The sequence below is a fragment of the Carettochelys insculpta genome, chromosome 2, assembly GCF_033958435.1.
Source record: "Carettochelys insculpta isolate YL-2023 chromosome 2, ASM3395843v1, whole genome shotgun sequence".
In the NCBI taxonomy this organism is placed as follows: Eukaryota; Metazoa; Chordata; order Testudines; family Carettochelyidae; genus Carettochelys; species Carettochelys insculpta.
The window spans coordinates 123,454,099-123,526,187 of record NC_134138.1 but is presented as its reverse complement, the minus strand read 5'-3'; the positions used below and the strand labels follow the sequence as shown (position 1 = coordinate 123,526,187).

Sequence of the window (72,089 nt, the reverse complement as noted above, 5' to 3'; positions counted from 1 at the left end):
AATTGAAGAATACTGATGAAGCGCTGAATTGAATATTGAATTGAATTGAATATCCTAAGCTAATTGCTTTGCTTTTCCAGATCTTATCCATTGCCTTCAAATTCGCTCTTGCTGTCACTATTCTAGTTGCTGTTTCTTTTATAGGCTAGATCATATGTTATGTTGCTTCCCAGATATGTGAACTTCTCTACATTCTCTAGGTCAATCCCATCTACGCTGATTTTCCTTACTATTTCCATATCTCCAAATACCATTGTTTCTGTTTTATCAATGTTCATAATCAGTCAGTGCCACTTCCCTTCCTCATTTAGCACCTGCACTGTTCTTGCTAACTTCTTTACATCTTCTTCAATTATAACTATATCATCCATGAACCTCAAGTTGTTTATTCTCATCCCATGCACAAATATCCCTTCTACCTTTTCCTTGATCTTGTCCATCACTCTCTCTAGGTAGGTGGTGAAGACACTTGGCAATGTCAGTTCTCCTTTTCTCATACCTCTACTCATTCTAAACCTACTTCCCAACTCTCTGCAAGCTCCCACTGCTGCCTGTGCATTGTCATTGATACCTTTCAACAAAATATCCGTCTGCTATCCAGGACGTACGACTCCCACACCACAAATCACTTTCTGGTCTGTACTGTCAAATGCCTTCTGAAAATTAAAAAAGCAATTGTACATGTTATTCCACCATGGAAGGAATAAATTTGAAGGAATACTGGCAGGGGATTACAAGCTTTTCAGCTATTCTGAAGAGCAGTTCTGTGTAGGTTGAAAGCTTATATGTCCACCAACACAAGTTAGTCCAACAAAAGTTATTACATCACCCATCTTGTGTGTCTCATATCCTGGGCCCATCATGGCTACAAAATTGAAAATATTTCAGTTTGACATTTTCAGAATTAAATGTTTCAATTTTTCCTTTGGCACAACTTTTTATTTCAAAATCTTCTTTAATTTTATTTTTAAAGGCTTAAAAATAGTCAAAACCTAAATTAAATCATTTCAATTTTGTCCAATGTTTAGTTTGGCAACAAATTAATTTTTTTGCTAAAAATTTTATTTCCATTCCTTGTGAACAACAACAAAAAAAAGTTCTCCCATCTTAAGTAATATCCTTAAACAAAACAACACGTCCACATGAAAAATTCTACCATTTAAAACCATGACTTTTAAAGTGGTGCAAACTTGTGTGAGAACTCTTTTTATTTCAGTTTGAAACAGGTTTATGTTAGATTAGTGTAAATTGGTTAGTCATTGCTATAAACTAAAGTGAATTAAAGTCATGTAACCTGAAATAAGAGCATCCATGTGAGGGTTTGCAGAAGTTTAACTAAATAAGTTAAAATCATTTTAGTTAAATAATTGCAATTTTGTAGGGAAAGACAGTTTTTTTTAAAAAAAAAAAAAAGGTGAACACGATTTTTTAATTAAATATTTCTCCTATACCTAAAAGAACAGCCGCGTGCTAGTCCATGAAACCAGAAAATGATATTGACTAGAAAAAAAAGTGCCCAAATTCTTTGGAATGAGAAGTATAAACAACCAACCAAATGGAGTGAGGAGTAACATGAGCTATAGACACTTTCTCTGGTTTAATAAACGTATGGGTTAGTGTAATAAAGGTACTATATTTTTTAAAACTGTATGGTTCTAAAGTCTGCTTTAAGTTACAGGGAAAAGTTGCTGAGGTAAATGCTGTAACTAAAAGCAGAAAATTGGTCCATGACTTTAACCTTATATCTTTTTGTTTCAGATATCAAACATTTTGTACCTCTACATGTATGTGGGGGAGTGATGGGGGGAAGCCTTGAGGTTGCATCATTTTTGGAAACTTGACTGGGGGAAAGGTCCCAGACCTTTTGAACACACACACACACACACACACACACACACACACACACACACACACACACACACACACACACACACACACACACACACACACAGAGGTATGCTCTCTCTCTCTAATTATTCTGGCACAGCATGCATTCTCAATCAGCTATGGTATTTGAGTTCTCTGGCCAAAGAGCCGTTTTTAGATTTAAGCTGACCACAATTCAATGCAGCTACAAACAATGTGCTTTGTCAGTGTTGTGTTGTCTGTTCTGTAACATCACTTAGTGCCTAATTTCTTGCCAAGGCATACCCATAACACCCTTGTCAAGATGTCAGATTAGATTGTTACAGATATAGGACTTTATTCAGCTGTCCACATAGTTCAGACTTACTAGTCCAAACAAAGTAACAATAAATGGACTATTCTGTGTGCTTTGTGCCTGATCCAAAGCATGGCAAATAGAGTCAAATGATGAGCTTATGCTTAAGATAAACTGTTGAAAGCAAGGAGATCCGAACTCCATTCCAGCTCTGCTGTGAACTTCCTGTGGATTCTGGTCATTTAGGGCAACTGCTTTCAAAAGGCTATTCTGATTTTGGACGTACCCAGTAGGAGATATCTGGGGCCTGATTATCAGAAACAGGAACAACTATGGTTCAGTTTTGTTTGGCCTCTGAAAATCGGGCCTTATTCGTTGCAAGACTGGCATGCACAACTAGTGGATAGTTCTCTGTTTGTGGGTGACTCTAACTCAGTCTAGCCACCTATACAATTGGTAGCATGATCATTCTCCATATTACAGGCTTAATTTTTGCTTGTAGACCACTTTGAGTTCTACGTGAAAGGAGCTTCATTATAAAGCATTGTATGCTCCAGGTCCAATATCCAAGGGTAAAAGCCAGCATAACTCCATGATTTATATCAGCTGAAGCTCTTGCCCACAGTACTGGGAGATCTTCTCACCCACAGTATTGTTTAATACACAGTTAGGTATGTTACATGTTTGCATACTATTTATTGCTGTTATTCAATAATTATAGTGTGCTACAGCAGCATTAAAGGTCACAAGTAAGGCAGGGAATGTTTGTACTAGGAATTCAGCAGGCATAGTAAATCACACTCCTTACCCCAACCAGTTTACAAGCTAATTTTATACACAGCTTTTTATAAACTAGTTACCTCAAATCGGCAGGTTAGGAATGGAATAGAACTGCAGACTAGTCTGACTCTGGAGCAGGGATAGAGAAAAGAGAGTACGAGATAAGTAAATGCAATGGGCTTGTCTACACTACCACCTTCCTTTGAAGGAAGGATGGTAATTAGGGTGTTGGGAGTTTACTAATAAAGACCAGCTTCAAAAACTGCTGGATCATTTCTTCAAAGCGTGCAAGGACTTTGGGCTTACCATCAGCCTAAAGAAGACAAACGTATTTGGTCAGGATGTTGATGAATCCCCATCAATCAGCATTGACAACTATACGTTAGAGGTCGTCCACGAGTTCGTTTACCTCGGATCCACCATCACTGACACCCTGTCTTTGGACACTGAGCTAAATAGGAGGATCAGAAAAGCGGCCACAACTCTGTCCAGACTCAGCAAGAGAGTGTGGAATAACAACAAGCTGTACACTCTCACCAAAATGCAAGTCTACAGAGCCTGCATCCTCAGCACCCTCCTTTATGGCAGTGAGACTTGGACCCTGTATGCCCGCCAGGAAAAGAGGCTGAACGTCTTCCACTTGCTCTGCCTCAGGAGCATCCTTGGAATATCATGGAAGGACAGAGTGACCAACACCGCCATCCTCGAGCAAGCTGGAATCCCAACCATGCACACCCTCCTCAGGCAGCGTCGACTCCGCTGGCTTGGCCACGTCCACAGGATGAATGATGGAAGGATTCCAAAAGACATCCTGTATGGTGAGCTAGCCTCTGGCAAAAGACCTCCCAGATGCCCCCAGTTGCGCTACAAAGATGTCTGCAAGAGAGACCTCAGAGAGGTAGACATCGAGCTGGACAACTGGGAAGAACTAGCAGACGACCACAGCAGATGGAGGCAGGGGTTACACAAGGGCCTTCAGAAGGGCGAGATGAGGATCAGACAGCTAGCAGAGGAGAAGCGAGCGCACAAAAAGCACAATAAGGACTTGCCAGACACCCACTACATCTGCAAGAGATGCAGCAAGGACTGTCAGTCTCGTGTGGATCTTCATAGTCACAATAGATGCTGTAAATGAAGTCCTCAACTGAAACGTTAAAGGGCACAATCCATAGTCTATGCGGACTGAAGGATGCCTACTACTACTGCTGCTGTGCATAGGCAGCACTTCATTAAGCAAATTCCCCTCCGCGGCAACTCCGAAGTTTTAAACTTCAAAGTACTCGCACGCATCTAGCATATATTAAATTTTGTATGTGTCTAGTGTGTATTAAATTTTGAGGAGTGGGGCACTTCAAAGTACCGGTGGGTGCACCGTGGCTAGACGCATGTGGTACTTCGAAGTTTAAAACTTTGGGGTTGCCATGGCGGGGGGGGTGGGGGGGCGGAATTTGCTTAATGAAGTGCTGCCAATGCACAGCAGCACTTTATTAGTAAACTCCCAACACCCTAATTACCGTCCTTTCTGCGAAGGAAGGTGGTAGTGTAGACACAGCCAACGAGTGGCTGATAACTGCTTTGATATAGGAAGCAATGCATGGGGTGCACGGGGGAGAAAGTGAACGACAACAGGTAAGAGGATTGCGGACTTTTTAGTGGTTGAAAGAAAGATATATCAGAGCGAAATGCATGGACAGGAATTAGAGGCATACCTAAAGTTTCTAACTGTGCAGGATTTGAGTTGGCCAACCAGAGACTGAAGTCAATCACCAAACCAGAATCTGGATTCAATTTGAATGTGTGGATTCAGTTTGAGACAATTATATTTTAAAATAAAGACTGGATATTTGAAGGGGAGGATGATGAGATTGACAGGAGTGGAGCTGGCCCAGCTGACATTTCTTTTGCTTGAAGCCCTCTTTTAATGGAAAGAATAATGACATTTCTCCCTTGTGGAAGTGGCAGGGGAGAGAAAGCAAGTGGGAAATATAAGCATGCAAGGAACTTGTTGCATTATTAAGGGTAGCTGTACAGTGTCACAGGAAGAGACCTAGTTAAGAATGGAGAGAATTATAGGGAGGAATGCTCTGGAACGAGGGAGAGGGAAAAGAAAATTGAGAGAGCAGATATCTGAGTAGGATCAAAATTTTCGAGAGTATGGGCTGCCAAAGGGTAGTATGGAAGGAAGAGGCAAAGAGGCAGTGAAGTGCAGACAGGAGCAGGATGGCTGCCTTACCAAATTACAACACAAAGCAGAATACTTGGATATATAAAAATCAGGTGTGTGTGTGGGGGGGCGGGATGGACTGTCTCCCATACTGCAACAACTTCCAGCAGCCTTAGCTGCTCAGAGGCCTACCAGCAGTGACAAAGTAACCAAAGGACATAGCTACACTGCAGTGTAAAGCCATGGTCAGCAGGGCCAACAGCCTCTGCAGGCCCCAGGACAAAGCATGAGGGCCCCTGGCCCTGTGCCCGCCTCAGGAGGAAGGGGTGTGGCTGGGGCAGCTGGCCCTCAGTGCTGCCCAGAGCAGACTGTTGCGCAGGCCTCTGCCCTGGACCTCAAATCCATGCAGAGCACCCAGTGTGGCACTCTGGCTGCGATTTAAAGGGGCCCAGGGCTGCAGCCACCACTGCTGCCACAGTATCAATCGCAGCATCTGGGAGCCTCATGCCCCTTTGAATCAATTGTCCCTTTTGCCCCCCTCTGTCTGCAGGCCTGGCTAGGGCTAGTGGGACTTGAGTCAGCTGACCTGAGAGAGGACCCTGGGTCTGAGTGTCTACTGTGTATTTTAATCCACTGTTAAGCCTTTTCTAACTTGTGGTTAAACTTTGGGCTCAGGTGTGCACAGGCCTGAGTCAAAGTAACCATACCCCAAAGACCCTAGCACTCCTGCCCCTGAATTGTGGGCGCGCTAGCCCTACGACTGTGGTGCATTGTGTGGAAAAATATATTGCCCACCCTACACATTGCCAGGAAGCTGCTCGCTCTGGAAAAAACATGACCAAGTTACTATCCACTGCAAATCCAGGAGGCTGTCTTGCAGCATGTCGGCAACTTGATGTTCAGAACAGAAAGGGGGAAAGCTGACTTTAGTGTCTGCTGTTTTTCAGAGGGGAAATGGCTTGCATTTTCAACAGAGTGGATTGCAGACCATTGGGCTAGAAAGGAATAAGGAAGCTGTCCAACATAATTGTGTCATACTTCTGGCTGACTCCTAGGATCCAACTTGGGGAGGGGAAATTAATAGGATCCACTGGAAATTAACAGGGCTTAGATTTTGTGTCTTAACCTGAGACCTGCTTTTTCCTGCACCCAAACCCTGGGTTAAGCATAATTGCAATGGGAATGCAAAGGAGGATAGGCATGATCCAAGGCTGAAGCACAGGCTTATGTTGGAGTGTAGAGACATCAAGCCAGAAACATTCCTGGAAAAACAACCTCTTGCAAAAGGACTACCTGAATTTCAGGGAAAGGGATTTGCACAGACATTCACACATGCTAGGCCAGACCTTCAGGTGTTATAAATCACTGCAGCTCCACTGGTAGCAAGAGCTCAGACACAGACCCATTATTTCCTTTTGTGTAACAAGTTGAAGTCATGGTCTTCTACACTAAGGGTTGAAGAAATACCCTGGCATACAACTCCCTTCTAGCCCAGATGGCTGAGCTCTTAGTCTTCTGAGAGAAAGAGAACCTGTAACTGGCTGGAGGGAGAGTTCAACACATACTTGCCCACTATTATCACTTGGGCAGGCATGCAGTGAGGTGGTTTTACTCCCTCCTCCATCCCTACCCCGACCTTGTCCCCGCTGCACACAGGAATATACTAATCAGGGAAATATGCACAAGCTGCTTAGTAAAGGGGTCAAAACCATATGGATGGAATTCCAGCCTTGCGGTAATAACAATGGCAGGAAACAGAGTCCTTGTGGTGGCTGTTGCCTGCAAGCCTTTAGCAATGGATTGTTGAAAGATCTGGCCTGCCGTCTGCTGCTTTCTATTTCTTCGTTTGGAATGCTGTAATTGTTCCAAACACAATGAAGGATCTGCAGCTCAAGACAAACAGAGCGAAATTACAGGAACCCCTCAGTTTATTATGAAATTATTGTACCACCGTGTACTGTTTGTTCAGGCCATCAATTTTCACGTTAGCCCTAAAAGGAGCAAATAGATTTCTTCACTTTGTGCAGTGTGAACAGGTATGTGGTAAGAATCCCCTTTTGTCCTGGTAAACAGGAGGTAGAAAGATGTATCACAGACCAAATGTTTTAAATCACCGTGTTCTTCTTACACACCATCCCTGTTTGTGCGATCAATACTGCAGTGATTTGCCTTTTAACATTAAAATAGAGACACAGAAACAACACACTACATAAGGCTGGTGAACTTGTTGCTATATTTTGATATTTGGGTTTGCTTTCACCTTTTTAGACTTCAGTATTGTATGCTCCACTGAAATCTGTCATCAGCTAAGACAGGTGCAGAAGAAGACCGTATGTAGCTCAGTAAGTATCAGTAACATCTACTCTAATGAATGTGGCTGTGAACACACTGCAGTTTGCCAGAGGTCTCCCTATCTCCTCTGGACCCTGAGATGAGGACGCAAAGGACTTTCTCAAATTGAAAAACAGGATTAAAGTATTTCTCTGTTAACATGTAATGCAACACTATGATATTTGCTGTCTTGCCTGACAGCAAATTTATGGGGAATATCCCAGGCTATCACATTATCAGTCCTTTCTGAAGTGTGAATGATTGGCAGAATAGCCACCTGTGCAGACAAATCACAGGATGTGGCCATATTCTCTAAATACTCTGACAATAAACAAAAAACATAAAACAAAAGACACCACCACCAAATAAGGCATGAGGGAAATGCTGCAGTTCCCTGTTTGTGGAAGAAAAACCACCACAGCCTCGTGTCAGTCATGGTTCATTTTCACAGCTGATGGCTATGTATTCAAGGAATGACGTACAGTATATTTCCTCAAGGTAACTTCCTTTCCTTGTGGGTCTGAAAAGAATCTTGTATGAATTCAGGTGGGTTAGAACTGATTCTGAGTGTGTGTTCCTTCAGACTGTCTGCTCCAGACAGGAAGAAGTTGTGTTTGCATATTGTGTATGACATATTTTTGTGATGAGCATACACATTCCAGTGAAAACAGAGCTTTGGAGTTAAATTTCAGTGACTCAGGGCTTTCTCTTCCCTTTACACTGTTGACTTCCTTGTAAGGTATGATCCCCTTTAAAGAGAAAATATCACCCAGTCTTGCATGGGGACCACGAGGGGGGAGCTTGCTGGTCCTTTCTGTTTCTCATTCTCCAGCTATTCATCACTTTGCTGCTGATCTTCCGCTTGTGTTGTCATGTACTGTCAAGCTCACTAAAACATTTATGAGGTACTTGGTACCGTCTAGCCAACAGTACTGGTAACGTGTTCAGTTGGACATTTCTGGTGCTTTTATTGTTAAGGAAAATTAACCTAGTTTTCATTACAATAGAACAAATTTGAGCCCGTTCCAAAACTCAAATTGAAACTAATTAACTTAAAATAGCTTGGGTTGCATCTTTTTTACTGCCCAGTTGTTTTTCATTTTCATGTATTTCTGTGGCCAGCCTGGGAAATGCCAAAATGCTGGGGGGGGAGCAAAGCTTACTTGAGTAAAAGTGCAGCTGCAGAGAGGAGGGTTGTACTTAAGTAGAAGTCACTGATGTCCTCCTGGAAAACTACTTGAGTAAAAGTACACACATGCGCGCTCATGCGCAAGTACGTGCACACATCACATCTCTATTGTACTCAGAAGTAAAAGCAGCTGCACCTTTACTCGAGTAACTTTTGGGGTACTTTTTCCACCTCTGCAAAATGCTGTAAGAAAGTCTGTTATATTGCAAATCTTGCAGTCCAAAAATCCAGATGGATTGGGAGCAAATCAGACTCATGAGCACTGGAGGTTTGCCCATGCTGAGTTTTTGTCATTTGAAGTGTAAAGTTATTCTCCTATTTCATAGTTTCCAATAAAATCCTGAATGTATCCAAAGTAAAATCAGTTTCTTTGAGAGAATAATGTGTTGGTGAAATGGAGAATTATGAACTGTGAGTAGTATACCTAAGTCTTGATGTGAACAACTGGTCATAGTATGCATAAATACATGATATGCATCTGACAAAGTGGGTCTTTCCCCACAAAAGCTTATGATCCAATAAATCTGTTAGTCTATAAGATACCACAGGACTTCTTGTTGTTTGTGTAAAAGTATGTACATCTGCTTCCGTATAGACTAGGTATGAGAAAGAAAAATCACTCCCAACTAATCCGTGTCCAATCTCGTCCCACTCCTGAATTTTAGAAAAGTTCAGATCAAGATCCTGGCATAAAAAAGAGCACTTAAATAACGTAGGAAAGTCAATGGGACTTAAGATCTCAAGGGTCAGGTTTACAAAGCTATTTAAGTGCCTAAAAATGCAGATGGGTGCCTGGTGAGATGTTCAAATGAAGCTAAGCAGGTTTGATGTCTAACTCCCACTAAAGGGAAATCTTTATAACACTGGCAAAGTGCCTGAATCACTTTTGGAAAAGGGTTTGATGTTCTCGTTCCTTTGAAAAATTTTATCTCATGAACAAAATTCCCAGCTCTGGCTAATTTCTACAGTAGCCAGAACAAAAGCCCTAAATAGGAACTGTACTATGATTGAGGACAATTCAGATAAAAAGCTAGCTCTGAATTTGGGTTCAGCCCTGGAAGAGCTGAATATGCACTTAGATTGGTGGTGAGAAGTAGAAGTGATGGGAAGTATACTTATAACACAGAGTTTAAGCCCCATTACAGCCTACATGCATACATAAGTCACCATTTTCAGCGACTTCATTCTTGGTCTACATATTTATTGCTGCCAAGAGACCTGAAAATTGAGTTCTCCATTTAATAACAAAACAGCTATAGTATAGGCAATGGCAGTACAGATTTCCCTTGTACTGCCAGTGTGCTTCAGCCCCAATATAGAAGTACCATCAACAGCAGCAAGTCTGTGCTCATTCATCATGCGAAATCATGGCAAAATAGATGTATAACTTGTTCCTGTTACTGATTAAGCATCTAAAACAATGTACCTTAAACTGTGTACCACAAACATCTGACACTTTTTTGATATCATATACTGATGGTATATATTTTTGTTAGTAAAGCCAGGCACTGTACAATGTCACTTCTTCATTGCTACATTACCTGATTTAAAATACTTCAGTTTTTGTTATATAGGTTGCTGTTTGTTTGGTTTTTGTCTGACAATTTTGTTTTGAAGAAAATTTTCATAGGCATTCCACATAAAAAGTATCTTTGTTTGGTATTCTGTGGTCTTAAAAAGTTTAAGAAACACTGATCTAACGCACCTCTTTCCCACTTGTGCTCTGCTGTACTCTGAGGCTTCACGAGTGACATTGTAGCTGGAGCAGGAGTCACAGGTCATCCCAGTGGGGCTTTCTCAAAGTGTGCTTTGTGGCATCCCAAGTAACTGCTATGCCTTTGTTTTTTATGCACTGCATCTTCAAACTGTTAAGAACTATGCTGTCTACAGAGGCAGGTACACATTTATAAGTACAGATGATCAGAGGAAATACAGTATGCTCTCTCACAGGCTGCTATGTTCACTGGTAAACAGGGATCTGCTAACATGGGAAAGCTACAAACTGTCTTGTCTTATTTAGGGTTTTATCTTGAGTTAAGACTACAGTTTTTTCTCCTGTGAAGATTTGATTTTTCTTCTGTAAATATCCCTGAAGTCATTCAAACTGTGTTCTGGAATACATGAACATCACAATTAAGGTTGCAAAGGAAAAGAAACACACAACTAAATCAATCTTGTCTCTTTGTGTTTTTCTTTTTTGCTGCTGCCGTTTCCATAAAATGATAAAAGGCATGCTGCAAAGCAGATGCACTATTATTTGAATATTAAAGTGACTAACAGATATCTTTAGTAATAATATGTATATACTAAATGCGTGAATGCGTTACTGAGGGGGGGAGCTTCAAGTCCCACTTCAAACCTCCCCGCCCCCTCCACTCAATATATCTGAGCTGGATTTAAAGTTACCGTATCTCCTGTTGGGTTTATAGGCACACCTTACACGTTAGCCCCCTTAAAAAAGAACACACACAGGTCTAGAAACTGTTGCACATCTGGCAGTGGGATCACAGCAGCACAAAATGCTGTTTTGGTTGGATACCACATGGTTATTGATGGTTATTGTTTTCTTTTTGGCACAAGGATGCTGGTTTGGGTACCTAGTCATCTAAAATCTGAAGGCTGTTCTCCAAAATGCTATGAGGGTTAAGGAGAGTCTGATTTGGAGACTAACCTAATTGGCAGCATTTCTTTTAAAAAAATACTCTCAGAACAGGGATAAAAATAACATGCTACTAACTTTGTGACTTGTGCAGTGACTTTTTCGGCAACCTCCATCCTAAGTCACTCGAAGAGAGATTGAAGATGCTCAGAACCTCACAAACTGACATACCGCACTGTACATGGTTATTTCTGAAACTACCCACACCAAAACGTAAAGCTTCTGTGATGTCTAACCTATTTCTAACTTAAAGGAGTATACCTGAAAAAATCTGCACTAGTAACACCAGGACTTAACTCTATAGTTACATTAGCTGGTAGGATTGTGCCATTGTGTAGATGCCACTATTTCTGTGGCTGAAAGGCAATATGTGAGTTTCACCAGCAGATGGCACTGAAAGGTTTCTTTTGGGCCCTTTGGTTTAATTATATTCTATATTACCCATATTCTTACAAAACGGAACATGCTTAAGATGTCTTCTATGTTTATTTAAACTTTAGAGAGAATGTTCTTCTTTCAAACAGTAGCACTTAGATAGCAGGTGACTCCCTTCAAATTGCATTTCATACAAGGGTAACAGTAGGTCCGAGATCCTATAGCACTGCAATTTGGTCCAATGTGAAACAAATACCTGAAGAATTTAGTTTGGACTTTACCCAAAATATGGTAATGAATTTAAAACAAAAAACTCAAATTTTTCAATTTAACATAACTGTTCAAAAATAAATGGCTTCATTTTGAATAGGAACTGGGGTTGTTACTATTCTTGTTTGTTTCCCCATTTTCCACTCACTCTAAGTATCCCAAGTGGAAAACAATTAAATACAAACAATTGATCTTATCAGAGTTAATCTTGAGCCTCTAGACACCATGCGGCATGTAGCCATAATCTTAGATTAAAACTGTCCTCAGTGGAGAAGGTGGTCACAGAATTCTCCCCAGCACCACATACAGTAGCTTTCTAGTTTGGCGCTTTACTTTCGTCTCAAACCCGTTCCAATGTCAAACCATTCCTATGACATTCGAAGCAGGCCCAGACACACGGGCTCTTTCTCCTGAAGATGAGAATGCATGGGAGAGGTTACTGTAAAGTAACACTAGAGAGGGTTTTTTTTGCCCCTTCCTTTCAGGATTTGAAATTGTCTTCCACATAGTAATATGCTGTATTATTGCAAAGCTATATGGGCATCCCCTCCACCTGCAAATTTTCACCTGTTCCTGTATCCAGATTTCAGGATTTAAAAGGCTCTGACATGAAGAACAGTGACCTTTATGCAGGGGTTTACCAATCATAATCAACAGTGGAAATGAAACTGGCACATCTTTGTACTACAAATATTTAGTAGTTTGATATTAATGACCACTGGTGATCGAGGAAGAAATACAACAGCTAAGTGTGAACTACAGCATTTGTCGTCTTATAATGGACAAGCCATACACCACAGCCTCAATGCCTTACGATCATGATGTTGTAACTGCTGCCTTAGAAGCGTATGCTAGGCCTGGTCTACACTTAAAATTGAGGTATATAAAACTACATTGTTCAGGTATGTGAAAAATCCACATCCTTACTCACATAGCAAGATCAGCCTACCATCCAGTGTAGATACAGCTAGCTCAATGGAAAAATGCTCCCATCAACCTATGGACCATTAGCTGAGGAGGTGGCAATCTTACATCAACAGAAAAAAAGATTTTCAGCTGGTAGAGACTGTATGTATATTATGAGATTATGGCAATTTACCTATGGCACAGTAGCTTAGCTAGTGTAGTCCCCATAATGTAGACGTGGTCTTGGTTCCTGATAACAAGAGGAAGAAAAGGGAGATTGTGAATAATGACTATAAATCGAGAGCTGGGAATTGTTTAAAAAATTGGTGAGGAAAACAAAGGAAAAAAGAATAATTCTTGTGTATCAGTAAATAGTAGAGTAAGGACAACAGAGAGGAGGCTTTGAAAAGTATATTGGGTATAAATAGAATCCTGACAATGATATTGTTCCATTAGTAGATAAAAATGGTAAAATTATCATCATAATGCAGAAAAGGCAGAAGTATTCAAGGAATATTTCTGATCTATATTTGGGGGAAAATGATGTAGTCATATTATACAGTAACAGTTTCCATTCCACCAGTATCTCAGGGAGATATTAAACAGCAGATAGGAAAGTTAAACATTTTTAAATCAGCGGGTTCAGATAACTTGCATCCAAGAGTTGATTGATGATGGGTTGTAGATTTTTCATCAGTCATGGATGCTCCACAAGAGTGAAGAAAGCTAATATTGTGCCAATTGTTGTGAGAGGATAAACAGGATACCCTAGGTCATTTTCACGTAAATCCTGAGTAAGATATGTGTGTGGCTGGTATGGCACTTGATTAATAAATAACTGACGCAGGATAATACAATTAATGACAATGAAGATGGGGTTAACGGGAAAACAACCCGTCAAACTTACATCACATTTTTTTTACAATAAAGTATGGGTGATAATGGTATTAATGTTGATGTAGTTGCACTTGGACAATTACATTGAGGCATTTGGCTTTGCATTGCATGCCATTTTTATTTAAAAAAAAACTTGAACAATATATAACATGGCACACATTAAAAGGATTAAAAACTGGTTAATTGACAGGTCACAATGTAGTTGTAAATGGGGAGCAGGTGTGTTTCTAATACAGTGCTGTATCATCAGTGCTTAGCTCTATACTATTTAACATGTTTATTAATGACCTGGAAGAAATTTAAAAAACAAAATCACCGATGAATTTAGTAGATGACACGCAAATGGCAGGGAGTGGTATATAATGAGAAGAGCAGGTCACTTATGCAGACCAATCTAAATGATTTGGCAAGCTGAGCATATGCAAATGTGTATTTTCGTATGGCTAAATGTAAAAATGTAAAAACCAGGGACCAAGAATGCAGGAAATAGTTACAGGATTGGGGACTCTTTCCTAGAAAGAAGTGACTGAAAAAGATTTGCATGTTGTGGTGTGGATAGGCTGAGGATGAGCGCCATCTGTGATGCTATGGTCAAGAAGGTAATGCATTCCTAGGATGTGTGAACAGGGAAACCTTGAGTAGGAGCAGAGAAGTTATTTTTACCCTCTGTATTAGGTACTGAAGGGACTGTTGCTGGACTACTGTGTCAAGTTCTGTTGGACTTTGAAAAGGGTTCAGATAAGACCCATGAGAAGAAGTCTTTATAATAAAAAGGATTCGAAAACATGCCTTGTGGTCAGGGTGGCAGGTTTGCAGAGATCTTTGTGGTACCCAGAATGCACAGAGCCTGTAGCTACTCCTCAGGCAACCTCTCCCCTGCCTACAGCTCTGAGGGAGTGTAGATGGGAGAGAGATGCAGGCTCTGGGAGAGAGTTTGGATGCAAAAGGTTGGCTGGAGCAGAGGCCTGGGGGCAAACTCTGGGTAGGAGTTTGGAGCTACGTCTGCACGGGGATGCTACATCGAAATAGCTTATTTCAATGTAGCACAATCAAAATAAGCTATTTCGATGAATAGCATCTACACCTCCTCAAGGGCTGGTGCCGTCGACGTTCAACGTCAACGTCGGGCAGCACTACATCGAAGTAGGCGCTGGAGGGGAGCGTCTACACGCCAAAGCGGCCCACGTCGAAATAAGGGTGCCAGGAACAGCTGCAGACAGGGTCACAGGGCGGACTCAACAGCAAGCAGCCCCCTAAAAGGGCCCCTCCCAGACACACTTGCACTAAACAGCACAAGATCCACAGAGCCGACAACTGGTTGCAGACCCTGTGCATGCAGCATGGATCCCCAGCTGCAGCAGCAGCAGCCAGAAGCCCTGGGTTAAGGGCTGCTGCACACGGTGACTATAGAGCCCCACAGGGGCTGGAGACAGCGTCTCTCAACCCCTCAGCTGATGGCCGCCATGGCAGACCCCACTATATCGATGTTGCGGGACGCGGATTGTCTACACGTGCCCTACTTCGACGTTCAACATCGAAGTAGGGCGCTATTCCCATCTCCTATTGGGGATAGTGACTTTGATGTCTCACCACCTTACGACGATTTCAACTTCAAAATAGCGCTTGCCACGTGTAGACACGGAGGGCGCTATTTCGAAGTTGGCACGGCTACTTAAAAGTAGCCGGCTCGTGTAGACGCGGCTTAGGTGTAGGACAGATGAGAGGTGCACCTCTGGGGAGGCTTGGGGGATGGGTATGGCCTGGAACAGGGAGTGGGAGTCTTAGGCGGGGAGATTTGAGGGCTGAAGGGGAGGAAGGAGTCTGATGGCAGGACAGGGTGTGGGTACAAACTCTGGAGGGACTGGGGTACACAAGGATGTGTGGGGAAGTGGATGAGGGTTGCCATGCTTACCTGGGGGTCCAGTTTCTGGCAATGGCTTTTGGGGCATACCGGGGGTCCTGGGTACTGCTGCCATGCATGTGGCCCTGTCCCTGTCCCTGGCCTGGCCTGGCCTGCTCGCTGCCCCAGACTAATAAAAACACCCCAGGTACCTCACCACCATGCAGCAAGGTTAGAAAGGCTTTCAGCCACTCGCTCTCTGTGGCTGTGGGCATGTGCAGCATGAGGCCTGGAGCCGGGGAAGGGAGGGGACGGGGTCTCTGTGCTGTGCGCTGCTCTGGAGACCCACCTCCCAGCTGCAGGCATGCACTTCAGGCAGCCATGGGGAGCGAGTAGCTGGCTGCTGCTCTAACCCCGCTGTGATGCCAGTCATGATGGTGGGGCCCCCTGGGCTGTTTTAAATCGCCTGGGAGCAGCAGGCAGGGTGTGTGGAGAATTGCATAGCCGGGGTCCATATACCTAACATTGATATTTGCCCCTGTCTACACAGCAGAAGGTGGGGAAGGGAGACACTCTCCCATTGACTTCCCATACTCCTTGCAACTGCCTGGCATACTGGGGTCGATGGTGACACCATAACAGCTTGGTTTAGTGCATCCACACTAGGCGCACCCTGGGCGATCAACCAATAGTGGGTCAATCTTCCCCTAAGTGTATGCACATGGAACGCATGGCTGTGTGGGAGTAAGTGTAGGGAAGGCATGAGCCAGGCCCAGGGATGACTCATGGAATAAGACACTAGTCCACATGAGTAAGGGGAGCATAAACTGGCCTGAAAACAGCCCCAGATGGCTCCAAAAATGTTTGTTTGGTCACTTGTCTTGTTTTTATAGATACAAAAGCAAAGTAAAAGAGACCTATCTCAGGCTGGCAATGTCCTAATCCAGCACTGAGTGAACTTTTTACGTCGGGCCCCACTTTTCATCTGTGTAATTAGCAGGATGACCCGTCTAATATCATCCAAAGGAATGGGAATTTTGGTTCTGTTCACATGAAACAAAAAGCCTTTCAGCATGTGTAAGGAAGTAGGTAAAAGAATGTCAACACTTTATTAATTAGTCTGTAGATTTGAGTACATATAGATAAAAAACAGTAATTTATTGCAATAGTTTTAATGAGATGGATGAGCCTGATCTTGCTCCACTCCACCTTACAAAATGTCACCCACCCATTTTGCTCACCCTTGCCCTAATCAGTCATTAATGATACAGTACATACCCTGAAATCCCAAAGGCGTTAAAGAAAGCATGTCATATTGAACTCTGTTCCTCCCCTTCACCCTTAGCAGGGGAACAGCCTCGGTCCTCTTCAAAAACCTGTCACACAGGTGGTGTTTGGCAGCCAGCCTGTCAGGTCACCCAAGCTGGACTATTTCAGAACAGGGAGAGGAACAAGATCCAGAGCCCTGCCACTCTCACAGGACACACCCTGTCTCTCTGATAAGGAGCTGGTGTGCAGTCAAAGCACCTCTCCTGCCAGCAGCTGTGGCAGCACAGCGTAGGAGAGAGGCATGGAGAAGGGCATTGCTTATTTTTAAGCACATGTAACCTTTTTGTTTTGTTTCCAACAGGTTTTTCGCTGTGTTTTGGTCACATTCGAGCTGCGATTTGAGTGAGACTCCTTTTTGCAGCCCCTGTGGGTAAGCAGAAGTAAGTCTCTCCATGCTGTCATTAAGAAGAAGCGTGTGAGGATAGCTACTGGGGGGAACAAGCTAAATGAGAGCCTGAGGTCTGGGTAGGTGGCTTGCCCAGCTTCTCAACTGCTGCTGCTGTCAACCTTTGCAGAGATGTGTGGGTCTCAAAATGACAAGCCACTGAAACCAAATGATAGGTGACTAATAATGTTACTGAGTCAGTGGTTAATTTGCTGCAAGGCATTTTCACCTCCTAAGCACAAGCATCTCTCTCTATCTTCTGTATTTATTTCAGTTTATAGATCATTTGTTCGGCAAGTATCTCAATACCTTTAACCCCCCTAAAAGCTGCCCAAAGTTGAGTTTGGATATGACAGCAAATAATTTATTTGGGGCGATGGGGTGGGGCTGTGAGGGAGGAATAAAATTTAGATGCCGAATGGGAAGAGACAAAGGTCTGCATGAAGTTATTGGAAGAAGGGTTGCACCCTAACGTTTCTACAGAACAGCTTGGTCAGTGACTGGTATGGTAAAGAGAGCAAACAGACCTAAAGTAAAAGCTTTTTGTGGAAATGGGGTGGGGGGGTAACGATAAATGAAAGATTTCAGTTAACTAAGAGGAAGGGAATTTTGGGTGCAGGAGGAAGGTAGGAGGGAGAGATTGCAGGTGCCAGCTCTGGCGGTGGGGGAGGGGTGCACTCGGGCAGCTCTCCAAAGAGCTGTCCCTGGTGGAGGTGTGCCTAGGCTGCTCAACTCACTGCCTCTGCATGTCCCACTGGCCATGGTTCCCGCAGTTCCCTGCATCCCCTCCCACACTCTGAACCCCTTGTGGCTGTTCCTCCACCTAGGAGCAGCAGGGAGAAATTGCCATTTCCAGGCAGGTGCGTGGATCAAGATAGGGAACCTGCCAGCCACACACCGCCAGACTCTGAACCAGACTTTCCATGAAGATTAGAAATGGTGATTTATAGAGCTTTCTGGTTGGCACAGGGCTGGACAGACACAGCTTCTCCTGCATTTAGTTGTTGTGCTCTGACTCAGGGTTAAATTCTGCAGTCTATTTCCCCTGCGTCAATAAGATTATAACTTGGTCACTAGGGTTCTATGTAGTCCCTTTAAGTACTACTGCTCTCTGTTGGTGAAGAGTAAGAATTGGAATGCAGCTTGCCTAAGAATTGGCTTGAACCAAGCTGAGACTGAGCCTTAAAAGCAAAACCAGCCCGTTTATTAAAGTGAAGTTACCATAAGACATTCCCTACTACATGCATGTTACTTATTACTTATTCAGAATCAGGTTAATATTCAAAGGACCTGCCTAAAGAGTCTAACTTGCTGTCCAAGGAGCCTTCCTCCTCTGACTAGGCTAAATAAAAAAAATGAACATGTTTCTTTTGGGGTGCTTGTCTTGTGTTCATATTTGATGTAAAAGCTTTCCCATGTGGTAGCTGGGTGTCAGTTCCCTGATACCATCAGCCTTTTACCTTTTCAAGCGCTCTCTTACTGGGCTATGTCAGCCCTGTGTTTGCCGTGCAAGTTAATCATTGATGCGCCTCAAGCTCTGAATCCTTTTGAATCATTCTCCTCTTATATTCAGCCCAGACACTGGTTATGCCAGGCATGAAAGAGTCTTGGCACCAGATGTGCTGTGTCTCCCGGTTTACCAATTTTACCTTAAACCACATTACACTTTTGAGCAATTACAATGAAACAAAAGTAGGTTTATTTAAGAAAGATTAAAGATTCAAGTAGGTGTGAGAGACACGGGTGGAAACAACCTGTTATAACACAAAACAAAACATGAACTTGGATCTACACTCATCAATAGTTTCTTCTCTTACATAACAAAGTAAGTTTCTTCCTAAAGTTCAGTTTTGTGCAGTGCTGGCTGGTTTCACAAGAACCTGGATCCAAACATTTATGAAAGCCCCCTTCTCCTTCAGGAGTTTTGTCAGAGGAGGGGGTCCAAAGCCCCTGTCCCTTGTTACATAGAAATATTCTTTTGTCTTTATTCAAAGCCAGAGCAATCTCCTGCATGCTGAAGTGTTCCCACTCACCTCCAAGAAGTTTCAGACATTCTCCATTGACTGTTCTGCAATGTGGCAAAGGGAGACAATAGAACCTTGCACTACCTCACTAACTGACTAGGAAAGGGTGAATGGGCCATCCTAGGAGACACATCTCCCAGTGGCTAATTTCTCCTCCAGGTTCATAAAGCACACTTTCAACTCAAATACATTATTCCTGAAGGTTACCAGTACGTATATCTCACATTCATTAATTATCTTCAAAAGTTATGAGCCTTTTGTAGATACCTCACATATTACTTTTTATGGATATATATTCTGTCAAACATGTTTGGTGTAGTGCGGCAGTCAGTTCTGAGGCGAGAGTTGTTTGCAAAGAACAGTGATCCCTTGCCAAGGAGCCTCAGGGCCACATTTATCAACAACAGTTCCAGTCAACAACTTATATATACTTTAGAAATTAAACCTTTTCCTCCACCCTCCTTCTGAGTGAGTGCCTCAAATGTGATTAAAGATCTGGATAGAAAGCTACCTTTTATCAATTTACACAATCAAAAGTGTGACTTGTAAATATTGAAAATACCAGCTCTTTGTATTATTTACATTATTATATAGCTCTGGGTTTGAGTTTGGATCCAAACCTGGGAAGAGCTATCTGAACTGTGTAAGCTCAGCGCTTAAGCATGATGAATAGTCATTTTGTTTTTCTGCTTTCGCCTGCCTGAGACAAAGGGTCTTTGAGAACCAGGACATCTGTCCTAAGACAAAGCTCCTTGTATACCGTGCAGTGGTTGTTCAAACACTACTGTGTGCCTGTGAAACATGGATAATATACAAGCGTCATTTGAAGTCACTATCATCCATGCTGCCTCAGGAGAATCCTAATATCTCTTAGGATGATTGGTGCACGAACACTAGTGTCCTGGAAGATTTGAACATGACTGGCATCAAAGCCATTATCATTCCTCAACAACTTCTGTGGACTGGTCACATGGTTCAGATGTCTGACCAGTGCCTCCCAAAACAGATTCTGTTTTCCGAGGTGAAGGAAGGACGGAGGAGCATTGGGGGCCAGCGGAAGCGATATAAGGACATGATGAAGGCACACACAGAAAAGTGCATCATCATACTGACACTTGGGAGAACCTTGCCTAAGACCATCCCCAGTGGAGAATGGTAATCCATGAGGGGGTGGGGCAATTTGGGAGGTCCCACTGTAGTTCAGACGAGGAGAGGCAGAGAAGAAGAAAAGAGCATCAAAAACTGCCCTGCGCCCCTCCAACAGCTACCAACACCTGCCCCTTCTGTGATAAGACCTGTGTGACTCAAGGCTCAGGCTGATCAGCCATCAATGGACTCACAAATAGGACAGCAACATGAAAACGACATCCTACTCATTATTGAGTGACCACCAAGAGTCATGTCATTATCCTCTTTGGAAAAATTCTTGCTTTTTATTGAAAATAGCTGAGAGAGAGGATCTTAGCAATAGGCCTTCTGAAAAATTGATTCAAAGCTGCTGATTTGAATAATGTGTAATTTTGCAAAAAAAAAAAAAAATCTGTTGACCTGAAGTTCTTTTTAATGCAATAATGACTATAAATAGCTCTATGTGGGTTCCAGTCTGTTCTGAGGTTTATCCAGTCTGGATAGTATTTTGTTAAGGCAGTTGATCACAACTTTTCATTGTGATGCCTAATTACAATAAACCAAATAACGGAAAGCTCGTCTAGAGCCTCATATAGTACTTTTAAATCTCACCTTCTCTCTTTTATGTTTCCATGTGAATTTCAATAGCATATACTGTCACGTTTTTAATGGAACGTCGAGGATATCAACAGAGGTGAAGTGAAACAAAAATAATAACTTTGAGGAAGTTAATCTCTGTAGAGGTCATACTACCTAGCCACGAAATTTCATGTTTCTTCTATTCTTCCAAGTTTTTATGATTTCACATTTGCCTTATTTTTTTCTCCACAATATTTATTCCTAAGTCTTATAAATGTTTTCATTTTTAGAAATAAGATGATGGTTTCAAATGTACTGCAGTCATGAGTAGGACTGATTGTGCATTCACTAGGAATCAAAAGTCCACTGGGAACAGTCATTCAGGCTGACCAGCAACATGTGGAGTGGAAACTCAGATGAGTGCAGATACTATCCAAACTGTTCTTTTGCTCTGAGGGAGTGTTAATATCATCCTATTTATACCAGTTCTCTGCAAGAATGTATACATCCCTGATTGAGAAAACCACTGATGCACATGCTTAAGTTCCATAGACATAATGAATCTCGAGCATATGCTTAACATTAAACACATGCTTACATGCTTTGCTGAATACAGATCTAAGTGACTAGAAAGATTTCCACTCTGGTAAATATGCTTATACAGTAAACCCTCAATTTAATGGACTAATGGGGGGAGGGGTACCCCTTAACACCAAAAGTCTGTTATATCCAAATGGTTATACTATATGATGATGCACTGACCTTCCCAGCCCATCTCTCACTCCTGCCCTGTTCTTCCCCTCACACCTCCAGCTGCCACTCCCAATTACCAGGAGAGGAGCTGAATGCTGGCCTGGCTCCTTCCACCTCCTGCAGCTCTCAGAGCTGCGGCTCCTCCAGCCCCCGGCTCCGAGCTACCCACACGAAGGTAGAGCGTGGCCACCCCCAGCCTGCCAGTGAGCAGCAGCCTCCGACACCATGGCTACTGTTCAGCACCATTGCAGGTAGCATCGGCCAGGCGCTGACGTGCTCTGCGCATGCAGAGCTGGGGGAGGAGAGTGCCTGAGCCCTGCCGCAGCCCCTCGTGGTTCCTCTGGCTCTGTTCGCCCGGGCCGCTGCAGTGGCCCCTCCAGCTCCAGCAGCCCCAGGCACTCCAGCAGCTCCTCCAGCCCCAGCAGCAGCTCTGGGGAGTCTACAGCATTTATATTGGGGGGTGGGCAGAGGAGGGCGCTAGAGGGGGTGGCAGACAGCGTCCGCTATTTTTGAAGTTTGTTATATAAGGGTCAAATAAATCAAGGGTTTATTGTAGTGTTGTTGACAGCAGCATGTTTTTTAAAAGTGTATTTTTGTCATTTGCTAGGATATTTTGCTCCCCTAAAAATGTCTTCCCAAAAGTTTGAAGGTAGCAGTGTGTGAGTGTGTGTGTTTGTGTGTGCGTGTGTATGTTCCAACCCCTTGCTTTCTGATTGGCTCATTTCACAGGCTGAAGACATGTTGAGGCATGTAAAAATACCCTTAGTGGTGACTCAGCCTCATGACTGCAGAGTTTGGACAACTCACCTACATAATGAATTGATCCTCATAAGGCTCCTGTGGAGGACGAAACAGGGGCCGAGCGGGTCCTGATTATCATTTTTGATCAGAGCAGAGCAGGAATTGTTGGCTCAAAATGTGAGGGGAGTGGGCTGTGGCATTTTGTGGTGTCTGAACTGCAAAATAAGTGAAGTGACAGGCAGGTCACACACCTGCTTGTTAGCTATTGCAAATTCACTGGGTGATGCCAGACCACAAACTGTCATCTAACACTGTTTAACCGAATTGGCACGTCACAGCGAATAGCAGGTGGCTTACTCCACTAATATGCAAAAAAAAAGCCTTCAAATGCTGAAGTTGCTTTTTCCTTTTCGGAACCTAGCCTTTCATAGCCTTATATGTCCAGAGTAGCTAAGTCTGTTTAGGGGCATAAAGCTTTTTTTTCTTACCATAAGAAACTGCTTTGCCCTTTCAATGATATTGGGGTAGTGGAGTGAAATGTCACTCCCGAAAGAAATTGAAGCTGAGTGTTGGTAAAATGCATTTAAATCATTGAACAGAAACTGCTGTAGCAAAGCTTAAGTGTTGTTATTTTTTGTTGTTGTTGGGCCACACCCTGAAGATTTTTTACTCAAACCAGCATTGTGTCAAAACTGAGTGTCTATGACTGAGGAACCTATAGAAAATACATATTAAGACATCTAAATATCTGTCAAGGTTTTCTGAAGTGTACATTTCCCTAGATGGCAGAATCCGGATTCCCACTATGACTGTGCACAGGATTTCACTCAGGGAGTTTGGACAAAGAATTGAATACACACTGCTGGATTTGGCATATTATCATTTTAATCAATTGTTTGACTGCAAGAAACAAGAGCAGAAGAATGGTTCCTAACATAAAGCAGCGGTTTCAGTTCAAGAACAAAACTTACTTTGGAGGAAGATGATTACTATGAATGCCAATATACACAGACAGTTCTGTCTTTATGAGAAGCAACTGTGAACAGTTGGTCTGGATGATTACTAATAAAAAGGGATATAAATAAATCATTCAATGAATTTTGCTAGTACTCATTGAATAATTAATCTGACAAGGTGTATTTACTCAGCTCTCCTAGTTAATTCCAGGTATCTTCCTGAGAAGTTTTGTCTGTCTTGTGATACACAGTAATTTAAAGGACATACTCCACTGCCTGTTGCTGCTGCATTGGAACATAGCGATATCCCATTCCACTTCCTGAGAGCATGGCCACTTGAGATTGACAGCATGATGATAATTAGTAGGTATGGAAGGGTTTGATTTTTATTTTTTTAAAGAATTTTGACAGATAGTAATTTTTTAAAAGAAACTTCACATTTTTTTCCTCCAAATTTTCACAGTTGCTGGCAATTATTTCAGGAGTTCAGACAGTCACTCATTTAATGACAGTAGATGTTTAGGTTCAAAAAGTTAAATCTTTATAACTCTTAAAGCTCAATAAGTCAACATCATGTCAAAATGCACAGAGTAAATATTATTAAATCACATTCTAAGCTCTCGGGTTGCATTTTTTCCAACTTTGCCTATATGTGAATTTCAATTATTACTCATGAAAATATTTTTCATTGACTTGTACACACAGTGAAATGGATGTCTACTGACATTTACCAATAAAAATCTAATCTTTCAAAGCCAGTTGTTACAAGAAGTTCTTTTTTAATTTTTTCTGTCCTTACAAATCTTTGCTGTTCTCTCTCCTAGTCCTTCGGTACTTATTCCATCTCAAACGTCACAAAGTGGTGATCAGAAAAGTTTTGGTGCAAATAAAAATAGGTGGAGAACGCTTGTCCTTGTGACTGATGGATGTTGTGGTCACACTTGTCAAGTCATTCTGCGGCAGACACTAATGCAGAAAGATGCAGTGGGACTAGTTGCAATCCAGAGAAGAACAGGGAGCAGTAGGAGAAAACCCTAGAAGCTCCACCATCTCCTAAAGAAGCTGGTTTTTTTGTACCTTTTCAGGAACTAGTCTATGGTATTTCATGTAAATTATTTTCTATTTAGTGTTGTAGTGATTAGATCCATGCAAAAACAAATAACGCATCAAATTTTCAAAGCCACCTCTGTTCGGTCTCCGCTTTTTGTATGCAGTTCTGTGCACTCCATCATTTGCATTAGCTGGTAATGCTGATGATAGAATAAGCATTCACTCGTGGCATTTGTTTTACCCGGGCATGCAAATTTGTACAAATATGATCATTTGTAAATGTCCACTGTGATGAATGAAGAACTTCCCATGCCTGGTACAAATCAGTGCTTTGAATAACTCCTCCCATAATAATTAAGGTTATATTCTGTAAATTATTCCAGGATGATTGGATCCCATTTCCAACATAGAATACTATTGATTTTAGTCTGGTACTGCAGAGATGTAGGTGTCAATTCACACAGAACAATTGATAGGATAAGCATCTGAGTATATCTGCTTTGTATTTTCAATATGACACTCAGCGTCCCAACAAATTTACTCCTACTCAGAGAGTAACAGCTGTTCTTGTATTCCAATTCAGCTTTATCATAACTGTTTCTTGCTAATCTATGGAAATAAAGTATTGCGTGCTAATGAAACCCAAAGGGGCAAGCATTGCAACAAGTTCACAGCCTTAAATTGAACTTCAGTTTGGTGTTATTCTTGCTTATGTATTTTCTCTGTGAGTCCGACACCGGTCTCTCATACACCAGTGTAAACCTGGATTAACTTCATTAAAGGCAGTGGAGTTATCCTGGATTTACAGTGTTGTAACTTAGTTCAGAATGAGTCTTGTAACTCTATAGAAGAGCCAGCTCCAATGATGTAGCTACTTTAAGAGGTTCACATGGATTTGCTTACATGTCCTTGGATTTTCCAGGCTAAATTATTGTCAAGCTGTGAGATAAGTCCAACAGTTTTGCAGGACAGCAGCTAACAGTTTCTCATACTTGTTTTCAGTGGTGTGCTGGTACTCAGGTTTTTCTGGAGAGTGTTTTTTCCCCTTCCTGTAATGAGCACCAGTTTCACCTTACATAACATAATTTAATCTTTGGTGAGAAAGTCCAATGATAGTTATTTTTTCCCCTCTAATGCACTTACCCCTGTATTTTGTCTCTGTGCTGCACAGACTGGCAGGGCTAAACAATATTGGGTAATTATACTGGTCATACTCTGCACATTGTGCTCCAGAGGCTGGGGGGCAATTAATTGCTGGGGGGTTTTGCCTACCGGTTAAGCAGTGATCCCATCATTAAACTGGGAACATATCATTTTTCCTCTGATTCTATATCGTGTTCAGCCAAGCAGTGTGAAAGGATCCATGTACAGCTGCACTGTGTGAGTGGGCGGGCATCTCATTCAGTAATAACTTCTAATTTATACAGCCATGAATATCTGCAGCTATATATAAACAGTTCTGACTGGCTTTGCAAGCCTACTCAAAGTAAGGAGCGAAACACCATGTAGGCTGCGCTGTTTTAAAATGTTGTGTAAGAGAAAATTAAGGCCAGCTTCTCTTCTGATGTAAATCAGCACAGTTCTGCTGAAATCAAGGGAGCAGTATCATTTTATACCAGTTGTATCTGATGCATCATGCAATTTTTCACTTTGTATCTGTCTGTGCATTACAGGGAGAGACCTAGATCCAGGGACTGAACATCTGGTACTATGGGACAAAATTTGTATTGTCCTAAACTTAACCTGACAGTTCAGATTCCATATCTCCCACACAGATAATTGAATAGAGAACTATATACATTATATAAAACTTTCAATGAAACCTATACAATCCTTCTCCACCTTTTGGTAGCTTCGCACTGAAGTCCTGGAAATCATGCTCTGAAGAGAGCCTTACTTCCCCATGAGGTTATGATCTGCCATGGAGAACCTCTCACTGGTGATGATGATTGGCACCAAAAGAATCATGAAGGACTCTGAGTCCACAGGGAATCTGAGGAACTGGCAGTTCAGAAACCACATCTTTTTGAACACAGAGTCCAAATGACATGGAAAACATTGAAACACAATGAATGTTCAACACCATGGTGCCATTTTTAGAGTCACTTTTCAGGGAAGCACCTTGCTATAAGATGAGAGAGTCTGAGAAAGTAAAATTGTTTAATATATTAACTGTACTGGGTTATTTTAAACATCAACAAGTGTGCATCCAAATCACCAAAACCAGTGGGCCCCACCACATGAAACCAGAACAAGTTATCTTCTCTTTAAAAATATGGGTGTTTCTGTACTTTGCAGAGCCAGGCCCCAGACATTTCTATCACACACCAGTATCTATTTCATGGTAATATTTTGGCACTGAACTTTTAATACATTTTTGCTTTCTACAGTAAATAATAAATATCCTCAATTGTTTCCTTTTCTTTCTCCCTTAATTCCTTGCAGTTTTTTCTTCTGCTTGCCCCTTCCTTCCATTTCTCCAATGATCATCTTTTTTTCCCTTCTTCTGTCTAGATCTCCCTACTGTTCTTCTACATTCTCTCCCTCTATTTCAAACAGAAGAGTTATTACAGTCCCCTCACTAGATTTTGAAGTGAATGTGCAGATAACTTGAAAATAGCTATGGATGCATGAATCTCCTCTTGGCTTATTGGCATAATATGTTATATGTTATGCAATTTAATTACATTAAGTTCCAAATCCAGAGTGTTAGTGGGTGCTTAACATGTGAGAAGATCCAACCCTGTATGTCCAGTTTGTTTTTGTATATTATTCCCAGACAGCTAATCCACACATTTCTCTTTTATAGCTGGTAAGCACTCAAACGACACAAACAACCCTCCTAGTGAATTGAATGTGCTACAGGGGTGTCCTGTTGGCATGGCAATGAAGTAGGACTTACCCCCACTGAAGTATTGCCACCTAATTGAAAATGGTCATCTAAATGCATCACTAACAATACAAAAATAGTCTTTTATGTTGACCATTAAAGTACACGTTCATTCCAGGACATGTTTTGTTTGTTTATTTAGATGTGCAAAGCACCTTTCCAGTTAACAAAATGTTGAGTCTAATAATAGAAATCAAATATATCAAGCAAAGTTAGTAAACACGTGAATGTAATATAATTTTTATGGCAGTCAGCTTTATATTTAATCATGCTTTCAGTTAACATACTTTCTGTCAAAGCAATCATGCAGTCCGAATACTTAGCTTATTTTTGCTTTAAGATTATCTGAAACGAAAGCAGAGAAAGTGTTGTGTTCTTGTTAAAAACTAAGAAGAAAAAGTTATACGGATTAATATTCCAGAATGTTTCCTCTTGCAGAAATGGTGGCTCCATGGTGAACTGTCTGAGCAGACGTTCCTAATACGTCTTCATTAGCAAAATTTATTTCTCTAGTTTTGGAAGTCATGGCAGTGTTAAAATTATTACTCTTTTTTATTTTTCCATCTAGACTTCTAGAAATACATTGGGTGAGCCAAGCAAGTACTGAGTAAAGAGTGCTTGCTTTCACAGGGCATTTAAAGATGTGGTCTGAGTCCCACTCCAAGACCATGAGGTAATTTATTCGCCATTTACAAGCTGACCACAGACATAGCCTCGTATATATTGTGCAAGGGATGAGAAATCTTCAGCACAGATGCGTGCATTTCCTTATTCGTAGCAGTTACTTTGTTTCATAACCAGGCTCTAAAGTATTATTTAATATTTTCCACCAGTTTCCATGGTGGTGGTGATCAAATGGATTCACCAGCAGATAAAGTACATAGGAGAAGGAGTGTATCACAGTGACATTTCTTTTTCTCTTCTTCATGGCTTCAAACTTCTTGGAGGGAGCACTCCTTTGAAAAGAAAGCTTCATTTGCCCTTCCTCTTGTATTCCAGTATTACTATTGCATCTCCTGTGAAACAGAGGGAAACAAACAGAGGAGAACAAATTGCTAATCAAAGACATAAATAGAAAAGTTCATTCATCTGTGAAGCACATTACCATAATGCTAGACCAGAATGACTACCTGCAGTCTCAACATCCCTGAAGTTGTGTGGGGTTGGAATGGAGGCAAAATCTAAATTGTGCAGGTTGGACTCATCTTTATTTTCAAGGGAAGATGAAAGGCAAACTTGCTTGGCTAGTGCCTGGCACATGTTAGATTATTAGCCACTGAAGAAGAATTTGAAATGCACCATCAGTCAAGACCTGGTGCCACTGATAATAACAAATATTATGAAAAAAATAAAAATAGTTTTGAGAAAAGGGAAATCGGTGTTCTTGCATATGCTTCAGGAGACAAATGATAACGTATTCTTTTATCCAGTTAAAATATTCTGTCAGTTTAAAATAAAGTACTACTTTGGAGTCTCTATGATATCTTTTCCCATCCTCCAACACCCCTATTCTCTTTGTCCTAGCCTGACAATTGTTGCTAGCCAGTTGGCAAATCACTATGTTTGACTTCTATTTGCACTGGATATCCAGTAACTGGCAATCATTAATGTTGGTCCTGGCAGGCTCTTACAGCCTACTCAGAGTATGGCAAAAGGCTCTGAAACTTTGCAGATGGAAATGAAGTGAATGCATTACATTACAGTGAGAAAAGAGGAGAAATGTGTACACCTCAGTGAGGCTATTTCACCCGGCATGTCATTAAGTCAAACTACCCAATGCCATGTGAAAATTTAATGATTTATGTGTGCTTCTCACCCCTGAAAAGATGGGCAATATTCCACTAAACGTGTATTGCAAAGTAGACAGGAACAAAGAATAACACAACTCTTATGGGAAAACAGTGAACGTGGAAAAGAGCTATTCTGCCCTTTACTGAAGTGAGAGACATAGGAATTCTGGGTAAACTACAGCATTTGACACGTAAGAAGGTGGTCTGAATTGACCAAACCCTTAGAAGCCTCCCCATCCATCTTCCCGCTCTTCCTGCCCCTTATCTTTTGCTATAAACAATCATTCTCCTGCTTACTGAGAACATTTTAGAGGATACTTGGTCTACAATAGGCAGTTAAGTCCATTGCAGACATGCAGTTCCAGCTGTGGCAATTGCGTGGCTAGATTCAATTTATCTGCAAGCAACTTACTTGGCTGTCTTCACAGAGGGAGGTTGATGGGAGAAACTCTCCCACGACCTCACTCACTCCTCATGATATCGAGGAGTACAGGGGTTGACTGCTGGCCCCTGATAGTTCATTTCACATCTCTCTACCAGGTGCACAAAACTGAACACTGGCATATCGACCTGGACTGGGTCACTCTTCCATGTAGCATAGACGTACCCTTAGCGGCCCACTGCCTAACCTCCAAGAGCATCCTTCAGAGGAGACTTTAAACCTCCTCCTCCAGCAACAGACCTGGATTTCACTGCTGTCCTTTTTGAGCTTCCCTGGTAGAATTACACCAGATTGCACAATGTGCAGGAATCAGCCTGACACACAGCAGTATTCCTGACATAATTATTAACTATTCTAGCAGAACAAACACATTAGACTGAGCAGTGCGAACAGGTGCCCCATAGATAGGAAAAACAGGAAGTAGTTTTGCTATAGTGGCAATGTATCCTTCTCGTAGATAGTCAACTGTCAGACACGGTATGGGCTTACATGGACCTGCTTCTGCACAAGGTGCTGGTGTTGATGACTTCTGGAGGTCTGTTCCATCTCTATGGGTCCATGATTCTGCACACTGGCTGCTGTGTGCAGCGAAGCCAACTGCCACCGGGGACCCCAGGGCAAAGTGGAAAGGTCACGCTGCTCCATAGCACCGGAAGAGGTGAGGCCAAGGGTGGTGCTGTCCAGACCATGGCACTGGCTCCGCCATTCTGTCACAGCTGTGTAGAACAGCACAGAAGCACGACTGCGGCATTTCAAAGGGGCCCAGAGCTCCAGCTACTGCCACTGCCAAAGTAGCAGTGGCAGTGGCTGGAGCTCTGGGCCCTTTCGAAACACCAGACAATGGAGCAAATGTCCCTCCCCCTGCTTTCCTCAGGCCACGCCCTGCATTTATATGATTGGCCTTTGCCAACAGAATCATGGTTGCTTAGGTGTTTGTGATTACATTGCCCTCGAAGTAAAAAGGTGATGAGCCCTCTCAACACTGTCCAGTGATGAAAATTTTCGAGAGATACAGGCCTGTCTTGCAAATCTAGAACACCCAGCTCCTGAACCCCAGTGGTCATTTGTGGTTTGACTGACAAATATGAAGACTCTGGAGAGAGAGCCACAGACTAGTTACACAACTGTAACTGACCGAGGAATTGGACAGACTAGGGATTTGGCTCATGAGTGACATGACAGTAACACCATTTTAATTGCTGAAATGTGAGGTCTTTCCCCCACTGCAGATGTATAGCGCTTTTGGAGAATACATAAAGTTATTTTCCTAATGGTAACAAGGGTACCTTCCTCACTGACTCTCCAAATATAAAGGAAGGAGAAGTGAGGGTATTAGAAAGAAGGAGCTTTTTTAAATCTTTGAAAAATAACACGAGATTCATGGAGAAAATCTGGACTGTAATAAAGTAAAGCAGAGCTGGGCTCTAGAATATCAGTTTCGCAAAGAACACAGCCATATTATAGTTTATGTAAAATCTGACACTTTGGTAAATCCCACCCCAGTGCAATGCTAACATCTGTCCCCCTCCTACCTCTAGGGGAGTGCACATCCTCATAGCTTATCACTGTAGGTACTACACTATAAAAAGCTTCAAGCTTGCACTCAGTTTACAAGAGCACTTTTTAACTGCACTGAGGTATGTGTTGCCATGGTGGCTGAGGTTTCTAATAGTTCATCACATTGCACTGAGGAGACCTGGTTTTACAAGCTGCAGAATACAAAAATAACTCCTGTAAAATGTCTATGAAACAGTGTGCATACCCCACAAACACAGCTACACCAAAAGAATGGTAACATTGTGGTGTGAAAGGCTCCGAAGGCAGGAAATGACAAAATGAAGGTTGTTGGTGTAACCATAGCTCTACTCATTTGTTTGGATGCATTATAATACTGTCTTTAATTAAATAAGCACATACTCCCCTGCCCCCATCTCCTTTCATGTCTTGTGCCAGTTAGTGCCTAAATCCAAGGGGCAGAATTAAAAAAAAAGGTGATGGGGACCTTAATTTTGTCCTCTCCTGACTTTTGAGTGCTTTTACTGTAATTATTTTAATATAATTTGTGTACTAATTGTTAAGATATGTCTTATAAAAATGAACAAAGAACGTCCATCTCTCCAGCTGTGTTTTATGCAGAAGCGGAATGCATTGTATTCTGTATCATTCACTCAATGGCCGTGTCTACACTAGCCCCAAATTAGTGAATGGCCATTTCAAAGTTTACTGCTCATGGGAATAAGGGGACTTCGAAGTAGGCGGGGTCCTTTCGAAAAGGAGCCCTGTCGGGACGAGCCGCGCGGCGGCAAGGCACATCAATTTCGAAGTGCCGCTGCCGCCCGCATGCTAATGAAGCGCTGAATATGCATTTCAGCGCTTCATTAGTAAACTTTGAAATGGCCATTTGCATGGCCATTTCGAAGTTTGGGGCTAGTGTAGACGTAGCCAATGAGGCAGAAACCCTTGCTTCAGTCTCAGCAGGGCTGACACCCTTGCCGAGTCCCTGGGCAAGGTGGGGCGAGGGAGGAGAGGTTTTTGCCCTGTGCCCCTGGAAGTGGCAGAGCCTCAGGCAGAAGGGGCAGAGCTGGGGAAGCCAGCCCTCAGCACCACCCCTTCTCAACCCCCTTCTCAGCCACTCAATTGGTGCTCCAGCAGCAATTTAAAGGGCCCGGCGCTCTGGCTACCACTGCAGTGGCTGGGAACTCTAGACCCTTTTGTATCAGCAGGCCCCAGGACAATGCTCTCTTCAATTCCTCCTGTCAGCAGTTTTTCAGTAGCAGCGTGCTGGGAACCTTTTGTGTTTTTACATCTGGTTTTGTAACCAAGCGGTTTTTAAGTGAGACGAACCTTGGGGGTACACAAGACCAATCAGACTCTTGAAATGGTGACAGTAGTCTGGACAGGTTGAGTGCAGGTGTTCTCTGGTCAGAAGCGATGGAGGTGGTAGCAGAGGGGAAGTGAAGGCTGGGGGGCAGTAGACCGAGGAGATGTGTGCAGTGGGCCAGGAGGAAAAGGAAGCATGGGACAGCAGAGCCACCAAAACACCCTGTCTGCCGATTCTAGGACTATCTTGGCATCCCAGTTGTTTTGCCAGCCATCTGTTCAACTTGCTTCAGAGGTTCAAGCCTGAGGGATGGGTGGGAATCAAATGGAAATTGCCATCACTGCAGAGGGGCAAAGGAGAGAGTTGCCACAGGGGCTTGGTAATTCAAAAGGGCTGGGGGTCTCCAGGCTGCTGCTACTGCAGCATCAGCATCAACTGCCGGAGTCCTGGGCTTCTTAAATCCCCACTGGCATCCTGTGCAGTGTGGTCTAGGCAGCACTGAGGGTTGGCTGCCCCAAACCCTCTCCTGCCACCCAGCCCAGAACCAACACCCCTCTCCCCCTGCTGCTGGCATATTGCCCAGGGCCCATCGAAGTCTGTCTCCAGCCCTCGGTGCCACAGTCTGAAGAAAATTTAATCCCCCTACACAAAGAGCCTGAAGAGACTAGAGGGGAGAAGGAACTCACACAGCACTGAATGCACCCATTGACAACTCTCCAGCAAATCCTCTGTGTATTAGATAATTTGTTTTGTCCAGTCCCATGCCAAAGGTTCCAGTTCCTCAAGCCTCATGCAGTTTAACTGCAGCAGTTAGGTCCCTTGCCCCAGAATAAACCACACCTGTGTGTTTGCAGGCTGGCTGATCCTAGGTAACACTGGCTACGTCTACACGTGCAGCCAACATCGAAATAGTCTATTTCGATGAATAACGTCTACACGTCCTCCAGGGCCAGCAACATCGATGTTCAACTTCGACATTGCTCAGCCCAACATCGAAATAGGCGCAGCGAGGGAACATCTACACGTCAAAGTAGCACACATCGAAATAGGGATGCCAGGCACAGCTGCAGATGGGGTCACAGGGCGGACTCAACAGCAAGCCGCTCCCTTAAAGGGCCCCTCCCAGACACAGTTGCACTAAACAACACAAGATACACAGAGCTGACAACTGGTTGCAGACCCTGTGCCTGCAGCATAGATCCCCAGCTGCCGCAGAAGCAGCCAGAAGCCCTGGGCTAAGGGCTGCTGCCCACGGTGACCATAGAGCCCCGCAGGGGCTGGAGAGAGAGCATCTCTCAACCCCCCAGCTGATGGCCACCATGGAGGACCCGGCAATTTCGACGTTGCGGGACGCGGATCGTCTACACGGTCCCTACTTCGACGTTGAACGTCGAAGTAGGGCGCTATTCCTATCTCCTCATGAGGTTAGCGACTTCGACGTCTCGCCGCCTAACGTCGAAGTTGGTGCCGCTACTTCGAAGTAGCGTGCACATGTAGACGCAGCTACTCAGTCCTTCTCTACAGGAAGAGGTAACACTAGTGTAACTGACTTATTCCTAAAGACCAGGTGTGTGTTGGGGGGAGACAATCTTTTTTATTGGACCAGTGTCTGATGGTAAGTGCTACAAGCCTCCAAGCTCTGCAGAGCTCTTCTTCCAGGGCTGGAAAACCACTCAGAGTCTCACAGCTAAATATAAAGGTGGAACATTGTTTACAATATGTTCTTTTTTATTTTTCTGGCAGAAGTTGCCCTGTATTAACATACTGTACAAATGGTCATATATCATTTAGTCTCATGCCTTAATCTAGGATAATTAAATAATTCTGGAAACAACTTTAGTTCTCCTTTGGTTATATGTCTCCTTCTCCAGCTAGTGCTCCACCTGGCAGCTGGGCCTTTAAATTACAGAGGAGCAGTTAACTGAAAGCCTATGGAGGCCATTTCACAAGCAGCCATAGCTGATGACTGCAGGCTGCAGCTGCTTTTTCTGAAGTAGTGAGTGTTTGATTCTTTTTTCTTGGTGTGTTAAGCTTCGCTCATTTCTTTTAAAGTAGATTATGAGCCACTTGTCTGTTTTTGTATGAACTTACCAGACACTTAGTGGATTTAAGGTCCCCAACTGGTTTGCATGGAAAGGAAAGAGAAAAGGATCAGGTTTTTCTCCAAATGTTCAGATTAGACTAGAGCAAGGATGACACCAGAACCTCATACCAAAACTGCTTCCTCCCTGTTTTTGGTGAGGTTTGGATTCAAGGCCTTTGAACTGAACCACTCTGGGTGGTCTTGTGCTCTGTTGGGAACAGTACCCCAGAACGGACAATTTTGTTCTAGTTTGGGGTTCCTCTTTCAGTTTGACTGAACCCTATTGTCCTTGTGGCATTTCTTATTTATGAGAAAAGGCTCACGCTTCACTTCTGGGTGCATAGGCACCTGGGCCAAGTTCTCGGGTGGTGTAAATGGATACCCAGCTTGGGATGTGCATGTTATCCAACAACGTTACTCTTATCATTTTTAAAAATTATTAATACTGTACTGTTTTCTGTATCTTTCTGCATTGGCTATTTGCATTGCCTTGGCTACCTCAACTCTAAGGGAAACAAAATGGATAACCACTCATTTTTAAGATCTTAAAATGCTAAATAAAAGAAATTGTCTTTTTTATTTTTCTTTAAAACAACACATTTAATGCCTGCTAACTCTTGGCTGTTCAGATGTAGAAAAACAGACTATATTATCAGAGCTGAGAATGCAGGCTTTATAATGATACATTCCTATTTTCTCTGCTGTGGTACGCAAGATGTTGAACCTTGAAATATCACTTGTTGGGGTTAATTAGTGTCAGTCCTGGGATCTGATATAGCTTTTTTTTTTGTGGGGGGGGATGTTGGGGGGCATGCATGTTTGTGAGGAGAGAGGAAATATTTTTGTGGCTGGTCTTTTTTTATTATAAGAAAAGTTGAGGTTGCCTAATGCTGCTTAGAGGTTAGAACAGTAATTAGTTCTGGTGTAGATGGAGAAGTGGACAGAGTACACTGATTAAAGATCTGTGGTAGATGCAGTTCATCACACGCAGTGATCGTTATAACTAGAAATCAACAGAATTGTACATTGCAAGATTTTTTGACAGAAAACTGGGTTTTTCACACAATGAAATTTCTCATGGAAGATGGTGGTCTTTTTTTAAAATAAATCAATTGTAAAATGAAATGGTTTTGGTTTATCAACCAAACATCAAAAATTTCCACAAAGAAACTACCATCTTCTAACCAAGTATAATCATGGCCATATATATGGTGTATTTGTATACATAATGTCAGTGGGTTAAATGAGTATCCAAAGTAAACTATATTTGACTGAAACAAGTAATTTCAGATAGTGATATAACTATATCTGTATGGGTATGTTGTCTAGTTGAACAGCCTCCACTCAGTCTTTGCACCAATGAGTTATTATTGCCATACTGGGCTGCTGATTTGAGAAAAAGCTGAGCCCAGTGTAAAGGGTAGGTGTTAAGATAATGGCTGAGAAGAAGGGAGATTAAACAAAGAGATGAGGTTAAATGACCAGTGATGGAGGGGGACAAAAAGCAGAAAGCAAGCCAAGAGGGAGAAGGGTAGCCTGACAGGGAACGGACAGAAACCAGATGTCATTGGCACCCAGGGTGGGTATGGTTGTTAAAGAACGGGGGAGAGAACGAGAGAGAGACTAGACTCTAGGAAGTACAGATGCTACTTGAGACCCTGGCAGCCTGCAGGTCAGATACAAATGTCTGAGGACTTCATTGTATTCTGTTTTTACTCAATTGTATCCCTATGAAGCTTAAAAGGTGGATGCAGTCTTTGACCTAACTATTTTATTCAACTACTTTGTAAATTGCTTTGATTTCTTGACCTTCTAATCAGATTTGCCTTTCGTCAATTTGCCATGGTATCAATTGCTGGTGAGAAGCTAGAGGGAGGAACAGGCACTTGCCCTAGATCCCTCAGTCCAAGGCATTGAGCAAGACTGCCCAGTTCTACCCAGTGCAGATCTACTAGAAATATTAACTGAGGACTAAAGCCCTGTACTTGTGTGAAAAATGCCATAGGATTTGTTGTTGTTCTTCTTCTTCGTGGCCCCTGAGGATGGAACAAGAGGCAACGGGCTTAAACTGCAGCAAGGGAGGTTTAGGTTGGACATTAGGGAAAAGTTCCAAACTGTCAGGGTGGTCAAACAGTGGAATAAATTGCCTAGGGAGGTTGTGGAATCTCCATCTCTGGAGCTATTTAAGAGTGGGTTAGGTAGATGTCTATCAGGGATGGTCTAGACAGTACTTGGTCCTGCCATGAGGGCAGGGGGCTGGACTTGATGACCTCTCAAGGTCCCTTCCAGTCCTAGTGTTCTATGATTCTATCACAAGAGACCATGATTTGAGTACAGGTTGAACCTCTCTAATCTGGCACATTCTCATCTGGCAACATCTGTAAACCAGCATAATTTTAGTTAGCCAGATGACCACTTATCATGGGTGTGGCCAAGTTTCCCATGGTCCCGTAAAGTTTGTTTACAGCCACTAGTCTCGGCTCTCAGTGTTCTGTGCTGTTATTTAACTCTAATTTACCCCAAATGTCTTCTCAGAGCCCGGTAAACAATGGACTTATTGGTAACATGCTAGACTATATTGACACCTGACACCCTCCCTGCCCTGCTCCTGTGGTCTGCAAATTCTCTCGTCTGGCACTGGGCAGTTCCCAATGGTGCCAGACAAGAGAGGTTTGCCCTGTAACCTAAACACTATAATGTGGTTCAGATCCACAGTGGAGTTCTAGTCACTGCAGTAATGTGACATTAGTTTGCATCAGCTGTTGTGCCCATAAAGTACATTTGTATCTGCTCTGCAAGAGGCCTACCAGCACCTTCAAGGGACTTCAGGGTATAGTCAAGGGCTGGGTCTGGTGTTCTGGGTTGGGTTTATCTCTAACAGCAGATCTTAGTGAAATTGATTTCCCCTTTTTAGCTGATTGTATTAGTCACCAGTTCCAAACACACTGACATTAATTTGATCACAGGTTGGTGTGCTCCATTTTCCTCAGTCAGGTATCATCTTGCACCTCAAATCATTTATATTCCACTTAATGCTGCTTACTTTGATAATGTCCACTACTTGTAACTGGCTGTTTAGGTTAAGAAATGATGGACAAACATTCGTGAAGTAGTGAAACTTTTTCACACGACACGAAAAATAAACCTGGCTTGCACTTGTTACAGTGAACAGTCACAAATGATAAATGAATCAAAAGGCTGCTTTTTAGAGAGCAGCTGTTCTGCGTGCTACTCCAGAAGAGACACCCTGCTGGAGAGATCCCATAGTCGGCAGTAGAGGGTAGTACAGCAAAGTTCAGTGTTTGTGTGTCTTTCCAAGAAACAGAGGCCTGCTTGTTTACAAACATATCCTGCTACTACCCTCTGTGATGTTTGCCATAGAAGTCAGAACAATTTATATTGCTCATAGCAGAGATACCTGTGACCTTTGAACACAGATTTGGGGTCATGTTCTTTGCTCAGTTATAACTCTGTGGTTAAATCAGTAGCAATGCACAGGTTTTTTTTGAATGCAGGATCTGGCCTTTCATCTTTTTTAGTCTAGGCCTCTCTGCAGCTACCTGTACTAGCCTTCACCTGCTCAGTTTCAGCAAGAAAAGGCTGCATTTTGAAAGCTGGGTGCCTATAGCGGTCATCGTATTTACAAAGGTTTGGACCACCTGCCTCTCTTTAGTGGAATTCAGAGTTACTCAGCACCAGCAAAATTCAGTCTTTCTATTTAGGTGTCTGTTAAAATGTTTGGCCTGAAGTTTTCATGTGTCTTCACAAATTTGGTCCTGGATAAAATACTTCCAGGGAGAAGATCCCTCCTCTTACCACCCTCCCCATGCTTGCAGAATTCCACCCTAGAAGAAATCATAAATTTTCACACATTTGTCCTGAGTAAACTATGTACATTTCCCCCAACAGAAACATCTTCACCTCAGAAACTATTTTGGGGGAGGTGAGGGGTTGAGGGAAAGAGATGCAAAGCCAGAGTTAAAAAATAGCCCTACTTTTTTTCCTCACTGTATAACTTTATATATCTAAAATAATAATTTTCTGTTAGGTGATTTCCTAAATGTTGGTTTTATTTAATGTCTTGGCTCGTGCCACTGACCTGCAGCCGCAGAAGCAGAAAGGAGACATTGAATGGTTGGTTAAAGACCACAAATATGCCATTTGTCATGTTCCCTTGACAGATGCACTGATGCTTGCTCTCAGGTCTGTCAATGTCAGTTTTCTTTCATCTGTAAACCCTTCATAAACAGCAGCAGTCCATAGTTCAATAATTTCTACACACAGAAGCAAAAGGTTTAGGCAGGATAATTTTGATTCTGTGCATCATGGTTATGGGAAGGAGTCAGATTTAATTACTGTGTTGGCAAAAGACCCTTTTCTAGTTACATTAGGGAAAACTGATGCATCACACAATTTTTGCTGGGAGGGGTGGAGGAGTCTTAATAAAAAAAACTGTGGAGCTTCATTGGAAACCAATCACCTGCTTTGGGCATGACTCCCCTTTAGACAGGCACATAAAGCGCCACTCTGTTGCTTGATCAGCGTCCACCCTTAAAGTACATTTCAGTTTTTCCTTTGATTTTACATGTAAACAAACAACACCAACAAAAAAAGCGAACTGACCCCAAATCATACGGTTGAGAAACTCCCCAAAGTTGTAGATCCAGACAATGAGGACAAGGCTGCTGCAGAAAAAGGCTGCTAGACCCAGAGGGCTGAAAAGGGTGAAGAGCGGATATACCCACTCTCCAGTTACAGAGTATATCCATAGGACCCTAGACAAGGAGAGAAGTGGATTTTGGTTAGGACTGTCTGGTTAGAACAGAGGTGAACAAACTTTTTACATCAGGCCCCACTTTTCACCCCTGCAATTAGCAGGGTCCTCTCAACCTGTCTAGTGTAATCCAAACTGATGGACATTTCAGTTACATTCCTATGAAAAAAACCAACCCTTTTGGCATGTGTAAGAAAATAAGTCTGTAGAATGTAAAAAATTTATTAATCCGTCTGTAAATGTGAATACGCACACATACCAATTGTAACATATTTCAAAATTTTTCATGAGATGGATAAGCCTGAGACCCTGCAGCCAATCATGCCCCCTTAGGAAATTTTGCCCCTCACCCCCCCGCCCCCACTTTGCGCATCTCTGAGTTAGAAGAAGAATTTAAAGATTTCCCATTCAGGAAGGAATATGTTATCACAACTGTCACGGCAGAGAGGAGAACAAATCGACTCACATTTAACAACAAATATGCAATATCTTCACTTGGCTTTTTTCCATGAAGTGCATCTGCCACTCTACAGGGGTTAGAAGTACACATGCCATGTTCTACCATGGTTAGCTCAGCTCTGTCATGACCCAAATTCAACACGTGTAATGGTATTTAAGCAGCCGAAGGAAAATCTCCACAATTGAGAAATTTGGATATGATGTACGTCCCTATGTTGCGTAACAGCAAATGAGGCAAATTACACCAGAGATAGGTGAAATACGGCCTGCCAGCCAAATCCGATCCATTAACATTTTGATCTGATGCACCACAAGCCTCTGGGCAGGGGCACACTCCCTGCCTGCTGCCCACTGCATGCCACCCAAAGTGGCCAGCTGCTGGCGCCAGCTTGTGTGTCTCTGCACAGTGTCTGCCTTATGGGATGGAGGCAGGCGCCACATGCTGCCCCTGCCCCCCAAGCACAATGCCCACAGCTCCCGATTGGGTGAAAACCAACCAATGGGAGCTTCGTGGACCATGTGTGAGCTGCTCATGGAACCCCGCCCCGCTATCGCCAAAGGAGTGTGTGCCATGCAGAGACACAGAGGCTGGCCTCAAGAGTCAGCTGTTTTGTGTGGCATGGAGCGTCTGGCAGGCAGGGAGCCTGCCCCAGGGTCCAGCGAGACTGCTGACCTAGGAGTTGCCTAGGGTAAGCACCCCTAAGTCAGAGTCTATACCTGGCATTCCACTGCCTCCAGCTCCCAACTTCCCACCCCAGGTTACAGCACGCACCCTTTGCACTCCCTTCTGCATCCCTGCCCCGGCTCACAACTCACTTCCAGACCCTGCACCTCCTCCAGGTCAGACTCTTCTCCTGAGCCCAAATTCCCTCCCAGACCTGCACCCCAATCTGTACCCTGGGGTACAACCCCATCCTTCACCCAGACCCTGCACTCCCTACTGAAATCCTGGAGTAGCCCCACATCACAAATTTTTGCTTACCTTGGTATTAGATGCACCTTTCCCTCACATGAGTGCCCTGGCTTCTCAGCACCCCCCAAGATCAGACACCCGGGGAGAGGGAAAGGTTATTGCTTATCCTTGTCTCTTCAGCCATGACCAGTCCCATCAGGGATCGGCTGCTGACCTGGTTCCTCTAAGGGCGCAAAGATTCCGCAGCCCCTCTTCCCTTTCTTCCATAGAGAAGGAAAGGAAGAACAACTGTGGATAAGTAGTGGGAGATAGGGTGGCATTGTCCACCATTCCCTTTCCGGGGTTCTTTGTGGGGCTTTGGTTTATCCTGCTTCCTCTCCCTTCAAGATCCAGCCACCTTCTGCTATGTCTAACTGGTAATATCAGTCATTTGCATACTGTGACTATGATTGGCCAAAAGAGCCTTACAAGTTAATTCTTTGATAAATCTTAGTTGAACTTTTTAAAAATACTACAACACATCTGTAGGCCTCTCACTCACCCCAGTTGGATTAGAACCACAAGGGGAGGACGGGCAACTTAAAATTAGAAGGTCTGTGTTACACAAGGCCAGAATGCTGGGCTGAGGCTACATTTAGCTCCTTTGTTGTAGTGGGGAAACTCACTTGTCTAATATATTCTGACAATAGGAGAAACCTGTACATTTGGATCTCAAAGTCCTGTGTTCTACTCCTTAAGGCAGGGTCAGGCAAATACATGCCTGCAGGCCAGATTCAATTTACCAGGCCCTCTCTATTTACCTGTGCATCTGCAGGTATTGGGCAATCTCAGCTATCATTGGCTGCAGATCGCTGTTACCAGCCAATGGGAGCTGTTGGAAGTGATGTCCCAGTCTGCACCTCTTTCTGCCTTTCCTGTTGGATGTGAATGGTGATCCACAGCCAATGAGAGCTGTGATCACCTGTACCTGCAGAGGTGCAGGTAAATATAGCAGCAGCAGCCTGTCAGGGACAAACCCACCACTTTTTTTATTGCCCACCCCTGCCATAAGGGTTTGCCTGTGTAGTGGAATAAAGTCCCCGGTGGGAGTTTAATTTCTAAAGTAGACTACCATGGAGCACATGAATTGGTCTGTGTAGACCCTGCAGGTACGCACAAATAATTCCCTCGTGTGTTTTAATTTAGCACTGTTTCAAACAGTTCAACAAACCCTAGGTCCAATCGGATTTAATGAAAAAGAATGATACGCATTTTTGTTGCCATGAATTTGCTATAATTCTATTGAGAATCTGAGCCTTTTGTCTCTGTAAAGCTGCCCCTTTTCTCACCACTGCCAACAGGGAGAAATCATGGAGATATTTTCCCCCACTGATGGTATATTCCTGGGAGAATATTCCAGTCTCCCACTTGGCTAAGTGAGTCAAGCTTCAGAATTTGTGTGTCACGTAGATACTCCACCAGATTTAACGTGTCCCAAATCAGGTAAATGCTAGAGAAACCAGCAGATGTGTCCTTGGCTGATCTTAAAGCAGGAAAACAGAGTCCCAGTAATTAGAGAATGCACAAGTTGGACATAAAAGAAGAGGTGTGTGATGAAAGATTTGTTAGCCTTCAAATACAAGGTTTGATAGGAGAAACGGTTATTGCTAGTAACAGAGTTGTATTAGCCTGCGATTGGAACATTAAGAGTAGAAACTAGTTTTCTAGATACATCATAGGTCCTGAGGTCAGAAGAAACAACTGAAGTGTGAAATGACTGAGGAAATGTAAAATAACCTATAAAAAGGCCTCAGTAATTATAACAGGAAATATTAACTATCTGACACTAATCGGAGTCTCAGTAGGGAAAATGATGGAGTTGGCTATTTTTATTATTACATAGAGCTGCTATGTATTTTCCCCACTATGGTCCTATCTACACGAGCAGGTCCTTCCAGAAAATCAGGCCCTATGTCTGCATACAAGATGTGCTCTTTCAATCAAAAATCAAAAGAACACAGCTCTTCTTCTGGAAGCTGTCTTCTGCTCCCAGATCAGGAAAGGTGTCTCTTTCTGAAAGGTTCTTTGGGAAAAAAAGTATGTGTAGATGCTCCGGGGACCCTTCTCTCGAAAGAGGAGTCCTCATGTTGCTGGATTTTTTGATCCCTGGCCCGTTCTTTTGAAAGACTGGGGGCTGTGCGGGCACTCTCTTTTGAAAGAGCAGATTGCTCTTTCAATCTGCTTTTTTGTGTGTAGACGCAATTTTCCAGAAGATTGTCTTTCAGATGATCACTGTCATGTAGACGCAGCTTCTGATACATATGTCTCAGCCAATGACAAAGGCAGTAATCCTTGTCTTAGGTAGTAGGAAAATAGATTGTGTGAATCAAAATTTTCAAACTTGGGTACCATAGGTATGGGAAATTATCATTTTTTATGACAAGTATCAGAGGGTAGCCATGTTAGTCTATATCCACAAAAACAACGAGACGTCCTGTGGCACTTTATAAACTAACAGATTTTTTTTGAGCATAAATAAGTTTTTGAGGGTACAGACCCACTTCGTCACAAAAGCTTATGCTCCAAAAAAATCTGTTAGTTCATAAGGTGCCATAGGACCTCTCATACGTTTATTAACTTAAAAGGCATGAATTTCAGAGGCACCAAGCACCATAATCTCTCACTTGAGTTAATGGAAATGATGAATAATCTGACTGGCTATCATGGTGCATAAATATGTTTTTAGGTGTCTAAGTTTGACAATTTTGGCCATAGTGAACAGGAAAAATGGCTAGAGAAGACCACATTTTTAGCAGACATCCAATCTACACTGCCTTCCCTCCATAATATCTTCCATTGGGATTTGGTAGGATATAGCAAGAAAGCATGGGTGGAAATTAACTGAGGCCACTGCTTTAGTGGAGATGACCTACACGCCCCATGTTTTGTTACAATTCAACCTAACTTGTCTTTCAAGAGAGGTTCTGGAATAGCAGGCCATGTTGCAGATGGCTTCAGGTGCATTGTTGTTTTTCTGAAGAGGTCAGCTGAACACATGGCTCAAAACAGTTCCCTTGGCCTCTTGTTTTCTGGGGAAATCATGTGATTTTTCTTTTATGAAGTCCTTCCAATGGCTTTTTCCATAAAACTGACAAAATTACAGTAAACCCTTAATTTAACAAACCCTGATTTAATGGACTTTGGATGCTGTGTGCCAGTCCCTCCTCCACAAATGCCAGTGACTCACCGGAGCTGCTGAGCAGGCCAGAGGAGCAGCCAGGGCTGCCAGGGCCTTTGGAGCCGCTGGGGCTGGAGGAGCCACTGGATTTAATGGACTTTTGCCATTAACGGATGCCCCTTTCCCCCCCACCTTAGTCTGCTAAATCAAGGGTTTACTGAATGTTTTCTTCATAGGCAAAAAGAATTCTCTGAATACAGAATTTTGCCTTGTTTTCTGGAGTAGGCCCCTTAGAGAAAATCCAAGGGTACTGTTATAATACATAATTCTTACCAGCTGAGATAGGCAATAGAAACAAGCCCTAATAGGATCAGTCCTTTCTTCTTTGATGGATAACAGTGTGGGGTAGCAAAGATCTCCAGCAGAGCAAGTGGCAGTACAACAGTGTGCTGGGAACGAAAGAAGATATGTCAGAGAGAGGCAACAGTGTATTCTGGTAATCAAATTCACCAAAACACTTGTGGAAATTGGTGCAGTCATGCAAACGCAATATTGGCTAGCACTATATATAATACATGTCACTTTCCCTATGGGTAAATTCCCACAATACAGTGAAAGCTTCTTGTTACACAGTAAAAATTATGGCAAAGAGGTGCTGTTATAGGACTCTGTACTGCTGTGCATCGTAACAGACACTGTAGAGATTTACGGTATCATCAGATGTGTAAGAACAGTTGTAGTGACCCCCACGTGGGTCACTGTTTGTTTTGAGATGGAAAGAAAAAGCCCTCTGATGTTTTCCGGAAGTCTCTCCTTGCTTAAATTAAGCCCAGAGGTGGTAGGTAAACATAGCAGTGGCAGACAGGTAATCCCAATGGATGCATTGTGTAGACACTAGGATAGTTATTTGGAAATAACACCTGTTATTTCAAAACAACCCTGCTGTGTAGACCTACACATACTGAACATGCCTATGATACACATGAAATGCAACAAAATAATTCGAAATAAAAGAGAGGACGGGAGAGAGATTTCCATGGCTATACTGGTATCATGGAGCATGCTGGTGTTTTCACACATTTTATGAACCCTATCTAAGGTTTGTTTTCTCCATTAGTAGCAATTTACAATGTAATTCATATAGAATAATGGAGTCCATTCACAAGAATAAATGGGTTCACTGTAATTCATGTTTATATAGCAAATACCAAAGGAATGCATGATTAGCCACCTATAGCAAAATGTGCCCTTGCCAATGACATTCAATTAGCTTTCCAAATGAATTCCCTTGGCTGGCTGAGAAAAAGCTGATATTTTTTAGTGATGAACATTAGTGATGGCCCATATACCATGGCTGCTAATACCAGTTGCAAGGCCTTTAAAGGCTTTTAATTTTCAGATGGAAAAAAGTGTTCTCTCGTTCTAGCTATTTTTAATATTAGTCACCAAACACCACGATTCATTAAAGACAATTATGAACCCAATTTTAACCAAATGGTGGTGGTGATCTCTCATTTATTTAAATCCAATGCAACCGTTCTTTGGACCAAAATATATATAAAAATATATAAAAAATATATAGTTATGCTTCTTGATTTAAAAGGAAATCTAATAATTAGGCTTGGATTGACACAAATCAGCATGTTGGCAAAAATGAGTGGAAGCAATGACTCAGTCTATGTTTCAGTTAACAGTTTCTCAGTTTCACTTGTAAACAGGGAAACTGACAAAAATAATTACCGCAGAGGGAGAAAAAATATTTAATTCTGAGGTTTAGAAAGCCAAAATCACTATCTAAAACAATAGTGCTGCATACATTAATCTCCCTGTCAATGAATTGAATGAGTGCATATATTCATCCCTTTTTGGAAAACTTCAGTATTTTTCCTTTTGTTTTAATTAATATATATATTAACTAATACTGCTTCTTGAGAAAAGCTTGGTAGTTTATTTCTTTTGTGAGCTTGACAGAACGTGAAGTGGGAAAACTAAAGCTTCTGCGTTTTTTGGCAGAACAGTAATTGGAAAACTAAAAGTTACAGCATTTATGAATTTCTTTGCTTTATCTGATGATCATTATGGAAACACAGTTCAGGCTTAAAGATAACATATGAAGTAGGACTGTTGATTAATTTCCATTACCTCATGCAATTAACTCAAAAATTAATCATGATTTAGAAAATATTGTGAATGTTTTTTCTATATTTTCAAATACATTGATTTAAATGACAATGCTGAATGCAAATTGTACAATGATAACTTTATATTACGTTATTACAAATGTTTGCATTGTAAAAATGATAAACAAAAGAAATAGCATTTTTTACAATTCACCTTATACAAGTACGGTAGTGCAATCTCTTTATAATAATAGAATAATTTTCTAACAATTCTATATTTGTAAGGTCAACTTTCATATAAAGATTGCACTACCGTACTTGTAATGGGAGAATTGAAAAATACTATTTCTTTTGTTTTTATGGTGTAAATATTTGAAATAAATAAATATAAAGGTAATGTGGTACAAATTCGTATTCTCTTGTAATTCAAATCAATATATTTGTAAATATAAAAAGCATACAAAATATTTAAATAGTATTGTTTAACAGTGAATTAATCGGAATTATTGTTTTCTTAATCACTTGGAGCCTCTCATATCAAGTTCTCCCAAATCTTTTATCAATGGATTATTTAAAAATCAAATATTATTGTCAGAGTCTTTCTTAAATACAACTTAAACATTGTCTGAGATACTGCTGGCATCCTGATTGGTCTTCAGCTCATCAGAGTTAAACTGTGACATTTCATACTCATAGGAAAACTTCAGTGTCATTGTTGTCTTGCTGGGAACGTGGCGGGTGGGAGGGACCATAAGATGGTTGCCAAAGGCAATATTCATAACCTAAATTCTGAGTTCTTTACCTACTTTTCATGCAATCCATACTCAGTCAAAGTCTGAAGGATTTTACGTGGGGGCAGGGGGAGCGGGACTTACAAAAAAGAGTTCTACCTCTTAACATCCCTGCATAAGTTTGGGGAGTAGAGGTTAGGGAGGCAGCAACCTCAAGTTTTGTACTATCTTCCCTATGCCCAGGGGCTGGCTGGAGTCCCAGCCCATGCCAAATCTCCTGGGTCCCTCAGTTCCTTGGCATCACTGCTGCCTGCCAGCCTCATGGCTCCACCAGCCATCAGAGTCCCATCACCCATAGTCTCTGCAGGATCCACAGCCTGCTGATCATAGGGTCCGGGCCTCTGGGCTAGAAGAATCTGATTCTGTCTGGGGTCCTGCCAGCAGCTAGGGACTCTGCTCTTGCAATTGCCCCAGGGCTCAGTTTCCCCCAGCTGTGACTCTTCTGTGGGCACCAAGGGGCTATCGTTGTCATCTCTCCAAAACCACACGGACTGCATGCTATTGCCCTGAATGGCGACAGTTGGAAGGAAATGAAACGGGTGTAAGGGAGAAGATGTAACACAACACCTCCACCCTAAGAGTTATTCTAGCACCACTGTATCCTTGCGTGATGGTATCAAACCGTCCTCCCAATCACCACCATTTTTTGCATAAATTTCCAGTGCTTTTCCACAGCCCTGTTCTCTTTCCCTGTTCTTGGCCCCTTGGTGGATGAAATTTTAATAAGGACAAATGCAAAGTGCTCCACTTAGGAAGGTATAATCAGTTTCATGCATACGGAATGGGAAGCAAATGTTTAGCAAGGAGTACTGCAGAAAGGGATCTACGAGTTATAGTGGACCATAGGCTAAATATGAGTCAACAGCATAACACTGCTGCAAAAAGAGCAAACGTGATTCTGGGATACCACATTTCAAGAAAGACGTGGAAACGTTGGAGAAGGTCCAGAGAAGAGCAACAAGAGTGATTAAAAGTTTAGAGAACATGAGCTATGAGGGAAGACTGAAAGAGCTGGGCTTGTTTAGTTTAGAAAAGAGAAGATTTAGAGGGGACATGATAATAGTATTCAAGTATCTCAAAGAGGGTTACAAGGAGGAGAGAGAAAAATTGTTCTCCTGGACCTCCGAGGAAAGGACAAGGAGCAATGGGCTTAAACTGCAGAAAGGGAGTTTAGGGTGGATATTACGAAAAAACTTCCTGTCAGGGTGGTTAAAGATTGGAATAAATTGCCAGAGTGGGTTTTGGGGAAGAGGTTGTGGAATTTCCATCACTGGGGATATTTCAGAGCAGGTTAGATAGATGTCTCTCTGGGATGGTACAGATGTAGGGTGATCATATCTCCCTGTCCCAAATATAGGACATGGAGCTATGTGGGGGAGGGGTGGCTTCTCCTGGCTCCACCAAATGCCAGGTAGCCAGGAAGGAAGTGGCCACCCCCGGTGCTCTCCAGAAGCCCTGGGGAAGTGGCAGCCACCAGCCCTCTCTGGGAATCCGAGGGAAGCATCAGGGATGCAGCAGCCACCCACTCTCCCTATGCTTCCCCGAGGCTCGGGGAAATGGCCTACCTGTTCTCCAGCTATAAGCTGTGCCTGTGTAGCTCCTGGTAGAAAAGATCAGTGGGGGGAGGGCCCAAATATGGGACACTTAGTCCCTTTTAAAAAATAAGTAGGGATGCCTTTTTGGCATCCCGAATACAGGACCGTCCCACCAAATACAGGACGGATGGTCACCCAGCGTCGATGGTATTTGGTCCCACTGTGAGGGCAGGGGACAGGACTTGATGACCTCCTGAGGTTCCTTTTAGTTCCAGTGTTCTATGATTCTATGGCACAAGCGCCCTCATTTGATCTACCCCTCTTTGATTTAGGATCCCCTTAAATTTCACTTTTGCTCTTCTTCTTGCAGTGCATCCTTATTTATTTTCCTTCTTTCCATTCTCCACTTTTACTAGTATGAAACTGCGATGTTTAATTGTTTTATATTTTTCATAGTGAAATGCCTTGCTTAAAAAACTTTTAAATAGTGTTGTCTCAGAATTATTTATTATTATTTTAATGTTTTTTTCTGCACTCTGCAGCAGCAGTGCCATGCCAGGAAACCAAATGAGTATCTCTGTGTCTTTACATACATGCATATACGAGAGATACAAAAAGTTCTGCTATTTTTGCCAGGCATGAATACTTTTAGGGAGCTATTGGTCAAGTTTAATCTTGTCAGCTGTCAAATTTCATTAGACCTTAAACATGTCTGAAAGCATATTTGTTTCTTCCCTTCCCAGGTCCACTATTGCTCACCATGAAAGAGAGGAGGAAGCTATGCAAGTCCAACATTTTCAGAAATGCATGCATGTAATTTGTTTGCAGTTACTGTGAGTGCATTCATCATCACAACTGCTGTACACACAGATGTCTTGTTTGGTGGTTGAGGGAGTTTGTAGCTAGAGTGCACGGTTTTTCATGTGTGCCTCTCTTTGAAAATGTGGACATTGTTGAATATATGACTGCTTATTCTGAGGCAGTTTGAGTGAGTTTCGGAGCCAACGTTGTAGTAGTAATTTTCTCTGAAACTAAATACACAAGTAAGTGGGTAAAGTTCATATTGCAGTTTGAAGCTGACATGAGATTGAAACAATCTACTCTTCCAGCATGGAATTTTGTCTCCAGCTGTCCAGTCAGGGGGTGGGGGATGGGTGAGAGAGCTTACACGTGTGCATTCTGGAATAACAGAAGTCAAAGAAGATTCAGTGCCTTAACATTTGCCAAAGGTTTCATACTCTCCGCTTTACTAAATGGGAGGATGTCAATAAAAATGGAAACATTTGAAAACTATATAGAGCACTGGGGAAAGCCAAGCATCTTAGCATTCGAATGCGTGTGGCGTTTAATTTAATGCTCCATAACCCTCACGGTGACATTCTTTGTTTCTGCTAACAAATGAATACAAGGGAAAGCCTCTAAATGTCGTAGCTGCTGTGTGGTTTAAAGCCAGGAAAGCTGGAAATGCAGGGAACTAGAAACATTTATCTCTTTGTTTATAAGAGTTACTAAATGTTTAATGCAACTGCAGGAGAAATCAGTTGTATGAGATTTTCAGAGATGTGGCTGAAAATGCTATATCCTAGGAGTAAACATATTGTTTTGAAAAATAGCACCGCTGAATGGAGTGCAGCCAACCAGTGCTGCCAACAGACTGTTGAGTCCTGGACAAGACTGGGGGCATGTCTCGTCTCTGGGCCCCCAAAGGGTCATGGTCTTGGGTGCAAGGGTGGGGCTTAGGGCTAGCCACCCCCACCCAGCCCTTAGCATTGCCTGCGGTTCTGGTGGTGATTTAAAGGACCTGGGCTAGCAGCTGGCAGCCTTTAAAATCTCTGGTTCCCTTGGGCAGCTGGCCCCTTGTTTCCTGCCCCACATTCCCCAGTGATGACCTTGAACTAAGGCCCTGAGTACACACAGACTTTGCACCAGTTTTATAACTGTTGGTTAGGGGGTGTGGTATTTTACTGACATTTATACTGGTACAACACCTAGTGTGGATATTATCTGTGTCAAGGTGCCTTGTACCCAGGGGAGCTGACACTGGCTGGGCCACTAGGGAAGGTCTGGGGGGCACACTCTGAGAAGGGGCACCTTGGGTGGAAGGAGTGGGGACAGCCCCACCTACCTCTACTCCCCTCAGAGCTGTCAGGTATCCCTACAGTGCACAGGTGATCACTCTGGCCACCAGCTGTGCTGCTCTGCTACCAGGTAAACAGATGTCTGCTCCTCCCCCTGCCCCATAAAGCCACAGAAGCTCTGAAACTGCCCTTCCTGGTTTCTTGGCAAGGGCTTACTTATCTGGCCAGGTGACAATGCCCTCTGCACGGAGCAGACGATTCCCTGCTTGCCTCATTGCCGAGTTACTGGAGCTAATCAGAGTTAGGAGAGAGAGGGAGCTGAAGAGGGACTCGGGGTATGTCTGCACAGCAAAGTTATTTTGAAATTACCGCCACTCTTTTGAAATAATGATGTGAGTGTCTACACAACGCAACTGCTATTTCGAAATACTTTCAAAATAACAGTTGGCTGATTTTGAAATAGGTAAACCTCATTTCACAAGGAATAGAGCCCATTTTGAAATAGGTGCTGTTAAATCAGGAAATAATGCCATAGTGGCTCTGTTACAAAGTAGGCTCTGTTGTGTGTAGATGCTGTATTTCGAGGTAGCTGAGTGCTATTTCAAAATGCATTGAGTGTAGCTGCACTATTTTGGAGCCAGCTGTTATGGAATACTTCCTCCAGAATTGCTTATTCAGGAATAAGGCTGCTGTATAGACATAGCCGTGATGCCCCATGGTCAATTACCTACTTGCCAGAGGACCTATTGTCAAACTGGGGAGAGCTGCCCACAGAGTGCTACACTGATCAGTGATAGAAATGCTGCCAATGTAAACATTCTCTGCTGCCTGTGAAAGTGAGTGAACGCACAAACCATTTTTTTAAACTGGTTCCCTATCTCCAGTGAAACTGACAGTGCAAAAATTCTCAAGCGTAGATGCAGTCTGATGCTAGAATAACTGTACCTACACTAGGAGAGGGTAGTGCTGTTTAAACTGCCAGTATAGTAAAAGCAAGAGATGTGACTTTTGTGTGTAGACAAGCCCTTATGTGAGGAGACAGACAGGAAGTCTCACTGGTATTGTGAATCCTTCTTGCTATGTACATTCTTATTGCTGTCAAACAGCAGTGGCTCCCTTAAGTGAGGCCTCCCCTTGTGTTCTTCTCCCTGGCTTTCTGCATTACCCTCAGTATTCCCAAATACGTCTCAGTTGTCATTCATTGAGGTCACTTGATCTGATGGACAGGACACTCAAGGACGTGGCTTGATTGCTAGCTCTATCATCAACCTGCTGTTGACGATAAGCAAGTCACCTCTCCACTGTGCCTCTACTCTCTGCCACCAGCCCTCTGTCTTATCTGGTTGTAAACTCTTCAGGTCATAGACTGTCTCTTACTGTCTGTCAGTAAAGTGCCTAGTACAATGGGCTCCTGCTCTTTGTTGTGGCTTGTAAGAGTTGCCATAGTACAAATAATACGTGTTAAACCTCTCTTGTCCAGCACCCTCAGGAGCTGACCAGTCACAGATGAGAGAATTTGCTGGACCATGGGAGGTCAATATCTTCCATCGCATTACCAACACTTGCACCTCTTACAAGCCTCTTAGAGGACATTTAGGGGTAAATAGAGATAAATAACAGCACAGAACACTGAGAGGCTGTAAACAAACTTTGAGACCATGGGAAACTTGGCCACACCCATGGTAATTAAAAAAAAAAACTAAAATCATGCTGGATTGCAGCGTTTGCCAGACGAGAGAGTTCTGGATTAGAGAGGTTCAACCTGTACTAATAATTTAGGCTACTGTATTGTTAAAGCATTTGTCAAAATTTGTCTATTGTGGAAGAAAGTTAAATATGAAATTTAAACTGAAAAGGATCATGTTTTGCAGATGAAAAAGAAAAAATATTAAAGAAGGAAAAACATATGTTTATGGTTGTTACTAATGCAACTGAATGAATAGTTGCCTGTTTTCTTTCTTTTGCTGCCTACCAATGAGTCTGAATGACCCACAGTTCTCCTTTTTTTCACCTGTCAGTACCATCAACCTCTTAAAAATCCCATGTTGTTCAATAGCCATTAAAATAAATAGCATACACGTGTGATTCAATTCAGACTGTATGTCGCAAGTAATGGCTTTTTGGGGAGCATCAAGAGACATCCTGATAACAGAACACCGGGAAAGAAATAAACAACTGTAGTGAGAGAATCAGCCAAAATGACTTTTATCTGACTCACCCTCTACCCAAAGAATTTAGCTCAAGTAAAATAATAGTATTTGGAACGTATGTAATAACTTTTTATCTCTAGATCTCAAAACTCTTTATAAAGATGGACAAGCATAATTAACCCAATTTTACTCATGGGTAAACTGAGGCACACAGACAGAGCGAATTGCATACGATTCAATAGGAAAGCAAGAACTAAAACTCTGGTTTGCTAGCTCCGAAAGTAGCATCTTCTCGACTGGCCTTGCTGTCTCCATAAATCCCCATAACAGAATTTGATTTCCAGCCACTCTTCATTTTTCAAAATGAAAATTGTCCACTTGAGCCATTGCAAAGCCATGACTAAAATACAGTGCCCTTGACATGCTGCTGTTTGTAGCAGCCTGTTGGAATATCCAAGTAAAGTTTGGACAGTCCCAGTACGCCTGGCTCAGATTGCTACAAAGGAGAGAGGCACGTTGTCCTACATATCTGCCCCTGTTCTCCTTTAGTAATTATTCAGCATGAGCCTCTTTTACCCAGAGACTAAATTCCTGTGACAAGGCGCGAAAGCCCCAGCTTAGACATTCTGTTGCTAGGAATTCAAAGTGTAAACCCCTTGAGGTGCCAACACAAGGGAAAAGATACAAGGTTGGTTGACCATCACATGGAAGAGAGAGCACGTAGTTGCAAGCTCAAGGAGTATTGTGTTCCCACAGTATATGTGCATATATCTTGTATGAGCTAGACAAATGGTTATGATACAGAACATAATGATGTTCCTATTTACATAGTGAGAGAGATCTCTGGCACAGCTGATCCACGGTAGTACTTAGGTCCCTAAGTCTCAGCTGTAGCTGTCTAAATCCTGAGGAGTTTGTCCCCCTACTGTAGATATCTAGAAAGGTCTTTAGAGAAGGGAGGCTGGACCCTCCATTTCCCACCTCCTGGGTGGGTACTTGAAATACCATACAACAGAGTCATGCACTTTTGCTCTGTGCCAACATCTCAGGCCAGGTGTACACTGGGCAGTACAGTCGGTTTCAGATAGTTAGTTTCAGATGTGTCGGTTCTATCTTACCTGACTGTCTTCACTGCAATAGTGAGGAGTACAGGTGTCTACTGCTGACCCCGGACACATCGATTTCATGCATCTCTACTAGACACATGAAATCGCACTATGGAAGATCACTTCCTGGTCAGGGTCATAGACATGTCCTCAGTAAGGTTTTATTCACAGTGGATAGTTTTATTCAGAGCTTCAACAGGAGAATCTGAGGGAGCCTGCATTCAAATATCCCATAGCTCTGTGGTTACAGTATGGTTCAAATCCACCTGAACCTGCGTTTTCCACACCCCAGGTGAGTGTTCTAATAACTGGGCTACAAGTTGTAAGGTGAGCACCTCCTCCTTCTTGCCCAGCCATCTTGTGTGGAGGGAGACAAACACCAAATGCATTTTCACAAGAAATGACTTAGGCCCCTAGCTCACCTGACTCCAAGGAAAAGGTTCCTGACTGTGGATTACGAGCAGAAAGAAATGCATTCTATTGCCTGGATGTAGGCACCTAACTCTGTAAGAAGAGCAGGGCTTATCTTATATTTCTTGTTTAGGCGATGCCCTGCCTAGAGTTCTGGCTTTTGCAGATCTCCTGCTTTGGTGCCTATCTCTTCCCATGCACCCTACAGCTAACTTGCATCCCTTACACAGGCTTTGTAGATTGCAGTGTTGTTCCTGTGATTTTTCTGGGTGTGCTAGTCTCTGTGTGGAGCTGGGCACAGGTGGCTTTGTCTGAACTGCCACTTCCAGCACTAAAACTTTAGTTGTTCAGTGCTGTGAAAAAACTCCCCTGCCCCCGCAGTTGACAAAGGTTTTAGCTCCGAAAAGCGCCACTGTAGACAGTGCGCTATGGCCAGGAGATGCGCCCTCAGCGATAAGGCTGCCTACTGCCCTTCATTTGCAGTGGGTTTTGTTTTTGTTTTTTTTCTTTTAAATTGCCGGAGAGCTCTCCCACAAGGATAAAATGTGACTACTCTGCCCACATCACAGCATGGCACTGGCAGCATTCCCATGGCCACACTGTACCATCAGCAGTGAAGACACACCCTGGTACGTTTAACAAAAATCAGTATAAAAGCTTTCAGACTCTAAATCATATCTCCCTTATATATAACAGATATATATATCCAGGACACACAGCCACCTAACAAAACTAACAGCTTCCCCCCTCACCCCAAGAGCCAGCTAGATATTGCACTAGGCAAGATGAACTTTTGCGTACCACAAGAGCTGTGAAAGATAGCGGCATTCCCGGGGGGACCCATCAAATCTTGTCCCTGACAATTGATGTTTAGAGTGCTGTTCTTTTACATATCTGGCAGCTCCCCGGATTCCCACAGTATTTGCAGGGGACATCTTGCATCAAAAGGAAGAAACTATTTAAAAGGTGTATTTCCGTGCTGATAGCATTTAGAACACTCGCTCTGAGTCTTCTCCCCTGCCCCATCAGTGACAATGATCTTTTCAGGGCTCTGAATTCACTTTTGGCAGACATCTTGGATTCTACAGTTACTGGAAGGAACCGCCCCCCCCCCCACACTCCTCCCACAAGTTGGCAGAGCTGCTAATAGCATTAGTCATTTATATAGTGCTGTAAGGGGAGCATGGCCTCTTCCATTACACTGCAGGCAGCTGGTTTGCAGTCAGTCACTGAGAGGTTGGCTGATCATTGTGCAGTAGTAGGAATGTTTCCTAAAATAGGTGTGCGTTCAGGAACTGCTTCCATGTGGACTGGGAGGAAGCTTGTCATGGATGAACTCAAAGATGACCTTTGTTCAGACTCCACCACCAGATTCAGTGCAGTTCTGCCCTGACAAAGTGGGGGGAAAAAACAAAACAAAAAAAAGATGGTTCTGTCTTGTCACCTATGTGGGACCTAAGTGTACCACTGAATGTACCATGATTTGGGCCCAGAGTTTAACCTGCAGTGCTAGTCCATCTCCACTTACAAGATAGGATCATTTTTAAATGGAGTCTGGAATGCTGTAAGCATCCCCAGCATGCTATTTGCAGAGGGTGAGGCAAGGGATCCCATTTTGTTATGCAGATTTGAGTTACTCACATCATCTCAAAATCATGTCAATAAAATCTTGACACCATATCACACGATCAGGTATTCCGTGCGTGCGGAATGTTTACAAAAGCAGGGAAATGTAGATGCCTCATGGAACCTGAAAACATATCACCATTACTAATTTTTGTACCCTTCCAATTGTAAAGCTAGACTCCCTTACTACTGTTTGCCCTTGGATAGATGATGTAGTAGATTGATGCAGAGCTAGTCTACAGAAACTAAGCCACTCTGCACTGGATAGGAAAAGATGGAAAGAAATAGTGAGAGGCATCAGACATCAATGGGTGCTGAGCCCACGGTTATTGATGATGATGATCTGCATGCGCCTGGGAGGGAGGGAGAAATTTTAAGAAATACATTTTAGAAATTTCTGCAAATAGTTTTTCCAGCTGTACTAATGTCACATTTGGAGGTCCAAGCATTTCTCAATCTGCTTAAGCTGTTGCTATATTAGAAAGGGTGTATTCTCAACTATGCACTAAGATTTGAAATATATATATATATATATTACCACTGAACAATGTACTAAGGTAGCCCTATTGCTTGTCTAGAATCCTGATACTGAGGTATGTATAATTTTCAGAAGAAAAGGAATAATTTTCTGAGTGATCTCTTTTTTTAAAAAAAAAAAAATAGCATCTGTTTGCATCTGCTCAGTAATGTTAGAAGTAGTTCCAGTGAAACTGAATTAGTGATCAGGGAACAGGTGATAGGGTCAAAAGTACATCATGGTTGCGATTTATCACATGGATATCACTCGTGGGTAAGTGGTGTGAGAGAGAGGGAGAGAGAGAGATGCTGTACGTGCATAAGTATTTGTGTGTAAAAGTGACATAAATACCTAGGAAATTGCATTTAATTTCAAGGGCATTAGGACAGGCAGTGTGTTGCAAAGCTGTTGAGTTAGACAAATCTTAAAAAAGTAGAATCTTGAGAGAAACAAGGCAGGGATGTCTGTATGATTATTTCATGCTTTTTGGCTCCTGATTCAGGCTAGCATCGAACCTCTCCCCTTCCAGCCTCCCTTAGGCCCAGAAGGCTGCCATGACCTTACTAACCACCCACGGTTTCCATCTTGCTGTCAGCATCCTTAGACTTGACTGATGAAAAGTATGTGATTATTCAACATATCATAAAAACAGCGACGGCAATTGGAGGAAAGAGCTGAAATATATTTATAGAAATCTGTAAACAATCACTTCAATTCTGCTATCCAGTGCCATGCACACATTAGTTTATGAGCTGTTGAGCTGTCAGATTTTCTTTGATTTTCTCACCTCTTTTAACAATTACCACGTGCACTGTATTCCTAAGCATTGTGTATTTCATAATGTTCTGTTTATGGAGATAATTTCTTTTTTTTGAACTGCAGTAACTTAGCTTTCTCTTTATGAATACACATATTTTAATTGATTTTGGTGTGTGTGGTTTTTTTTTTTGTTTGGAAGGAGCTTGACAAGCCATGATTCACTGACATTCCCTGTGTGTGCTAAAAGGCTTCTTTAGGCAATTATAGCACATACATCCGTTCATTACATACAGCTCAATGTGTGCTTTAAATAGACAGCAGAAAAAAAAAGTTGTGAAATCCCTTGGAAAGATAAATAATGCAACAGTAGGGCATTCATTGCAAAAGTCTGTGTGTTCTAGGCGCTAGTCAGGCTTTTTACTCACCATAGCATGATTTAACCACATTGGAATGATCCCATCCAGGCTCTTGGGGTAAACCAGTTCTCGGTTGTACGTATACAATACCCAAAAGGACATAAACACAAACTGCAACAAAAGAGTTTTTGTTTTAAAAGGCAAAACAGTTTGTAGGGAAAATGTGAGCTGGCAAGATAAAAAACAAATGATGTCTTGCACAAATGACAAAGTAAAGGAGGGAAGTTGCTGCTAGAGGTGGGAAAGTACCCTCAAAAGTTACTTGAGTAAAAGTGCAGCTGTTTTCACTTCTGGGTACTTGAGTACAATAAAGATGTGACACGTGTGTACTTTCCCTTGAGTAGTTATCAAGAGGGACACCAGAGACTTGTACTTAAGTACTCACCCTTCCCAAAGCAGCTGCACTTTTACTCAAGTAACTTTTTGGTACTTTTCCCACCTCTGGGTACTGCAAACTGCAGCATCCTGTTCTTATTAAAGCCATGTAAGGCTCACCTTGTTTTGATCAGTATGGTGGGGCTTATAGCTTTAAGAAACCCCTCCTCTACTATATCAGCTGCTGATGCTGAAATTTCCAGGGGACACGTGAATGTCCTCAAACTGTCCTTATTTTGTCAGTGGGATCTGTGGTGGTCCAAGGGTCCTGTGCCTGTCCTCTGAAACCAAAGGGTTTGTTCTTCTTGATAACACAGAAAAAGCAGATACTTGCAAGAATCATTGTCCAGATCTTGGCATTCTGGTGAAGTCTGTAAGCTTCATCCTAAGATGTAGGTACAGCTGTGGGCTGTGTCTTGGGCCCATTTGATCCAATAGGGGAGGATTTACAGTGAGAGGATTTAAGAGTAAGAAATGAATCCCAGTATCAGCTACTGATAGGCGAAAGCTCATTTGTGCTTTCTTGGCCTGGTTCTACCTTTAAGCACAAGTTGAGCATATTATGGAAGTGGAGGGTAGGAGAGGTGGGGAGGATTGTCAGTACTAAATATAGCGCAGGCAGGTTACAGATAGATCCATCTGGGTGTTCATCCCTTTTCAAAAGTGTGCAATGGGCGATGTGACAGCTGTGTTACAACAAACTGGCTAGTCACTCTGAAGGCTTAGTCTCCAGCTGTGTCTACAAACCCCTTCCCTTTCAGAGGGGGTATGTAAATCCGTGGGATCGAAATTGCATATGAGGCAGGGATTTAAATATCCTGTGCCTCATTTACATATTCCCGCAAGGTGCAGCCTTCGAAGTGGGGTCATTCTAAAAGTGCCATGTAGATGCCAGCACTGCAAAAGGAAACCCTGACTTCGAAAATTCCCTTATTCCCAAATCATTTATATACCAATTAATAAAGTTTTTACATTCTACAGACTTATTTTCTTACACATGCTAAAAGGTGGTGGGGGAGGGGGTGTTTATATGACCATGAAGCAAAATTTCCATTGGTTTGGATTACATTTGATGGGTTGACGGGGGGGCTGCCAATTGCAGAGATGAAAAATGGGGCTCAGCCTAAAAATTTACTCACCCCTGACTCCAAGTAATGTCATTTTAGTCTCTCTATCTTCTGGGTTTAATTTCATTTTGCAGTCAGAGAAGATAATGGGAGGGTTTGTTGCCTTTTAAGACTCTTAAGGCACATGTTGCCCTTTTGGTGAAACTACTGTAGTACATAATTTCAGTAACCATGTATAAGGCTAGCAGAACATCTACTTTCTGCCTTTTAATTTTGGTGGATCCCTGTTTGCCTATGGCCAGTTTGTAGGTGTGGCTGGTACACATCAGTTACTTACCGTGGCCACAGGGAAAGCCAGGACACTGAAGAGAAGGTCTCTGCAGGAAATTATGTACTTAACACTTCGCAGTTTCTTAATTAGTCTCAGCACATCAGCCAGGAAGGAGACTCCATAGAAAACAGCCTGCAAAACCTAAATTAATTACAGATAATGAGAGAATCTTCATCCACCTTTAATTAGCATGTTCCTGCATGAACTCAATACTTGCTCTTTAGGGGGCTGTTTTGCGGGTGAACTACAAGTCAGAAGCAGGGAAATAGCTTTTGGTTCAATTTTCCTTATTAACTGAAAGTGATTGAATCAAGTAGTTCAGGAAATTACTTTAACAGTACCTTGTTTAATGGACCAGTGAGTGTGGTGTGCAGAGTGAGTCTTACTCAGACTGGAAGTGGCAGGATGTTTCAAAAGAGAGGCCTTTTTGCAATGAATATGTTAATAGTTAACCTCAAGGTGACAGTAGTGATGGGAGGCAGTGAAAGCTTTGCGCGTGTGTGGTTGCTGGGGAGAGATTAAGATGCCACCCAGCTGATTAGCAGGCACCCACAGCAAAGTTTTGTGTTGCTCTTAGTGGTGCACATTCACACATGCCTCAGTGCACTTCAAATTTATTCCACACATGGATGGAAAAAATCTGCCTATGGGTGGAAAACCATAGGGGGCACATGAATGGGAGGGGTGGAATCTGTGGCTATTGTGGGTTCTCATGTTTCCTGCAAAGCAGTCCCTAAAAGTGGTCTCACAGGTTAGCCAAATGGTGCCAGCTAGCTGGCGATGTGTTAGCGTTCATGCCAACACTGTACCATTTAACCAATACAAAACGCGCTAAAAGGCCTGTGTTAGACAAAGAAGCTGCTAGAAAAAGAGTCGCCCTGTATGGGGTGCAGAACCTATTTCTGCTGAATTCAGAGGGATGTCATATTTACATCCTTAAAGATATTTGGGTAGGAGTTATCCACCTCAATACCTTTTGAGGGTCTGGGCCTCAGTAACTAGAAATAGGACTTCTTTGCACTAGGACAGAGAGAGCTAGTTGAATTGATATATATATACATATATTTTTTTTACAAATAATGTAACCAATAAATTCGGGCTCTTGTTTAAATTAGTTAACTTCATAGAGAGTTCAGTAATATTATGCAAATAATGTATTATCTGTACTCTCTTCCACTGATCCTCCAGAAATTGTATCTGAAAATAACGTTTCTCATTGTTCAACCCCTTCTCTTAGTGCTACACGAAGGACTGTAGTGCAGTAAATGTTGGAAGAAGATGACGCCTATTAAGAGCTTACTGATCTTTGCTAATCTGCACTCAACTTTGAACCTGAGCTCAACTCCTGTGATCACTGATGGTATTTTTAAGACTAAATTGTCCCACTGTTGTACTGGGAAACTGTCTATTGCAAATGCTGGCGCTGCTGCGATGGAAAGAGACCGTCTGGGTTGCAGAATGATGTCTCTTTTGCTACAATCTTACCCGGAATGGGATTTGTAGTTTGAGTTTCTGTGATACGTGAGCTTGGAGTAACGACTGCCCCAGCGAGTCTGGAGAGGTTGGGCTTGGGAGGGGACAGCACTGTCAGAGTGCTTTGTCAGAGCGGGCGACATTCTCGGACATCTGACAGAAGGGGAACAGTGGTAGGATTTCTGGGCAGTGGCCATCAATTGTGGATTTTGAACTTTTTCCCTTAGAAAGTTGTAGGTGGAGAACAGAGGATAGGGAGCACAATAGCTTTCCCCTCCCTCTGGCCTTCTGCCCGCCACAACTATTTCAAAACAATACTTTATGCTTTCATTGCATGGTTCCCCTTAGGGTGCCAGGGTGCATTCAAATATTAATGACTGACATTTCACAGCACCCCTATGAGGCGGCAATTAGCTTTAAACAAAGAGTCTCTCCGTGCCTCAGTTTTCCAAAGTGACTGGCCCGTGGCGGTCACACAGAAGTATATGGAAGATGTGGTGGGGGGGCGTGGAGTGCAAGTTGCCTGACAAATAATTCTGTGACTTACCCATCACGCTTCCTCCCAAAGACAGCAGGAGACTTATGGGCTGAATAATGCAACTGACATTAAAAATAACCCTGCCAGAACTAGAGATATTTGCAGTCTAAATTTATTCCTATTTGAGACACAAAAATAGCCCTTTAAATATGTGTGTGGGTACAGTGGTGCAGGATTGTGCCCTTAGAGTCCAAGGTGCTGCACTCAGAGCAGCAAAGCACATGTCCAACTTCAGTGGGACTCCTCGGGTACTTAAAGTTAAGCACGTGTTTAATTTCTTGTCAGGTCACGGCCTGGAATCCTGTTCCCTGAGGTAGTGCGCGTGGGAGGTGGGTGCCTAAGAACTGATCATGTTCCTGAACGCGGTTGGTTTCAAATACGGCAAGCTGTAGAGCCCTCTGTGCTGTATAATTCAATGCTTCCTCCCTGCACTTTAACCAGCATGACAAATGGCAATGAAATGACCTGTGTGACACAGTTAGAGTGAACGCCTGGTTATGCATGGTGACTAATGGTTAATAAAGCATCTCATAGGCGATCTCTGTTTGAGAGAGGCATGGTTCCCAGAGCACAGGGTATGAGCATCACTTTTACAGCGAGCCCTACATTAATCACAAGACAGAAATAAGCTTCATTTCCCCCTCCTCCTTAAGATCCATTAAACCAAACATTTGGATGGAAAAGAAACAGATGGTCCCAAAGCATCCAAGTTCTCAGTCTAGCATTTTTTCTGTGGCTTACAGAAGAGGTCAATGCTATCTTCCATACTGAAAACTTCTGTTCATTTTTCTTACTCTGGTTGCTGTGTGAGTGCTTGCAGACCACTGATAACACTTCTTGAAATGCATGAGATAATATTACAGATTATCCCCAATGCTTATGAACACTTCAGTCCCTCTTACGCCTTTCTTGGAGAAAGTACGTGGGAGTAATTACTGCACAGGGGTGAATATCACCCCTTAAGGGTTCTCCTACACTTTGGACAGGAGGCATAATTTTGGCTTGCAGAGACATACCTGTGCTAGCTCTGATCAAACTACAACACTAAAAATAGAGGTGTAGACTGAATTAAATGAGGAGTGGAGGGGCCAGCCTCTCTGTCTGTGATCCAGACCAAGAGACTAGGTAGGTACCTGGGATGGCTGGCCGGTGCTGTCGCTCATGCCTCTATGGATACACTTCTGTGTTTAGTGCTCTGGCCTGATCAAAGCCGGCACTGGGATGTCTCCTCAAGCAGGCAATTGTCTCCAGTTTGACGTGTAGATGTACGTTTAGAGGAGTGCAGGAGTGAAGCCGTGAAGTCGTAGGGTATGGCTGCACTGTAACTGGACAGCCTGAGCCAGCTGACTGGGGCACACAGGGTTCAGGCTTAAGGGGCTGTTTAAATGCAATGTAGAGCTTTGGACTCAAGCTGCAACGTGAGTTCTGAGGCAATCCCACCTCACAAGGTCCTAGAGCCAGAGGTGAAAGTAACTTCAATGTCTTATAGGGACTGATGTAGGGTTAGGGCAGTGGGCCAGGGGAGTTGCAGTGCAACAGCAGCTGTAAGAAACTTAAGTGTGGGGTACAGTGCAGGGGGCTAGGGGCTCAGAGCAGGGAGTTGAGTTGTGGGGGGCTCAGGGCAGGTAGATGGGTACAGGAGTCAAGGCAGGGGCTTGGATGTGTGCCAGGTCAGGGCAGGGTGTTGGTGGGGGGAGGTGCAGGAGTCAAGGGGTGTGTGTGTGTGTGTGTGTCTAGGAGGGTGGGGGCACGTCAGACCGGTACCAGGAGGCTGCTTGTTGTTCCTCTTTGTCACTTCCAGGGAGTGAGAGGAAAGCCCACAGTGCGGGTCACTCACTCCTCTGCCCTCCCCAGCCACGAGGGAGAGGAATGCCGGCATGCATGCCGTGTGCTGCACCCTCACTCCCTGGCAGTGACCAGGTGCAGGACAACAGCGAGCAGCCTCCCAGTACGAACCTTGTTGGGCCTTCAGCCCCCTGCCCCACCCCGCACTACCTAAATGGTTCTGTGATGGGGGCTCAGGACTGGTGTAGTCCCAGACTGGTGGTGGAATATGCCCCCAGCTGGCTCCTTTATCCAGTCAGGCTGCCAGCTACTTAGCACGGCAGCCTGCAGGAGAGCCCCAGGAACCCAGCCATAAGCTCCCCATTTGCTTCTCCTGCATCACAGAACCCCAAGCAGCCAGCTCCTGATGTCTGGAGTGGCACACCAGGGTGCACTAGCTGACTTTCACTCTGCCCAAATCTCTACACTGCAGTTAAACATCCCCTCAGCCTCCATTCTGTGAGCCGGAGTGAGCTGGCATGAGGGATCTGTGGGTTTTTAGAGTATAGGCAGACCCACATCACACATCCTTCACACCGTGAAAGGAGCTCTGTGTGTGCCTGCATAGACACCTGGAGTGTGTCTACACTAGGAACTAACTTAGAAGTTAATTTTGAAGTTAGGCGCTACTTTGAAGTAGCCACCAGAGAGTATACACACATTTTCCCTTACTTTGAAGTTAACTTCAAAGTTGAGCATCAACACACACACACTACTTCGAGGTAGGGCACTACTCCATTCCCAGGAATGAAGTAAAGACTTCAAAGTTGGGCTCCCTTTGAAATCTTTACTCCATTCCCGGGGATGGAATAGTGCCCTACTTCAAACTAGGGTGTGTGTAGATGCTCAACTTTGAAGTTCTACTTTGAAGTAAGCAACTTCAAAGCTCTTTTCTGTAGAGTAGACACAGCCCTGCTGTTTAGTGGTTTCATGTGGATTATACTCAGCTTGTATTTTCAGGTGTAACGAGGGGACTCATTTGAAAACTGGAAGACTAAACATGGCCTTAATTATAGAGTCATTGCAAGTGCTTCCATAATATATCACCATCTCATAGGACATGGGTGGACCAGCTCTGAACTCGCTCAACTTCGGGAGAATTCCTATCTGGACACGAATCCACATTTTGCGACCCTAGCTCATTTCTAGTAAAAGTAAATGTAAGCATAACTGAAAATATACAAAAGAATTACGTTATTTCCAATGTCCCTATGATGAATGCTGACACTTGCAATGGCAGCTGCTCTCAGTATCTGCATCAGCCAGATATAAGTCAAAAGGATTCCCCAAAATATTCCTCCCAGAACAGGAACAGAAATAAGAATAGAAACATTCTGAAAGGAAGAAAGCAATGAGTAACCCACAGAGAAGGACTGGGACAAACTGGTTTCTGTCAACCATTTTTGGTGCTTTAGAAATGCTTGTGTACAGACAGGGTGTGTTTCATTAACTACACCTATTTAACTCTGTCCGACAGACTAGATGAACTAAGAAGGTTTAGTGGCAAAAATCAAATCTCTCCTAATTAGATCAAAGCAAGTATTTTCAGTATTTAGTCCTGTGTTTCATTTTCAAAGATAGCATCTGGCTATTAGAATATATCTAATGCCCAAAGCATTTGGACTAATGGCATATAAATCTGATATTCCATGTGGGCTATTAAATCTGGCAATCAATTTTTTCTACATTCTCGTGTGTGTGTGTGTGTGTGTACATACACACGCTATAAAATATGGGAAATACGTGCAATGCATATTGTATCTATTGGAAATCAAACAGAAAATAGAACCTTTAGTACAATTGAAACCATTTTAATAATGGGAATGAAAGTATAATGAATAAAGTTTGGGAGGGGTTTGAGAGGGGTGGCAACATGTCCTCCAGTCATGTGTGGAATACATTTTGTTGGGTGCAGCAAAGAGTGTGCAGACACGCACCGCTGGCAGAAACACATGCCGCTGGCGTGATTGTAAAATGTAAGTATATTTCCGATCCCACAAAACAAGATGTGAAAATTATCTGTCTATCAGCCTCTTCTGTCTGTTCAGGAACAGACTAATGGAAAGCTTTAATACTAATTGCTGAAGCATGTATTTTTCTTCTGCGCCACACCACACTATGCTATCTCCTTTTAGAGGCTCTGATGGCAACAGATGGTGTAAGTGGATAGGGTGGATTTGTAGGGCAATGTTGAAACCTGGAGTCTGGCTGTACAGAGGCTCACACAGCAGGTACAAATGTGGAGGAATTGCTCATATGGCAGGACCAGGGCTCTGTGGCATTGACAAGTTTACATTTTTGATTTTTTTTTCCATTCTAAATCACCATAGAAAGTCAGGGATTGAAATGGACATTTTCAGAAAATGTCCACTTCAGAAGAACCAAAAGGAAACCTTGTGATAGTTTGTTTTTTCCAGGCTAGCAAGCCGGCAATGAGGAACCAGGGCAGCCTGGTGAGTTCACCAGGTTGGCCAGTCTTCCTGCCTGCTTGGGTTTCTTCTAAACATCGAACAGAAAATCCACATGTGCCCTCAGAATGTTTTGGTTCTATCGAATCAGCATTTCCTACAGAAAACTATTTGGTCTGAATGAAAGTCAGTTGTAATACCCAGAGATGGTTCTTAGTATCAGGCGAAGTGTCACAGTTCTGTTTCCAAAAGCTGCAGAATCTTTAAATGGTCTCCTAGTCTTTATTTGTTGATGTTCACTCCCAGAGCAGAAGTCTCAAGTGCCCCTCATGTAAGCAGGACATTTGAACATGCTGCTTTTCTGATCCCCCATTCTCCTGCCCCTGCATCACTGCCCAGCGAGACCCACGTCTGGTGGCTGCAGCCTGTTTCCACCCTGAGATGTGGTGGCCTGTGCAGGCTTCTCCTATGCAAAACTTAACACTTGACAGTGTGAAAGGTAGAAGCTGAGGAGAGCGGGTTGGCTTGGGGAGGCTGCAACAATCCTGGAAGAAGCCTCAGCCAGGATCCCATCCGTGGTCTAGTGGACCAACTAATGGTGGCTTGAAAACAAGAAGTGATCTGTGTATTGATGTGAAAACAAACCAAATTAGAGGAAAACCAAATGGAGCTCTGTGCTGGCCTTTCTGATGGTGAGGATAGGCCAAATCATCATGAGACTTGGAGCAACTGCTTTACGTCAAAAGGGGCAGTGAACATTAGCTCCTTGCCCCTCTACCAGACTTCTAAAACCCTAACTCCTCCATTTCTTTCTTGGCCACCAAGAGGGACCCTGGAAGTTTGCATTAACCAGAAGTGTTAGCAGACTCCACCAATCAGTCTGTGTAGGTGAGGGAGAGAATGGGAGATTAGGTGCTTGCTGTGACATCCCAAGTAATCTGGAAAAATAGTCTTTGGAGAAAGATGAGCATCTGGTTCCTTCACCCCCTCCCACCCCTGTCTGTATCTCAGCACCTCTCCACTATGACTGGAAGGGTGTTGTCTTCAGCACAGTGGGCTCCCCTTTATGCTGGCCACTCCATTTTGGAATCGCCAGTTCTGTTTCGGGAGGGGTGGGAAGGAAAAACAGCACAATTGTTTTCTGTGTCTCTGTGCTCATAGCGAGACAAAAGCTGACTGAGTATTGTGCTCAGCAGAATAGCAGAGCCAAGGGAACGGCTGATTGCAGATTTGTCAGGGGGGACCATTTTGCCTCAGAAGTTCTTTACTATTTGGGAGGCACAAAGTCATCCAAGGATCCAGAGCTCTAGGTGGGCTATGGCTGCACAACAGCAGGCTCATGTTTTGGCCCCTTGTGGCTAGGGTGTGGACAGGTATATGCCAGGGAGGGGAATATATGTACTACCTAGATTACTGCCCAAAGTTTCCCCTTTTGCCATTGGTTTTCTTTAATACAGCAGAATAATGCCCAAAGATATATATATATATATATACACACACACACACATATAGGCCCGAATCCTGCCCCTTGCTCTGTACATGTGGAGTGCGCAGCCTACGACATGGCAATTGGGGTCTGTGGAAGCTCAGACAGGATGTCAGGAGCCCATGGGGTAGTTCACACGTCTGGTTATTAGTATCCACAGCAGTAAATATACATATTTATTACTACTATATTCATTACACAGGCACAAAAAGTGCTTTAATGTAGAATCATAGAATGCCGGAACTGGAAGGAATATCGACTGAGAAGTCACCGAGTCCAGTCCCCTGCACCCATGGCAGGACCAAGCACCAGCCAGATCATCCTGGCAGATGTTTGTCTAACCTGCTCTTAAAAGTCTCCCGTGATGGCAATTCCACTTCCTTGGGCAATTTATTCCAGTGCTTAACCACCATAACTCTAAAATTTTCCTAATGTCCAACCTAAACCACACTTGCTGCTAAATTAAGCCCATTGTTTCTTGTCTTACCCTCAAAGGTTAAGGAGAATAATTTTTCTCCTCCTTCTTTGTAACAGTCATTTAGGTACTTGTATGCCATTGTATGCTCTGTTGTGCGATAACTCTCCAATGTAGCATCATCCAGTGGCCGCCTAGAGATAAGGATGGGAACAGCAGGTCTGGAGGTCCAACTTCTATGTAAATCCATGCACCATAGATGAGGTCACATGGGGAATGCAGGGGCTGATGGGGCTTTTCTAGTTAGCCTCAAGGCAAACTAGCATCCCTGAAGTGGTTCCATTGCCAGAACACCAGCTTAGTGGGAATCCTCTCCACAAGCCCATTTCCACCCACAGACATGCCCATTGCACAGCCCAGCTACTTGGGCTAGTTATTTGGCCTAAGCTTTGTCCCACGAGCAACATGCTGCATGTTTCCATTTGGTTAGTGATCGTCAGTAATGCTGTGATAGTAGTAGTAGTAGAAGTAGTGGTAGTAATCTGAGATTCAGAAATATATTATTGCCAATATACCCTCGTGTAATTCTAAAAAACGGAGCAAACCACTCATCACACTCCTTCAAATGCACACGACAATATTGCACCTGTCTACATTTCTTTTGCCCCTTGTGGTGTAAAATGTATTTTTACCCCCAACCAATTTGTTTGTAATTGAGTACATTCACAATTGGCTATTACCACACTGTTGTTTGTTGTGCTGTTTGTATATTTCATAATAAGTAAAAAATCACATACTACTGGGTGCTAAATACACTAACTGCTAGCTCTTCTCTCCTAGAATTCAATAACATGCTTCAAAGCTGTCCCTCCTTCTTGTACACATTCTGTATTTCTTTCCTTCTCCCAGTTACCTTGTCTCTTAACAACGAGGCAACTAGCTACAATATACATAATGTTTAAAATTTTGCAGTTTGTTGTCAGATAGTCTTTATGCATAAATATCACAAATGTGGATACCTATTTAGTTTCCATTGGGGTATAAACGATAAAAGAAAGCAATATAATAGCAGCAAATACACCAGCTGCATATGTTTTGTGGCACAGATGGTAGACAGACAAATAGACAGATTGGTACCACTGTATATTACATGCTTACCAGATTGAGAACTGTCAAATATTTCCACTGCCTACCATAAAGGAATACTTCAGACGGCCGGTCTTCTGCTCTTACGAGGGAGATTGAATAGGTTACAAAAACATACCAGACAAAAACAAGGGAATGATAAGCAGCCAGTGCAGCGATTGCCATGGTTCTGCTGTGAGTGCTATTCAAACTCCAAAGCAGCTTTTCTTTTAATGTTCTTTAGCCATGCGTAGGAAATTGCACTGCAAGAGAGTTTGCTGCCTGAAGAAAGTCAGGACTCTGCTCACATGAAACAAATATTACGACACTGGCTGAACTTTGTATCTTTTTTCTTCTGCTGCTAAGCCTAGGGGGGGAAAAATAGGCTTGCTCCATGGATTTAAATGCCTCACTCAAGATTACTGAAGATTAGTTGCAGAGTTACATAAGTTTTGGTGTTTCTCTGCCCCAGGGGAGGAGGCTGTCTCTTGGTTTGCATAACTGAGTTTCACATGCTGTCTGGACAAGTAGGAAAAAACTCATTAGTTTTCCTTCTGGTGAGATATTGGTGTTGTCATGAGCCTGGTTCAGTTTTGGGGTTCCCTACAGCATAAGTTTTTGTCACTGCTCTTTGGACAAAGAAAAAAAATGGAAAAGAAGAGGAGGCTTTCAAAAGAGAACTGAATAAATGTTTTTAGTGTGGAGAAAGAGGGATGGTAGCAAAGGGTTAGTACACTAATGTTGGGTTCTTTGGTTTGATAAATATCTTATGTTTTGAAATCATCTTTGGCATTCTTTGTAGAAGATCTTCCTGGAATACATTGTTCTGCCAATCCACGTTACTTACGTATTTATAAATGTATGCATCTGGTCTGGCAAAATTCAAGCCACTTGACTGCCTGGGAGAGGGTAGAGGGATGGGGCAATAGCCTTCTTGAGTATCAGAACTTCAGTAGTTTCTTTACTGAGCTGCTTCTTACCTGTTTGTTTGCTGAAGTACGTTAACCTCCAGAAATAGTTCTTCCCTGGTATGACACTTCAGCACTGTGTGTGTGTGCGCGTGTGCGTGTGCGTGCACATGGTCAAATGTGTTAGCCTAAGTGTCTCAATCAGTAGCCCAGGGAAGGTTACACGTGTCCGAGGGAACCAGGCAGTTCTTTCCAGTAAGTGCAGCCTGCAAGCATATTGCCCGCATCTTCTCACTGGTCACAGCATCAAAGAAGAGCCACACACATTTACTTATAGCCATTAGCAGCAGCAGCACCTCTGATCACTCCACATTTGAAGCAATTCAGTTTTACTTAGATATGGCATGGCAGGTCAACACTAGGTGGCTGAACTGTTGGATCTGCTGGGAACTAGGCATTTGAAGCTTGTTTTTGCCATCTAATATTCCACCTGGAGGTGATTTGGAGTTTCCTTGTGGGAGTTGTCCAAATAGGGCCCCTTGTGCTGGCTGGGATGCAGGGATTAAACACGTCTTCACACGAGGATAGGTGTGGTATGCCTTGTGCCTTTAAGGAGCAGATTCTGCAAGATGAGTTGTCACCTGATGTCAAGGCAGGATTAGCAGTCAGGCCAGATTGGTTGGTTGGAGATGTGATGCCTGTTACTGAAAAATAGTTTTGTTCAACTGTATGTCTGCTCATGTTGTGTGAAAAGAGCTGTACAATGCTACAGAATAACACAGGGTAAGCCCAGAGTTTTAGTGTCTGTACACTGGCTCCACAGACCCAGTTAATTTGCTAAGCAGGTGTTTTTCTCATCTTTATTTGCAGTGAGGCCTTGATAAAGTGCTCCTTGAAAGTCGAGGGTACAGTCCAATGTAATACCTATACACAAAGATTTTGAATCGTGCTCCGTGCCTGTGATAAGCGCCGTATAAATATTTTACAATTATCTATGCATTGAGTTAATGATCTCTGATCTGCCCCACCACAACTGACAGTCATAACAGAGATGCCAGAAACTGAACGCTAGGACAGGGTTGATTCTCTGCTGAGAAGACTATGTTAAGGCTACCCTACACAATGTTAATGTTAGCGGCCTATAGGGACATTTGACCCATCTGCTCTTTTTGCTGATCCAGGGCTCAAGACTCGGAAACGAATGATTTCATGTGAAATCAAAAAGAAATTTACTGGGGTGTGAGGAAATAAAGCACTTCAGTGTTGAACTTTAAAGTAATCTGTTTTCCTGACTATTCTCCTAATTTAGATTATGCACATCCAGATTCCACAGACACAGTTCAAAGAGAATCTCTCTCTCTCTCTCTTTTCAATCTCCAAACTTCTCAGATTTCTCATTGCCTCTTATTCCAGTTTGAAGTGTATTAGGTCGTTTTCTTGAATTTGCCTGAGTTCAGAGAATAACAATTTTTCAGGGGGGAAAAAATAGATAATCCATTGTTATGAATTTTCAGTATGTGTTCTTCAAATAGAAAATTGTTTTAAATGACTGGCCTTTTGCATTTGCCTATAAAGTTTTTGGAGACTCATTGATAATGAAGCTTGCAAGAATTCCTCCTCTTCCCCTGTCTTCCTAGCATTTGTCACCTACAAATGAGAGTAGGAACAAGAATGAAAATAGGGCTTTTTAATTTACTTATACAGTGGATGGCTATCATGTATAATACCTGTCAAACACTGCAGGTTCTATAAAATGCCTCTTTCCAAGTAGGAGTTCCTTACAGCATAACTTTAAAGTATGTTGGCATGTGCTTGTGATGATTTGCACCAGACTTTATGCAAATGAATGTAAATCTATGCAAACATGCTAGTTACTCTTATTTTTAATTTTCCCTTCTCAGAAGATTTTTGGCTGCTGTGTCTGAAGCTTCCAACAAGGTGTTGCATGTGGTGACAGTTTTGTGGCATGGACACCTGTCCTAAAGACCTGAGACCATCTGTTTTGTTTTCCCACATACAAAAGCCAAATATGTGTCTTTCCATGTAACTGGCTTTTAGTTCAGATGGGGGAGGGGAAGGGAGGAGAGAGAGAAAAAATATAGGATCTATTCAGTGCCCACACTTTGTGGAGATTTTTACACCAATGCAAAGCAGGTGCAAAAGGCTACTAATAGATCCGAATATTGGCATTTTCCACCCACCTTGTACAGGTCCAGGGCATTAGAAATCAGTGATACTTATAAACACAAGGTGTATTTCTATATGGGGCTGAATGCCACTAAATCCAATTGAAATTGATAAAAACTGAGGGTGCTCAGCACCTCCTCAGATGTTCTTGGTGTCTTACAGAGCCAGGCCCAAACCGTCTGTTGCTATTCGTTTGTTTGATCCTCCTTTCTACCAGAGATGAAAAATAAATGTGGCCATTCAGTAAATTTTTCAGATCTCGCTGAAGAACGAAGGTGAGATCCAGCATTCAGCATGAGGCATTCCATGGACCACTGGAAATTATTATTTCATTGTTATTGTATTTGTATTAGTATAGTGTCTAGTAATCCCATAAAGGACTAGAACTCCATTGTGTTAGGCTCTGTGCAAACGCAGAGGCTGGGTCTACACGAGCCCCTTCCTTTCAGAAGGGGCATGTTAATGAGCAGGTTTGAAGATGCTAAAGAGGCACTGCCATAAATATGCAATGCTTGATTAGCATAATGGCAGCCACGGCGATTTGAAAGTGCGGCTTTTCGAATCCCGCACCGCCCATGGAGACAGGATCTTCCAAAA

At 42.9% G+C, this 72,089-nt stretch overlaps 1 protein-coding gene across 1 annotated transcript; it reads right to left on the bottom strand.

Moving 5' to 3' along the window:
• Positions 1 to 27,550: 27,550 nt before the first annotated feature.
• ADTRP (androgen dependent TFPI regulating protein) lies at positions 27,551 to 68,655 on the bottom strand. The gene is made up of 6 exons (XM_074985908.1): positions 68,431 to 68,655; positions 59,135 to 59,269; positions 57,365 to 57,466; positions 44,180 to 44,295; positions 39,167 to 39,318; positions 27,551 to 28,423 (listed from the first exon to the last, which is right to left on the bottom strand). Exons 1-6 carry the CDS (start codon positions 68,581 to 68,583, stop codon positions 28,380 to 28,382), a joined length of 702 nt encoding a protein of 233 aa, XP_074842009.1. The 5' UTR covers positions 68,584 to 68,655; the 3' UTR covers positions 27,551 to 28,379.
• Positions 68,656 to 72,089: the final 3,434 nt, after the last annotated feature.

Excerpts from the sequence above, each read along its gene's own strand:
- ADTRP (XM_074985908.1), bottom strand. The coding sequence starts at position 68,583 with ATGGCAATCGCTGCACTGGCTGCTTATCATTCCCTTGTTTTTGTCTGG. Across the intron at positions 59,270-68,430 it reads ATTTGACAGTTCTCAATCTG|GTTTTGCAGGCTGTTTTCTA; the intron begins GTAAGCATGTAA and ends TAATTAATTTAG. Across the intron at positions 44,296-57,364 it reads TGTGGTTAAATCATGCTATG|CACACTGTTGTACTGCCACT; the intron begins GTGAGTAAAAAG and ends TTTCGTTCCCAG.